Source organism: Leptosomus discolor, chromosome 15 (genome assembly GCF_034619465.1).
Source record: "Leptosomus discolor isolate bLepDis1 chromosome 15, bLepDis1.hap2, whole genome shotgun sequence".
NCBI classification, from domain to species: Eukaryota; Metazoa; Chordata; class Aves; order Leptosomiformes; family Leptosomidae; genus Leptosomus; species Leptosomus discolor.
The window spans coordinates 4,235,495-4,304,363 of NC_141405.1; the positions used below are offsets into that span (position 1 = coordinate 4,235,495).

The following is a 68,869-nucleotide window of genomic DNA, read 5'->3' on the forward strand; positions in this document are numbered from 1 at the left end:
CTGCCCTGCGACACCCGTCCGTCCCCCGCCGCAGCAGCGGGGCCTCAGGCAGTTGCGGCCAGGCCGGACTCTGACCCCACACGGGTGCAAAGTCCCGGTGCTCAGCCCTCCCCTGCGCCACTTCTGTACGGGGCCGGCCAGGGCAGGCGTGCCCCACGGCACGGCGTCGGCAGCGGGCGGCCGAGCTCCCCGTCCATCCCCACGCAGGATCCCCCCGCCCGGCAGCGCGAGCCCTTCTCAGCAGGGCGACCGCCCCGCTCTGCTGCGGCAGAGCCCCGGGGATGCGATGGTATGTGGAGGGGTCCAGCCAGGGGAGCCCCCAGTAGCTGCGGGAAGAGACAGAGCAGCCACATCACCTCCTCCGCACCCTCAAACCGGGCGCTGGGTGGGCTTCTTCCCCACCTCGCCCCATCCGAATGCAGCAGAGGGGCTCGCCGGAGCCCTGCTCCCCTCGCCAGGATCTCACGCTCGCCCAGCTGAGCCTGTGCGCCCGGCACAGGCGCTTTCCCCTCGCAAGGTCTCCTCTCAGGCCAGCATTCCTCCAGCCTTTGGTTTCCCATAAAACAAACACTCCCGGCGAGCTCCCCAGCTGGGCCAGGCAACCGTGCTGCTGATTTAGGCCATCTGGGGACTGTCCCTCCCTTCTATTTAGATTTCGGGGCCAAGTTCAGCATTTGTGAGATACTTTGCAAGCCTCGGCAAAGGGGCCACCGGGAGGTTGGAGCGTTACCGGCGCACCACAGCAGCCTGCCCAGTCAGCAGCTCTCCATCACCGTCACAACCTCCAAACAAGCCACCGCGTCCCCCACCCGCCCGCCTCGAGCCTCCTGCCCACGAAGCCTTTTCACAGCGGCCAAAATTTCCCCCCTCCCTCAACGCTTCGCTCCCGAGAGGCGACGACGGCAGCATGGCGGGACGCTCCTGCCCGCGCAGCCCGGCTGCTGGCCCCGTCCTGCCCCGGGGGGAGCGGGACACAGAGCCCTTTTTCTCCTCCTCTCGCTTGGGGAGAGGGAAGCGGATCCTGTGACATTCCCACCGCCGCCGGTGCTTTCACAAAGGAAACCAGGCCAGGGCAGCTTCGCCGCCACCGCCTCTCCAGCTACCTACCAGGGCAAGCTGCTCTGTAACCCGAGAGACTTTGCAGGCAGGCAGGCAGGGCTGCCTGTCCTGGGGCAGCGAGCCCAGAGCACGGCCAAGTCCCAGCAGGGCTTTGGGGAGAGGGGAGGGGATGGCATCTGCAAGCGCGGGTCGAGGGCAGGAGGGATAAAGTGTCCCGACAGACCGCGCGCCACGTCCCACCTGCCCTCTCAGCCCTTTGGGACCACAAGCCCCGAGGAGCGGGAGCCTCGAGAACGCGGGGACAAGATTTTCCTTGCAAGTGGGTGTTTGCTTGCAGGACGGCGGGGTCGTGCAGCCAGCGTGGAGGGTGCGACAGCCCCAGCTGGGTGCAGGGCAGGCAGCGGGGACCGCATGCCCTCATGGTGCTGGTTTTCCACAAGACCCCCCTCCATCCTCCCCAGCTCATCACCAGTTACCCACGGGGACCAGAGGCGCAAGTGGCTTAAAGTGAGGGGCCAGTGTACGGGCGAGCACTGGGGAAACGCCAAGTCCAGCCACACTCCTACACGTCCTACCCCCGGCTCATCCTGCTCACGGGCTGGGAGAACCAAACCTGCCAAGGGGGGAAAGCATCCTGGCCGGCCCAGCTGGCTCCAAACAAGCTTCCCCGGCTTTGCTGTACAGAGCACCCCAGGCAGCACCCTCCAGCCCAGAGATGAGAGGATGCTCTCCCCACCCTGCTGGGGTGCCGGAGCAGAGGCTACACTGGACTGGTTGGTCCCCCCACCACAGCACCCGGGGCCAGGGAGAACCCGCACACGGGGCAGGGAGGACACGCCAGCTTCTCAGCCCCAATTTCTGGTGCTCTGCCCCTCGGGGATCCGGCTCAGGCAGCCCTTTGATGTTGCTGCCTGGCAGACAGGCTACTGGAGACAGGGCACAGATCGCACCCTGCCACCTCCAGCCCCGGGAGGGGACCAACCCGCTGTCACACCCTCGCATCGGGCTCCCCAGCGAGTCTTCCCAGGGCCTGGGGGAAGACAGTCCTGTTAGTGCGGGCAGCCCAGGCGCCCCGGTGACCGCCTCCTCCCCAGCACGGGTGACAGGTCTGGTCCTGTCCCTGGCATCGAGACGCCGCCGCTGCAGTTCAGCTGTGCGATGCACGGAACAACCCCGGCAGCGTCTCTGGAAGCAGAAAGGCAGTTCGGCAGCAAGCGGCAGAGCCGGGGCAGGCAAAAGGGCTGGCGGGGGCAGGAGGCGAAGCTCGGCTCTCACCAGGGCTCTCGGCACACTGATCGGCACCAAGCTGGGGAACTCATCGCCCTGACACCGGCACGCTGGTGCCAAAAGCAGAGCACCGCTCCCCGAGGGACTGCCGCCGACCGGGAGCTAGCCAGAGTTCAGCGAGGAACTATTGGCAGGACGCGCCAGAACACGCACAGGACCATAAATCCTCCTGCTACGGGGCCACAAACCAGTCTGTGGCTCTCCAGGGCGAGGAGGGGACGTTTCCGGGGGGAAAGGTTATCTCCTCGCTGGTCCTGGCTCTATCTCTCACAACAACAGGGTCTGGCCAGGGTCCGACAGGATACCGGGGCTAAACAGACCTCCCGACCTCTGCCGGGCTCCGAATTCCTGCGGTTTCGCTGGGGTGGACGGGAAGTAAACAGGCAGGCTTCCCACGGCTTCGCCGTGGCACCCTACCTGCCGGTGGGGCCCAGCACCCCGCAGCCAGCCGGCCGGCTCGTGAGGGGGACCCATGACCGCGGTGGCTCTTTGCGTTCACGCCAAAACCCGGGGAACAAAGGGAGAGACCGCCACGGTCAGCACAACGCTGCCGGCAGCGGGGTTGCCCGGCGGCAGCGGTGTGGGGCTGCCCATTGGGGCCACGGAGGGACCCCTAGCACTGGGTCAGGCCATGGCACTGAGTTGGGCGGCTGGCCCCGGCGATGGGGATTCCAGCCTCGCTCTTTCCCCCCCATCCCAGGGCCCAGACCCACTGAACCTCCTCGGTGCTAAACTTCAGCTGGCTTCGCTCCACGGTCTCCGAGGGAGCTGGGTCCAAAACAGAGTTGTTTACTGCGTGCCCAGCCAGGGAGAAAGCCCTGTCCCGGGGTGCAGAGACCTGAGGTCTCTTCGCTACCTCACTCTGTGCCTCAGTTTCCACCCCCCCAGACCACTAATGATCCCGGCTCCCTTTAGAACAGCCCTCCTGATCTATAGCTTCGGCGCTCGGAAACATCTATACTCAACGCCGGGGTCAAACCAGGGCGGTGCAGGCTACGTCCAGCTCCCCACCAAACCATCACTGCCCACCAGCCCCCAGCTCACCAGGCGCTGGTCCCACACCCGAGCGGGGTTTGGGAGCCCACACCGCACCCAGGCTTGTGGCACCGGGCAGGTCCCTGCTTTGCGGGGCACCCACGGGAGCTGGCAGTGGGATGGTGGGAGGGCAGGATGGGGGGGTAGGGGCCAGCCGGGAAGCCCTGATCGCTACCCCAGGCTGCAGAAGGATGAGCTGGAAGGGGGATTTCGGGTGGCTCTGACTCAGCACCCGCCTGAGCCCAGCCCCGGCCAGCCCAGGGGTGCTGCTGGACCCGCTCCAGCGCAGGATCAACCTTTCCGAGAACAGCCACCGCCCCGCTTGTCGCTACCGCAACCCCCCCCCCCCCCCCCCCCCTCCCCTCCCCTCCACCCCTTCGTCGGGCTCCACGGGACGCGGGGGGAGCCGCAGGCGAGAGCCCGCCGGGGCGGGGTGAAGCCGGGCCGGGCCGGGCCGGGCCGGGCTGGGCTGCCCCACGCTGGGCAAACACGGCTCCGCATCCTGTTAACCCCTTCGCCCACCCGCGCCACGGACCGGCCCCGCGGTGTGTCGGGGGGGGGGGGGGGGGGGTGTCACACACCCACATCCCCCCCCCCACCCCCTTTTCCCCGGTCCGCTACCGGAGCGGGGGGGGTTCGAGGCAGCCCCGGGGACCCCGCCCGCCGCCGGACAATAGCCGAGCTGGGGCCCGGCTGCCTCCCCGCCGTGCCGAGCCGAGCCGCGCCGAGCTAAAGCGAGCCCCAGCGTACCCCAAACCTCCCCCCTCCTCCCACCCCCCCCTCCCTACCTGCGTGCCCGGGCCCCGCTGCCGGTCCATGGCCGTGCCGTGCCGGGCCGTGCCGAGCCGAGCCGAGCCGGGGCCAAACTGCACCCCCCCACTACCGCCGCGGCGGGCATGATGTCATCGCCCCGCCCGGACCAATGGCGCGGCGCCACGTCACGGGGCAGCCCCACACCCTCCATTCAAACCCGAGTGGGGCGGGGGGGGGGGGGGGGGGGGAGGTACCCCTTGAGCCAAGGCGCGGCCCCACCCACGGAGGGGGGGTGTCCCCCCTGAGTGGGGTCCCCGGCCCATTCTGGGGGGATCCGTGGAGGTGTGTGGGGGGTCCACTTCGCCTTCGGGGGAGGGGGCGTGTCCCGAGTGGGGTCCGCGGGGGCAGCCCCCCTGGCCGCACTCCCCGCGGCTGCATCCCTGGGGGGGGGGGGGTGTTGAGGAGGTGGGTGGCGGGAGGTGTCTGACTCTTAATTAATTAAGGGGAATTAAGAGCCGAACTGAGCTGCCAGGAGGAGGTGGGTTCACCCGCGGGGCAGCACCGGTGTCCCCGTTCCACTCGTGACCGTGACACCCACGAGGCTGCAGCACCCCCCCCACACACACACTCACCCCCCGCCAGCCCCACCGCTCCATCCCCTTCGGGGGGGTCTGCGGGGCTCCTCCAGGGCGTGGGGTGGTTGGGTGGTCCCCGGCCAGGATGCGGTGAAGGGGGGGGGGGGCAACCATGGCCACCCCGGCCCTAGCGATGGGCTGAAAGGGAGAGTGCAGGGCTGCACAGCCGCTCTCGGGGATTAAGGCGAGACCTTTGTGGGAGAAAAGGGGCGGGAGAGACGAGATTAACTCGAATCTGCCTAATGCAGCGTTTCTTGCGTATTCTGGGGCGTCTGGAGTCTCTGCGGAGGGAGCCAGGTTGGGGAGAACGGGGGGGGGTGGTGAGTGGGGTCCCAGCCGTGCCGCCCTAGGGACACGGGTGCTGGGACGTGACGCTGCAAAAGGCCGAAGGTTTCTCACGCCACGGGTGCAAGGAGCTCCGTTCCTCGTGGGGTTCGGCAACATCAACCCGGGGGCCACGGTTGCAGCAGCAGCCGGGGCTGGGCAGCACCGGGAGCTTTGATGGTTCATCTGGTGCAGACCTTTCCCTCCGTGGGAAGGGCAGGAGGCCACTGGCGGCGTAACCACGGAGCTGCCGATCCTGCAGGCGACGGGGGCGAGTGTGGCACCGCGGAGATGCCGGGGTTGGCACAACGGAGAGGCTCAGCCGGACTGAGCACCATGTCCAAACCCACCCAGGGCACGGCCTCTGCCCGCAGCCCGGGTGTCTGGCACCACCCCGCCTCCGCCGGTGCCTGCAGTCTGTTTCCCAGGCCGTGCTGCTCCCTCAGCTCACGCCAGTGTCATTTTCATAGCCGGTTTGTGCGGCAAATTTTATTTTCCTGGCTTTCCATGTGGGGAAACTGAGGCAGGAGGCAAAATCCCATGCCCATGGTTGAGCAGGGGGTCCCTGGAAGCCCCTGCTGAGTGTAAGCGATGGTTTGTTGGTGGGTGAGGAAGAGGAGGAGGGTTTGCCGGAGCCCTCGCCAGCAGCTCTATCCACCCGCGTGGGGCCAGCGCGTGGTAAGGGAAGGCCGGTGCGGTGCTGCTCACCTCACCTGACGCTGTCACGGGAGCACGGAGCTGGCTGAGACAGCGCAGTCAGGAGGGATTACCATCAGCCGGCTGACGGGAGCTGCAGGGGAAGGCTCCCGCGGGCTGGCCTAACTCCGGCTGGGAAGAACAGGCACCCACTCAACTCGAAAAACTGCCTGGGACAGACGGGCCCCCCTCGTCTCTGCGGTAGCTCAGGAGACGCAGCGCCCCGGGGGGCTGGATCTGACCCTGGGGAGATGGCAACGAGGTGGTTGGGGTGCTGGGAGGCTCGGGAGCACGGAGCTGCATCACTCTCACCCTTCCTGAACCTGTCGCTGGTTCCTTTTACCGCTTCTCAGCAGCTTTTGAAAGCAGAGAAGAAAAAAAATAGAAAAGGCTTGAAAAGCACTTGGAAAAGCAGGGCAGGGAGAAGCGCCCGAGTTTCCCGGCAGCCCCGTCCCCTCCTCCTGCCGCCAGCGCCTGCCAGCTTTGTCTGCCAACGCTGCCTTGGCCGCACAGGAGATGCTGCCGAGCAAGGCGGGTGCTTTTCCCGAGCCCCAGTGCTGCAGCAGGGTGTGGGGATCGCCATCCGGACAGCCCAAGGTGCCGGCAATGGGGCATCACCCCCATGGCCCCCCCAAATCCCTCCAGCCCCAGGGCCTAGCACTGGCTGCTGCCAGAAAGCTCCTCGATAGCCCCCGCCAACCCCACGGCCACCAGCTTGCACCCACGGACGTGGGGTTTCATCCCTTCCCCATGCCACTGTGGGGTGAGCGGTTATCCAGCTAACCGGTGCCCCCCGGCAGGACCACACCGCCCACTCACCGCTGGCACCATGGTGCCCGCGGGTGCACGGGTGAGTGCCCGGACAAGCTGGGTGCAGGTTGGAGCCTGCCTTTCCCACCCAGAATGCTCGCCTGGCCGGCAGTGCCGGGGAACAAGCTCACACAACCCGCTGCTTGCCCAGGAACCCATCACCCGGCCACGAGGCAGCCTCCCTGGCGTCCCCCAGGGGATCCCACCTGGAGGGTGGCTCCTGCGGGGACCCATCGTGGCCAGCAGCGCCTATGGAAACCCCTTGCCCAGCTTCGGCGCAGGGACCCCTTCGGCCGCGGTGCCGTGGTGTGCGCCGGGCACCCACACCTGAGGGACAGGGTGCAACAGACCTGGGTCAATCCTCCCCGCTGCGCTCCTGTCCCCGCCGCGCCAGGAGGGCTCTGCTGCCATCCCCGCCACCGGCCGCTCTGCCCGTGCCGTGAGCTTCGCAGCCCGGCACGGCGCAGGAGACGGCAGGGCCCGGGGCACGTGGGGCTCTGAGGATGCGCCGAGCCCTGTCTACCCCGCGGCGTGGCAGGATGGGCTGTCCCTGTCCCCACAGCCCAAGGCAAGGGAAAGGTGGGGACACTTGGCTCTGCCCCAGGAGCTGGCGGGGAATCGAAGGAATCTGGAGGAAAGGGAGAGCCCAGGCTGCCGGGCTGCTTCTCCTCCACCTCACACCGAGCGTTTCTCTTTGTTCTGACTCCTTGCTTGATCTAATCTCCACCCGGGAAATAAACTGTTACCACCTGCCTCCTCCAACACCAACACCGCCTCGGCGAGAATCGTTAAAAAATAAAACAAATCGCAGAGTTCAGCCCAGCTTTACAGGTCGCAGCCCCTGTTTCTGGCACATCAACGTCTCCCCATCGCATCTGGGGCAGCGAGCAGGTGCTGCCCCATCTGCACGGTGAGGTCTGGGGGTGCAGCTTCTCCCCTCCGCCCTGGTTTTGGCTCACCCAGCCCTGATAAGCAAGCGGTGCTTTGCCCTTGGGAGAACTGCGGGCCAGCGCCGAGCAGCAGTCAGGACACACGTCAAGGCCGATTCGGTCCCCAGGGCCTGATCGCTGCCGACAGCTCACCCTGCCTGGCTGCTGCCCAGGGCAGCCTGGAGAGCCGGCAGCGCAGGCAGCCAGCGGCGGGGCTGGGCACGGGCAGCCCAGACCTGCCTGGAGAAGCCAGGAGGGACTGAGGCAGGAAGAACCTGAAGAGGTTCCCAGAGGACGAACCTGCCGCCGCCACCGTGGGATGCGGGATCCGCCGCTTCCTCGGGCGCTGCATCCTCCGGCTGTGGCAAACCACGAGCAGAAAGGACTCGCCTCACCGGCTGCTTCACCTCCCGGCATGGCAGCAGCTCCAAACCTGCTGCAGATGTTGCTGCACCCTCTGGCTTCTCCTCCTCATGGCCAGGGATGAGCCGGGGCCAGGGTGGGCGAGCAGGGCCCGGGCTCTGCTCTGCCCCAGCTGTGGCATAGCCACCACGCTGGGAACACAGGCAGACCCCACGCAGGTGCCTCCCAGGACCTGCATCCTGCTGTCCCCACAACCGGGGACATGTCCGGGGACCACGTCGGTGCTTGCTGGGTTGTTGCTGCTCACAGGGGCTGGCACACGCCCTGCGCAGGAGGGGAGCATCCCTCGCACGAGGAGCATCCTTTGCACAGTGAGCACCCCTCACACGAGGAGCTCGCCCGTGTTCCTCGACTCCCCAGACCTGTGCTGCCCCACGTCTCCGGCAGCTCTTCATCCCAGCCTCGGTGGGAGGAAGGTTCCTCCTCTACCAGCTGAGGCACCTGAGGCTGGAGCCGGGCTACAAACGAGGGGCAGGATTTGTCCAGCCAAATGCAGATCTCCCCGCTCTGCCCCCGCCCCCCCCATGCAAACGTCTCCACCCAAGCGGGGTGTTGGGGCTCCCTTCGCTGCCCAAGGAGGGGACGGGAACCCGTGGGTGCTGCACTCCCTTGGGTGCTGGCTCCCAAGTAGGTCAGACGAGTCACCTGCCAGAAACACCCTCTGCTCCTGGTGACGCGCCGAGGTGGGGACCGTGCTCCTGCCGGTGGCCGTGGCTCGGCAGCGATGCCACCGCAGCATCCCCCGTTTCCCCCTGGCCCATGGGACTGGCAAAGGTGGGGAGGTTGTAGCACTGAGTCACGCACCCCCAGCTCCAACTGCTCCCCAAACACAGCCCCCACAAAACGCTCCCCCCGGCAGCCCCAGCCCCCTGCTCACGCCAGCGTGGGGGATCCGGCACGTGCCCACATGGGTCCTGCAGCGAGGGGCTGTGCAGACCCCAAAGGACCCCGGTCCTGGTAGCCCCCGGCGAGGGCACAGCCCCCAGCCAAGGAAGGGGGTGCCGGTGCTTTTCTGGCGCTGCCGGCAGGCCGAGCCTTCCCCGGCCCTCAGCTCCAGCCCCCCGCCCTTTGCTGCCGGAGGGGTGACGGGTGACGAAACCCAAGCGCGTCCCCCCGGCTTTTCCTGCCAGGCCTGAAGGGCAGAGCGGGTGGTGAGGGCGGCTGCCAACCTCCCCAGGAGAAACCCCCGATGTTGGCGACGTGGGGCTGCTGCTGGCGATGCCGAAAACCCCTGGAGCAGCAGGGTCACCTCTGTCCTCCCCTATCCCACCACCGGCTCTCCTTTTCCTCCAGCTACAGACCCCCACTGGGATGGAAACACACAGGGATGCGGCCATCACAGCTCCCCACACCACTCTGGGCCCCAGCCCCGCACCGCTGCCTCCGGCACCCTCTGCCCAGCTCCTTCCCCGGCGCTGTAGGGCCGACACAAGGGCAGTGGGACAGACGGACGCACCCACCAGCCCCTTCGCCGCCGCCGCAGCAAGGTGACAGAGAGGCGAGACGGGCTGATCCTCAGGCTGTTTATTGGCATCTCCCTTGGCTCAGCCCGGGCGCCCTGGCCCTGCGGGGCTGGTGCCTGGCTCACCGATAGGCACTGCGGGGGGGTTTTGCTAGGCAGAGACCACTAAAACAGCCACAGCCCCAGAGCCCACCCGGGCATCGCCGCCACTGCACGCCCTTTAGGCTCCCAGGCCTCTGCACAAAACCCCATTAAAAGAAAAAACCAACCCAAATCACCAGAAATGCAGAGGGGTGGCTCCAGTCACCACATCACCCCCTCTGAGCCCTCGCCAAAGCCCCTGCACGGCCACGGGGTGCAAAATCGGGGAGGGGGAGACATCAGCACCACATGCACCCCGGCGGGGCTGTCCTGGGGTTTAAGTCCTGGGTTCTCCTGGGGGGGCTGTGCTGGGCCAGGCACAAACGAGGGGAGGAATTAATTGCCCGCTGGGTTCTTAGCACAGTGGCTGCCCCCCTTCTCCCAAAGGCTGGGGGGCTGTGTGTGTCCAGGGTGGGGGTTTCATGTCCAGAGGTTTTAAGTTCAGCAGAGCTCCTCCTCCCCTCTGCAGTCAGGGGTCTCCGTGTCACCCCTTGTCCCCATGTCCTGCAGGAGCCACAAGCGGAGGCTGGCGGAGAGGCTGGAGTTTGGCATGGCGAGAGCCCCTGCACCCAGCCCAGCGGCACCCACGGGATCCCGGCGGGGCTGGGGAGCCACAGCAAGTGCCAAGGGCGAAGTCCGGTGCAACCCTGCCGGCGCCCCGAGCCCTCTCACCCCACCTGGGCCGAGGAGTCCATAACGCAGAAAGCTTTGGCCAAGAAGAGGAGCCGGGTTTTGCTCCCCAGCCCCAGGGAAGGTGCTCGGGGTTCTGCTCCGGCACTGCCAAGAAAGCAAAACGCCCACTGCGGCACCAAGCCTGGGGCCACTGCCCCGCGTGGCACCGCTGCCATCCCCGGGGCTCTTCGGCTTCTCCACTTCCTCCTCCTCTTCTTCCCTTCACTGCTTTTATATTTTTCTTAATTTCTTGGGGCTTTTTTTTTTTCCCTTTCCCCCCCCCCCCCCTAATTTTTTCCTCCTGTTTGTTTTTGCTTCTGTTTAAATATCAAACGAAAGAAGAAAATCCAGCGATGGGGGCTCTGGAGCCGGGAGCCAGGCTGCTGGGCGGGCGGTAGAGGGTACCAGGCTGGCTGGGGGGGTTACCGGGGGTCTGGGGGGTGGGAGTCCTGCTGGCTTTGGGGCGGAAGAGGCTGCCCTGCTGCGTGGAGGTGCTGTTGGAGAGGGGCGTGTGGTCAGGCTCCCCCGAGTCGCTCTCGGTGTAGCTGTACGCCTGCGCCCGCGAGATGCCCTTCTGCTGCCGCCGCCACGAGTTGTAGTACGTGGGGTCGCTGATGTAGTGGTTGACGAAGGAGTGGGCTTTCTGGTGGCCGGGGTCCACCTCGTACTCGCTGTCGCTGCCCTAAAGAACAGGGTGGTGGTGGGAGGGGTGTGTGAGCATGGGGTGGGGGGTATCCCCCACCAGCCCCCCAAACAGGGTGAGCTTTCCCAGTGCTCTTTTAGGGATGCCGGCGAGCCCATCCCAAAAGACTTCAGGGGGCTGGCGTGGCCGCAGCACTGCTGCGGGGTGGGGGGGGGGCGTTCTGCAAAATAAAACCTCCTACAAAAGGGTTTCAGGGGCCTGGGGGCCCATGAGGGTGAGGGGGTCCCCCCAAGGCCGGCGAGGAGTGTGTATTTTGGGAGGCGGGAGCTGGCGGCCCTGCCTCTCCGCTGGCGGTAATTGGATTCAGCTTCCCTTGGCCGCGCACAAAGGGCCCATTGAGGGCGGCGGGGAAGCTGCTCCGCGCCAGCACCAGCTCCCGCCGCTCTTCACAGCTCCTCAAAAGCCACTCGAGCCCCGCTCGGAGCAAGAGGGAGCAGAGCCGGCATCTGCCGCGCGAAGGCAAAAGGAACAGCCGGTGTGGGGAGGGACACCCCCCCCACCCCGGGATCAGTCCCCCTCCTGCTTGGGGACAGCCATGGGGGACCTCCCAGGACCTTCCCAGGGGACTTCAGCCTCGTCGGATGCCACCTAGCATCCATCCTGGGGGCGATGCTCCTGTGGCCTCCCCGAGAGCTGCCCACGGCCGCGCTGCTGCCCGGCCGCAGCTGCCCGTTCCTCCGAGAGGAGACAAAGGTGCCATTTTGCGGGGTTGGCAGAGCTGCGGCCGTTGCCACCAGCGACCGGGCAGCGGGACAGTCCCCAACCCCACTGCCCTCTTGTCCCCTGTCCCCAGCAGCCCTGGGGGCCCCCCCTGCGGTGCCACATCCCCAGCAAATGGGTTGAGGGCTGTGACAGCTTCCCTCTGGCTCCGCGCCGCGAAGCCACAGGGGATGCTGGTGCCTAAAAAGCAGGATGGGGCATGAGAGCGGGACCAGCATTGCTCTTCCCAAACGAACACCAGGACCCGCATCGTGGTGGGCAGAGAGGAGGGCTGAAGCTCCGGGGGGGGGGTTCCCAGCACTGTCCATCCTGCCTTTGCGTCCCCCCCTGGCCCCACGTCGCCGTCCCCACAGGCAGCCCCGGGTGGTCACCTGAGAGTCGGAGACCTCGGAAGGCTTCTCCGTCAGGCTGCTGCTCTCGGCGGGGATCAGGTCGTTGTACTTGGTCACGTCCTCGTCCGAGTAGTGGAGGCTGCCGGGGCTGGGCCGCGGCGGGGACCTCAGGGAGAGGTGGGTGCTCAGCATGTGTCCCCCCGCTCAGGGACGAGCCCACCCCTAAGCCATGCCGAGCCCCCCCCCCCCCCCCCAGGACCCTGCTCGTGGTCCATGGGCTCTCAGGGATTTCCCATTTTTCAGGCTGTTCCACATCCCATCCCTGCATCAGGCTGGTGCAGCGGCTGCAGCTCCCGGCAAGGGGGGGCACATTGGGCAGAACAGGGTCACCCCCCTGGGGTACCAGCCCTCCCCAGCCCCGTGCGCATCCCGCAGTGAGCGCACGATGGAGGGACGGGCATGATGACCGAAAAAACACCTCCCCCCTGCCTGGGGATGGGGCTGCGGCGGGGGGTCCCTACCGGGTGTAGATGCCATTCTTCCGACAGAAGGAGTTCTTGACAGAGAGGCGTCGGTTGTTGAGCTCCAGGGCGGGGAAGCTGCCCTCATCCAGGCTCACCATCTCACCATGGCTCAAGGCGGTCGCCTTGGAGCCATTCCCTGCGGGATGGGATGGCTCAGCCTCCCCCAGACCCTCACTGGGCAGCACAGCACGGGGGGAGCCCAGACTCTGGGCTGGCGAATGGCCCGAGGAGGGTTGTGCCAGCTCTGGCGTTGGAAAGACCAAAGCCTGGGAATGCCCGTGAGGTGCCAGTCCCGGGGCAGCGGCCGTGCATCAGCCCCATGCCCGCCTTGGCTTGCACCAGAACCTGCCCCATCGCCTCTGGCTCCCGGCTCAGTGGCTCTGTTTGCTTAACGAGGAGGTCTGGATTTTCCCCACAATTTGAGCCCTTGATACAGCTAAGAAAACAGAACTGTGTTTGACTAATCTCGATGACCTCTGCCGAGCCCCTGGGCTGCCCTCCCTCTGCAGCTGACAGGGGGACAAGTCGGTTATTTAATCTTCAGCTCCCAGCACTCTCTGGGAAGCCCACAGCGTCTTTATCGGATGTCGCTGGGTCTCTGGAGGAGCCGTGCTCCAAGGCAGGGGGGGAAGGAAGGCTCCCACCACCCCACTCAGAACCCAAAGGCAGGCAGGGAGACCCTGGAGAGGCTCCTACAGGGTCAGGGCTCTGCACCCCATGGCCAGCAGCCCAGAGGGTCCCATCACCACCCACCACACCCCCGGCACTCACCCGAGTCTGACTTCTTGGCGTACTTCTTGCTCTGCCCGCGGATGATGAGCACGAAGACAAGCAGGAGGATGAAGATGAGCCCCACCAGGGCGATGACCACCAGGAACCACCACTCCTCGTAGAACGGGTTGGCTTTCTGGGCTGGGGCACAGCAGGGAGGATCAGAGGGGGATGGGCATGGGGGACAAACCCATATGGATGGGGAGACCCCATTGCAGGGCACGGGGTCATCTTAGGGAACTTTGTGGGACCTGGATCCACATGAGGGAGCGGGTTAAAGGGGGATAACAGGGGGCTTTGCAAGGGGGGTGCTGGCAGTGAGATTTGGGGCTCTGAAGGAGCCAGGCAGGGTCAGGGAGACGGATTTCAGCACTGGCCATGGGAAGAGAGCAATGCTGGGACTCTCCCTCTGGCACAGAGGTGACAGCATCCCCCCAGGGGACACCCCCATGCTGCCCTCGCTGGCTACCTGACACGGAGGGGGAAGGCGTGCTGGGGGTCCCGTAGCCATAGTCGTTCACGGCGATGACACGGAAGTCGTAGCTGACCCCCTGCTTGAGGATGTCCGTGCTGAAGGTGTAGGAGGTCACCTCCTTGGGGATGTCTTTGATGAGGATGTCCCAGAGCCCCTCATCTGGAAGAGAGAAGGGGGTTGGCGGGGGGGAAACAGGCTCCCCAAGGCGAGAGGCTGAGCTCCCTCCATCCAGGAGCGTGTGCCCTCTGCCCGGCCCCAGCAGACACCGAGCTCGCTTGCTGCAGCATCACAAAGAAGCCACAGCGATGCAGGCGGCTCATCCATCACCTGCCCCGCTCCCAGACGAGGCCCAAAGCAGCTCCCTGGGGACCTGCTCCCACCGCAGCCCCGGAGCACCCCTGGCAGCCCCACAGGCTCACAGGAGTGAGGGGGTGCCCTCCCGGGTGCTGCCCTCCACGTTAGGAGCGGTACCGACCCCCGTCAGCAATCGATGGGGTTGTCTGAGCTGCGGTCTCTGCCGCAAGGAGGAATCGCCAGCTTGGGGCTGCAGCGTGGCCGTGCCTGCTGGGTCCCTGCCGTGGCGATGGGCAGTCCTGGCTGCCAGCCCTGCCTGTCCCTGCCTGCACAGGAGCAGGGCTTTCCTGTTTCGGGGTAGCCTTGGTACCCCTTGGTCCCCCTTTGCCTGGCTGAGGGAGCATCAGGATCTTGGTGCCCACGAAAGCAGCAGCACCGACCCAGCCCCTTTCCACCAGCCCCAGTCAGCACCCGCTCGGCAGCACAGTCCTCACGGACCAGCCCACGGCCAACAGCCCAGACACCCGGGTCCCAATCCCCAACCCAGCCTGTTGAGCAGCCTGGGAGAAGTCAGCAACCCCTGCCTCAGTTTCCCTTTGTCCTGAACCACAAGGCGCTGCTGGTGTCGAGGGGGGATGGAAAGCAGAGCGGAGCTGCGGTACCTGAAGGACGGGCTTCAATGACATATCTGGTGATGGGCCCTTGGCCAGGGTCCCCGCTCGACCAGTGGATGGTGATAGCCGAGCCGTAGCGGGAGATGAAGGGCTCGCCGGGGGGGCCAGGGGCACCTGGGGACGCAGAGCAGAGCTGGAGGCACGGGGGGTACAAACTGGCAGGCAGACACACCAGCCCCGGTGGCAGCAGGGTGACTGTCCCCGCCGCATCTCCTCCCTCGCACCGGCACGGCGTCCCACATATCCCCCCCCCTACCTTCCCCAGGCCCCGTGGTGATGTTCGCCTCAACGTCTGGCCCGTAGGCGAAGGTTTTGGCCCGGATTCGGAACCGGTACGTCACACCCTCGGCCAGGTCCTTCACCTTCATCCACAGCGGGCTGTTCCCCTTCACGTCGACCGTCACGATCTTACTGACACCTGCAGGGACAGAGGCTGAGCCGGGTCTTCCTCAGAGCCCTCCCAGCTCCCCTCCAGTGCCCCCCAGCTTCCCCCCCCCCCGGTGCCCTCACTGTGCCCTCACCGTCCACGGGCATGCAGGGCTCGTAGACCAGCCTGTAGCCCTCGAGGATGCCGTTGGGCAGCGGTGGTGGCTCCCAGGACACGTTCACCGACGTGGTGGTCAGCTCGCTGAACCGGATGGAGCCAGGGGCGCTGGGGGCTGCGAGGAACCGGGATGGCGGGGTCAGCTCAGTGCTCCCAGGAGACATCGCCAGCACCAAGCCAGCCCCCTCTCCCTGCCTCCACCGTAACGGGGCTGGGGCACTCATCATCACCATCTCACACCACCCTGGTGCCACCCCACCCTGTGCCCCCGGCAGCAAAGATCCTGCCAGGCCACCATGCAAGGCTGGGGGAAACAAGTGTCTTTCTCCTCGTTTCTCCTCCTGAGACCTTCATCCTTCTCAAGTCTCAGCCAAGACCTTCACGCTCCATGTCCCCCCACCAACCCTCTGGGCTGAGCCTAGGGCTGGCCTCTGCTCGGGATTGCAAGAGCAGGAGCTGGGGTGCAACCAGGATGAAGAGGCATCCCCTGGAGACGGCACTGGAGCTGGACCTGTGGAGCCACCTCCGGGCAGAGCCCAGGGCTAGGAGGATCTGGATGCGACCGTGCTGAGCAGAGGGCTGGGGGGGGGGGGGGGGGGGAGCCGTGCCACGGGCCCCACCTGCCTGCTGCGTCCGCCCCTTGACGGGGGGGCTGCGGGGTCCATCTCCTGCAGCGTTGAAGGCGGCGACGCTGACCCAGTACGAGGTGTACCCCGTCAGGTTCTTCAGCTTCACCCCGTTCTCCGGCAGGAAAAGCGTCTTCACCCGCGCGCTCTCGTTCTGGCGCTGGGCCTCCCAAAAGTGGATCTGCAACACGAGGCGGGGGGCATGGAGACCCCGGGCGATGCAGGCGTCCAGCCTGTCCCACCTTCCCCAGGCCCTTTGCTGTGCCCAAACACCCCGTGCAGCCCTGCCCGGGCTCCTAAGCCCCTGGTCCAGAGTAACTGGGCACTCTGAGCTTGCTGGAGGAACAACCTCTCCTCCAGGACGGCTCCAGGCTGTGCTGGGCGTCAGGCAGGGGCTCAGAGCCCAGCATCGCCGCGCTGCAGAGCAAATGCATGGAGATCTCCTTTGAATTGTGCCTAAATCGCAAAAGGATGAGGCCGAGGAGGAGGAACTGCTGTGGATGTGGCCAAGGAGGTGCCTAGAACATGGGGCTGGGCATCCCGGCGGCATCCCGGCGGCATCCCGGCGGCATCCCGGCGGCATCCCGGCGGCATCCGAGGACCGACGGCGCCACCTGCCGCCCCCCGGCCGCTCGGCACCGGGTTGGGCCACCCGGCATCTTCCCCAGAATCCCTTCCCCAACCGCACCCGTAGCATCTCCCAGCGCACCCAGCATCTCCCCAGATCCCACCACAGACAAAGCATCTCCCAAGGGAGCTCAGCACCTCCCAGTGACACCCAGCATCAACCCACCCCCCCCCACCCACCCACCCAGGAAGGCAGCACCTTCCCAGGGCACCCAGTGTCCCATCTCGGTGCCAGCTCCCAGGTGACAAGGTGCCGGTACCTTGTAACCCTGGATGTCCCCGTTCTGGGTCTCGGTGGGTGGTGGTTCCCAGGTGACATCCAGCTGGGTGGCCGTGGCCGCCTGCACCGCCACGTTCTGCGGCGCGCCGGTGGGCACTGTGCCGAAGGAGGGGACGGTGTCACAGTGTCACAGCCCTGCTAAGACCAGGACAAGGGCAAGCCCCCCGCCCTTGACACGGGGGATGCAGCGCCTTGTCTTGGCATGAGCGTGGGGTACCAGGGCGGCCAACCCCCCCTCCCCACAGCTCCCAGCCGCGGGCAGCCCCTCGCAAGGCAGGGCCGTGCCGGTGGACTCACCCGCTTCACCCACGAAGACCTCCTGGGGGGGGCTGGGGGGGCCCTCGCCCACGGCGTTGTACACGCTCATGCGGATCTCGTAGCGACGGTGCTTGCTCAGGTCTGCAGGGTAGAAGGGGTGAGCGGGACCCTCCCTGCCGCCGGTGGTGTGGGGGGTCCTGCTGCACCCCCCAGGGGGACCCAGCAGAGCCCCCCCCCCCCCTTGCTGGGGGAGCTCCTGGAGAAGCAACAGGAGCGGACAGGCAGAGGTGTCTCCTGGGCACAGGGCATGCGGGTCACCCCACGGCACACACACGGGTCACCCACAGCACACACACAGGGGTCACCCCACAGCACACACACAGGGGTCACCCCACAGCACACACACAGGGGTCACCCCCCAGCACAGGCAGGCGAAGAGGAGGGACACCCAGGGGGGTGGCAGAGGGGAGGACACACACAGGGAGGGGCAGGGGGAGCGGTGACTTACTGTCCAGCTCGTACTGGGTGAGGGAGACCTCGCTGAGGTTGTGCACGGCGTAGACGGCTGGGCAGCAGCACGGGGCAGGGAGAGCAGGCGGCCGGTTAGTCCCCCACGCAGCACGGGTGGGCTCCCGCCTCTGAGCGCCCACCCCAGCACAGCTGCCCACCCCAGGGTGGGCCAGGGGTCCTCTGCATGGGCCCTGTCACCCCCAGGTGCCAAGGAGGCTGTCACAGCACCAAGGAGCCTTTCCATCCTCCAGCCCTGTCCCCTGAGTGGCATGAGGCAGGTCTGGGCATTGGGGTCTCCACGGGGGTCTGACCGTGGCTGAGAGCGGTGGACAGGGCAAGGTCCTGTCTTGGGCTGTGCCCTTGTCACTCGTTTCCCTGCTGTCCCCATAGTGGATGTGATCACGTTCCCTTCGGGGTCTGAGGACAGCAGCGCACCCAGACACACCCAGCGAGATGTCATGCAGACACCCGTGTTGGGTGCAGACACGCGGACACCCACACTACAAGGGACACGGGGGCTGAGCACAGCAGGACGGAGCCAGCAACATCGCAGACAAGCCTTAGGGACCACCGGACTCGGTGGCACCAGGGGCCTGGTGATCGTTCCATGGGGCACAGCCTGACCCTGACAGCTCCAGGCGGGTACCCAGGAGAGGCCGTGGAGCACGGGATGCTGCCCTGGCCCACCCTCCACCCACCACCACTGGGTCACCCCTCCAGCCACACGTCCCCAGGCTCGACAGGGCCACGAGCACTCACGGGTGAGCTCAGCCCACGTGGCGCCGGGGTTGCCGATGCCGCGCAGGGTGAAGCCGCGCAGGCTGTCGTACACCAGCTCGCGGTAGCGGAGGCGGAAACCCAGCAGGATCCCGTTGATCTTGTCCTCGGCTGGGGGCTGCGTGGGGAGGACAGCGAGGGGCTGCTCTGACCCGGGGGCTCCCCAGCACCCCGAGGTGGCTGTCCCCAGTACACCTCAGTGCCACCTCCCAAGGGGGCGGGTGGCCCCATCCTGTGACAAGGCGGAGGGGACAGTACCTGCCAGCGGATGAGCACCGACGTGGTGGTGTGCGGGGTGACGGAGAGGATGGTGGGGGCTTCCTCGGGGGCTGTGGGGGAGAAGCGGGTGGGGTGAGGCTCCGGAGATGCCCTGGGTGTGGGGGGGATGCCCAGGAAGGGGGAGGGGGCACCCCCTCTCCCTCCTCCCGGAGCCGCCGCCTGCGCTGACCCGCCTGCAGGGTGGTGAGCGACTCCGACTCCTCGCTGTACTCGCTGTCCCCGATGTCGTTCGTCGCCTTCACGCGGAACTTGTAGGAGGTGAAGGGCTTCAGCCTGGATGGAGGCAGAGCGGGGTCAGTGACACCAGTGGGTGACCCTGTGAGCCACCCTCCCTCCCACAGGGCCCGTCGGCTGGTGCTTCCCAACCCTGCTGCAAGCGCTTGTTGTCGGACGGGGAAACTGAGGCGGGGGTAACCACCTAAAGCAGAACGCATCATCTCCCCAGCTCCCCACGGCACCGTCGAGGGCCAGCCCGTGCCTCACCTGTCCACGACGAAGGCGGTGGCGTTGCGGCTGACGGAGGCGGAATGCAGCGCCCACTCGCCGTCGGGCAGCTCACGGGTCTGCACCGTGTAGTAGCGGACAGGGGAGAGCCCATCGCTGCCCGGCTCCCAGGAGAGCAGCACGCTGCGGGCTTGCACCTCCTCCTGCTGGGCCAGCGGCTTGCCGGGGGGCTGCGGGCGGTCTGGGAGAGGCGAGGGGCTGGGAGCACCACGGGCACGCCCGGGGCACGCACAGCCCCCCCCTGTTGCGGGCTGGACACCCCCCACCCGTTACCTCTCTTCTCCGTGGTCACCACGAGGGCTTCGGCCGCCTCGCCCCAGCCCTTGCGAGTCTGCGCCGCGACGCGGAAGAGGTAGGTGGCCTCGGGCTGGAGGCCGGTGGCCATGTACTGCCGGGCGCTGGGCTCCAGCACCTCGACGGTGGCCGCGTTGGCGGCGGTGGTGTTGAGGCAGTGGGTGACCTGGTATGCTGCGGGGAAGGGAGTGGCACGGTGGGGCTGGTGGAGGGGACACCAACCTGCGCTCCCCGCCGTGCACGCCTCCCTCATCCATCCCTGCCCACGCACGGGGCCAGCCACGAGGGGTTTTTGGCTCCCTGCACGGAGGGGGTCACACACGGCTTGGGATCGGCACAGCCTGCCGAGCGAGGAAACCCCCAGCCCTGGGGACAACAGGCTGTGAGATGCTTGGGGGGTCTCAGGGAGCTCGTATCTGCTCCCCCAGGCTGATCCCTGCTCCCATGGGACCTCTGCACCCCTCTGCAGAGCATCCTGGCATGGCACAACCGGGCTGGCTCCCCACCTACCCAGGATGATGCCGTTGGGTGTGGCGGGTGGCTGCCAGATGAGCCGCACCGAGGTGGTCCTCACTTCGGGGAAGAGGATCCCCACGGGGGGCCCGGGCACTGGATGGGGGGAAGAGATCGGGTTCACCAGGGAGCGCACAAGGGCGTGCAAAGCGCCGGTTCCCATCCCACGGTCACGGGGGGAGAGGGATCGCCCCAGGGAACAGGGACAGGATGGGAAAGCCTTAGGCACCCAGGGGACCCCTCCAGGCCATTTGGGTCTCTCTGCCCATGCAGGTGCTGTTACCCACCATCATCCAGCGTCCGCTCAAGGACAGGGGGCCGGCTGGGCATGCCGTCGCCGATCCTGGTGAAGGCCAGCACACGGATCTCGTACAGCGTGTATTTGCCCAGCCCGGTCAGCTGGGCGCTGCGGGACGCATTGCCCTCCGCCAGCCAGAACCGGGCACGTGTGTCCGAGTCCTTCTCCTTGTACATCACCTGCAAACAGACCCCCTGTGACATGGCCAGGCAGGGCCACAGCCCCTGGGACACACACACACACACCCCCCCCCAGGACAGCCACCCCTAGGACTGAGCAGCGCAGCCTGGGCTGGCACAGATGGACACCATCTCTCGGAGGTGGCACGACTGGGGACATGGCAGTCTGCAGGGTGACTCCCCCCAGAGAAAGCCACACTGCCCAGGTCTGCGGGTGAGGCTGGCAGGGCACAGGCAGGGCTGCAGGCAGGGCTGCAGGCAGGCAGAGCCACACCGGGGCTACGGCAGGAGCTCACCTTGTAGCCCAGGATGAGGCCGTTGCAGTCCGCCTCGGGGATGTCACTCCAGCGGACCAGCATGCTGCTGGAGGTGGTGGCCAGCGCCGACACGTTGCTGGGGCCAGAGGAGGGCACTGGGGGAGATCGGGGCTCAGTGGCCAGATCCAGCCGGGGTGGGTGCCCGGCGCTGCGGGGTGGGCAGCGGTACCTGACTCCCGGGTGCGTCCCACCACCGAGTGGCTCCAGGGCCCCGCGCCGATGGCGTTGAAAGCTTGGACCTGCACCCGGTACTCGGTCCACTCCTCCAGGTCCTCCAGGGTGTACTCCCGCTCCACGCGGTCATGGATGACGTGCGCTGCCGGCTGCCCTCGCCCATCCGAGCGCGCGTACCGGATCTTGTAGCCCACCGAATCGGGGTTCCCGTTGTACTCCTGCTCCAGGAGGGGCTGGCCCCAGCCGACGGAGACGGGCACCATCACTCCCAAGCCCCCACAGCCACCCCAGCTCCATCCCGGCTCCCCACCCTCCCGCCAGCCTCGGTGAGCCCCATGCCCGTGGGCACAGACCCACCACAGTGCCCCCCTCCTCACCATCCAGCGCAGCCACAGGCTGGTCTCACTGGCCGTCCTCAGGGTGACGTTGGTGGGTGCCACATCTGGAGGCGCCTGCAGGGTCTGGATCCTTCGGGAGGGCAGGCTGGGGGGGCTGGTGCCCACGATGTTCACCTGCCGCATGCGGAAACTGAGAGAGGAGAGGGGGGGTCACGGCGAGGGGGGGCGAGAGGGCTCCGGTCGCCCCCCCGGGGACGCCGCCGCGGCGCTGTCCTGGCCACTCGCCTGTAGTAGGTGTAGGGCTTCAGGTTGGGCACCTCCATGGAGCGGGCGTCAGGCTCGTTGGCCAGCTGGTGGACGAGCCCCCACTCTTCAGCCTCACCGCTCTGGCCCATCTGCGGGATGGGAGTGGGGTGAGCTGCCCCCCCAGCGCCCCCTCACACCCCCCCATCCACCCCCCAAGCCGCCCCATACCTGTGCCTCCACCTGCCAGCGGGAGATGGAGGTTTTGCCATCATAGCCTGGGCGAAACTGGAGGGTGACGGAGCGGGGTCCGATGTTGGAGATGCCCAGGTTGGTGGGGGCACCGGGAAGCTCTGCGGGGAGAGAAGGCAGGGCAGGTGGCACCGTCCACTTGCCCCCCAGCACCGCCCGCAGCCCACCGGCATCCTGGCGCCGCCGCACTCACCTGGTGGCACCCCCGAGGAGATGGTGGAGGAGGAGACCTGGCCCTGGCCCTTGGAGGTCATGGCAGCCACCTCGATGGTGTAGGTGGTGAGGGCGGTGAGGCCGGTGACACGGTACTCCAGGGTGACATTGGGCAGGTAATGGGTCACCCGCGTGTTGGTGCGGTTGTATTCCTCCCAGGAGATCCGGTAGCCTGAAACGCACCCCGTGCCGTCAGCCCCCCTCATCGCCCACCCTGAGGAGCTGAGTCGGACCAGAGGGAGATGCGGTGGGGTGGGAGATGCCGCGGGGTGGGAGATGCCGCGGAGTGGGAGATGCCGCGGGGCGGGAAGAGGGGCCAACAGAGGAGCTGGGTACCCGCCGGCGCTCCCTCACCCGTCAGGATGCCGTTCTTCTCCAGTGGCTCCTGCCAGCTGACTTTCAGGGATGTGTCCAGGATGTCGCTGAAGCTGAGATGTCCCACGGGACCAGGCACTGCCCAAAGACGCCCAAAGACTCAGCCCACAGCTGCGCACCCAAAGGCGGGAGCCCTCAGCACCCACGGGATACCCTCCCCGCCCCCCAAGAAGCAAGCACAGAGGGGGCTCCCCTTGGACGGGGCTTCCCAGGGCTCGGCAGCCCCCCATTCCACATCCCCACTGGCAGCACCAGTGGGCCCAAATCCCCCACCTCGGGGCTGCTCCCACCCTCCCCGGGAGCTGCAGGTGGGCAAGATCCGTCCCGCGGGAACGCAGAGCCGCCCCGTACCGTCCTCGTGGGTGCGCACCAGCTGGGGGGGGCTGCGCGGGCCGTCCCCCGGCGTGGTGAAGCACAGCACCGAGGTGAAGTACTCGGCGAATTTCCGCAGCCCCGCCACGTAGCCCACGTGGACGCTGTCCTGGAAGTTGGGTCGCACCGTCACCACGGTCGCCTCCTCCTCGTGCTCTGGCTCCCAGGCGATGAGCTGCGGGAAGGAGGAGCTGGGACCACGACGCCAGGTACCAACGTCCCCACCGTGTGCGCTGGTACCACAAACACCCTCCTCCGGGCACCCCGGGCCTCCCCTTAGTGACTCAGAGTTGATTAAATATCAATTAACGGGGCAGGGACCACTTGATGCCTTTAACAGCGTGTGTTTACCCGCCCGAGCCGATACGGAGCGAGAGCTCTGTGATTAACTCCCATTGATAACGGCACGTAACCGCCCGCCCGCCTGCGTTTAGGAGGGATGTTTGGGCATTTAATTGGTATTGTGCAAGATAGCCTATAGCAACTTAATTAAATACTAATTAGGCCCTAAAAATACTAATCAAAAATACTAAGTGGCATTTAATAAGAATGTTAAATATCCTCCTTGCTCTGGTTATCTCATTCAGCGGCAATTAAATTCCCGAACTTCTCTTTTGAGTGGATTAAGAAACAAGTTTAATGTTTTAATTCAATTTAATTAATGTAAATTTGAATTAATTGCAACTCAGAATTAATTACAGAGAAGGGGAGACTCCAAGCCCATGCAAGTGTTAAATCCCAGTAAGTATTAGTTTAACAGTCAGGAAAGAATCAACTGAAATCTGCGATTTCGGCGAGGAGGAGTCAGGCCAGTTTGTGAAGGCCAGCTGAGGAGTTTCCCCACCCCGGCTGCCCCATTTTTGGGGGGAGACCTGCAGAAATCACCCCTTACCTTGTACCCCTGGTTGATGCCGTTGATGAACTGGGGGCTGGGGGGGTTCCAGGTGAAGCGGATGGTGGTGGAGTTGGTGGCCTCAGCCTGCACATTCCCCGGGGGCACCGTGGGGACTGCCGGGACAAAGGGAAGGCTCACAGCGGCTCTGGGTCCACGAGGTCCCCTCCGTCGCCTGGGTGCCAGCCCCCCACCCGGGAGCGTGGGCACCTGCAGCGGGGAGGACCCCGGACACCCAGGGTGGTGCCCCAAGATGTCCCTGGCTGGGACAGCCCTGCCCTGGCTCTGCAGCCCCCGCTCATCCCTCCCCAGCATGTCCCAGTACCCCTGGAACCCCAACACCCGTCCTCCTGCCACCCCAACACCCCCGTGGCACAGCCTGTAGCCATTGGGGCAACCACTGAGCCCCTGCCCGCCCGTGCCTACCTCCCTGCAGCGTCCACTCGGTCACCTTCATGCTGTACACCCCCAGGCCGGCGCTGTTGTACGCCGCCACCTCGATCTCGTAGTTGGTCCAGATGATGAGGTCCTCCAGGAGCAGGTTGTTGACGTCGGCGTTGGTGATGTTCTTGAACTGGTAGCCCACAGGCAGCCCGGCCAGGCAGTACCTGGGGACCGGGGGCTGTCAGAGCTGCCCGTGTCCCCACCAGCATCCTGGGATGCCAGGGATGGGACACCCACGCTCCCCACCACGGGTGCCTACCGGATGATGTAGCCCTTGAGGACACCGTTCTGGTGGCTCTCGGGGGGCGGCTGCCACTGGATCATGATGGACTGATTGGTGCGGCCGCTGGCGATGACATTCTGGGGGGGCGCGGAGGGGGGCTCCTCGGGCAGGGACACCCTGCAGGGGACGAGGCGGGGCTGAGCACTCAGGGTCACCGGCCCCCTCGGGACCCCCCCGGGCGCAGCTCACCTCTCCGTGTCCTTGCTGAACTGCCCCCTGCCCACGTCGTTCACGGCGCAGAGGCGGAACTGGTAGGAGCGAGCGGGCACCAAGCCCCGCACCGCCACCGACGTCACCTCGGGGTCCACGCTGGCCAGGAGCACGGTCCAGGGCGCGTCTGGGGGGGGCAGAGCGGGGCAGCGGGGTGGAGAACCCAACCTGCAAGACTCCGGCATCCCCTGCCCAGCCAGGTCCCCAAGCTCCCCTTGCCCACCACCCCTGGGTGATGCCAGAGACCACCAGACCCTGCCCAGTGCCAGCCCAGCCGGGGCCAGCGGTGCTGGGGAGGTGGAAGCAGCCCCTTACTGTTCTCAGAGACCTCCACGACGTAGCGGAGCAGGGGGCTGTTGCCATCGAATGGCTTGGCCCAGGTGAGGTTGATGGCCCGTTTCTCCAGGGGGCTGAGGGCGGCGGTGGGGCTCTCAGGGGCATGGGGGAGCTGCCTGGACAGGGGGGGTTAGGGATGGAGCGGTTAGGGAGCGGGCACAGCCCAGGGTGTGGGGTGCTGGTGGGGATGAAGGGGCGGGTGGGGGGGTCTCACCGGACGCGGAGGTGGGCGCTGCGGGAGTCGTTGCCCCCGGCCGAGACCACCTTGCAGGTGTAGGTGCCGATGTCACCCGACCAGGTCTGGGAGATGTGGAGGGTGCCCACCTCGTCCAGGCGCACCCGTGGGCCGCCCTCCGGGCTCAGCGGTGCTCCGTCCTTCTCCCAGAGGTACCTGTGCCAGGGAGGGAGACCCAGGAGTGCTGGCACCCTACAGCCCCCTACAAGGAGAGGGGACCAGGGGTCCCACCGGTGTGCCGGGCTCCCGGTGTGCAGGGCACCAGGTGGCACTGCAGGACCACCAGCACAGGGCTGGGGATGGCAGCACCCACCATCTGCCCGCTCCCTCCCCAGGTCTGCGGGCAGGCAGCTTGGGGGGTGACTGGACCCCCCACCCCCAACCCTCCCAGCCCCATCGCATGCACCTGACGTCCACGCTGGGGTCATGGGTGACCCCACAGCTCATGACAGCCTTGGTCCCCTTGATGACGCTCTGGTCCTGGGGCGGGTCGGTGATACGTGTCCTTGCTGCGGGGGGACAGGATGAGCCATGGGCACTGCCCAGAGGGCGCAGGGGTGGCATTGGCAGGGGACAGCTCAAGTTTGCACCCATCCAAACTGACCAGCCACCTGCCAGAGCCCATCTTCGGCATCCCCAGTGAGCTCTGTCCTGCCCCACGCGTGGTGGGAGGCAGCACCCAGCTGCCCACGGAGCTGGGCAGGGTCCATCCCGCACCGTGCACGCCGGCAGGGCGGTTGGCAGAGCCTGGCTGCCATCGAGCCGGGTGACAAGGGCACGCTGGCAGGTCCCTTACCCCAGACGACCAGGTCGGCAGACGCCTCGTCCACGCCGCGGGAGTTGGTGGCCAGGCAAGTGTAGGTGCCAGCGTCGGCGAGGTGCGCGGGGCTGACAAGCAGGCTGCCCGACTCCAGCAGGGTGAAGCGCGGGAGCTGCACTGAGCCACTGGCCAGGATCCGCTCCCCTGGGCGACACGGGGTAAGCCCCATCAGCTCCCAGTGCCCCGGCCATCGGCCACAGAGCTCGGTGGCCATGGAGGTCGCAGAGCAGGCTTGCCCACACCCCAGCGCCCCCAGCCCCCTTACCTTTCTGCCACGTGATGGCCGGGCGCGGAGCCCCTGAGGTCTCGCAGTTGAGGATTACGGACATGCCGTCAATCACCGTGCTGTCCTGGGGACCCCTGGTGATGTTGGGGGCGATGCCTGCGGGGTGGACAGACACACAGACACCCCTGAAGCCCTCCCCAGTGCCTAGCTTGGAGATGACCCACTCACAGGGCATGAGGGGTTCCATCCCCACAGCGGGGGTTTCCTGGGGTCCCCAAACCCCCCCCATGGAGCCTAGTTAGGGGGTCCCAGGCACATTCCACACGCTGCCTGGGCAGAGCACCCCAGGGTCCAGGGTGGGGGTGGCGTGGGGGGGGCTGGCACCTACTGGTCACGGCCAGGTACGTGGTGGTCTGCACCTCGCCGGCCGCGTTGCGGGCAAAGCACTGGAACATGCCGGTGTCATCGGGCACCAGCCCGCTGATCTGCAGGCTGCCGTCTGCCAGGAGCTGGAAGCGGGAGAGCTTCTCCAGGGGGATGAGGGCAGCGTCCTTGTACCAGGCCATCTCCGGGGGGGGCACACCTGTGAGGGCAGGGGCCACGTCAGGCACAGGACCGCAGCGGCACGGGGCGCGGAGGGCGGCTGGGGAGCGGCTCACCTTTGGCTTGGCAGGGGATGGCCACCACCTTCTCCATCTCGGCCGTGATGTGCCTCTCCGGCTCCTTGACAAACTGCGGCGGCTCTGCAAAGCCCGGCGATGGGCAGGGGAGGGGGTTGCGTTAGAGCCGGGGTCCTCCGGGTCCCGTTGTCAAAACATCCCCCCTTCCCTGCGGGTGACTCCCATTGCTTCCCATCTCAGCCCCGGGGCTGAGACCGCCCCAAACTCATTGCACGGGTGGTTTGGGCTGTCCCACGGCCCGGTCCTCACCCAGGACGGAGAGGTAGGCGCCCTCGGCCACGGCGGGCACGCTGCTGCTGCGGAGCACGGCCTCACACTCATAGTAGCCGCTGTCGCTCAGCGCGGGGTGGAGGATGGTGAGGCGGCGGCTGTAGTCGCTGATGCCGCTGGAAAGGGGGACCCCGTCCTTCTTCCAGATGATGTGCAGCTTGATCAGCGGCCTGGGAGAGGGGCCAGGAGCATGTCAAGAGCCAGTCCCAGCCCCCACTGAGCCCCCCCCCAAAAAAAAAAAACTTCCCACAGGACTCAGGAGGTGTGCTGGGAAGGGACCCTGGGGTGGGGGAGCTGGGGGCACCCAGGGGAGATACCCCCCATCTGCATCCCGCTACTCACCTGGCATTGGCCACGCACTCCATGGTCACCTCCGAGGTCCCGGCCACCACGCTGGTGTTCCTGGGTGGGACAATGATGGTGGGTGCGATGGGATCGGCCGGGCCACCCACGTCTGGGGAGAAGGAGGCCAGAGGGACAGCCATCAGCACCCCTTGCTCACCCCCGCAGTGAGGCACCCGAAGCTCTGCGCCCGCTCTGCTTGGCAGGGAAGACACAAAGGTGGCCGGGACTGCAGGGCCGTGGGTTCTGCTCTGCCACGGGAAGGACGGGCAGGTCCAGCCCATCCCCTTGGCATCAGGGTGCCTTCACAGCTCTCCCTAAGCCCTCCCTTCCCGTGGGACCCCACGGCACCAGCCTGGCCCCCCCCCCAGCCTGCGCGGCAGCACCGGCTGGCGGGGAGGAGGGAGAAGGGGAGTATATAAAGCAAAATGATTGCAACAATAAAAAACCCTCATGTAGGCGCTGTAAAAATGCGATCGGCTTGAAAGCTGCTGATATAGCTGAATCCATAACCACGGGCTCCAGGTTGTTTATTGAGCACCAGGACGCCGAGGTACAGAAAAAACAGATTAATGGGGCAGGAGGGGAAGGGGGACAGGCAGAGGCCTCCGCAGAAAGGGATAAACCCCCCCCTCCTGGAGCAGCAGGAGGGGAGGTGGGATGGGAACACCGACAGGACTGATGCTGCTTTGGGGCATCTTCCCTGGGATGGGCTGTCACCACCTGAACAGGGACCAGGGTCCAAGAAAATCAGAGGGATGGGGCCACAGGGGTGTCCCCCAGGCAGGGGCTGATCCAGGGAAGCGTGGGCTGAGAGGGGAACACGGGCAGGAGCGGGGCAGGGTGTCCCGCAGCAAAACTGCTCCGGTTGGGGCTACATTGCACCATCCCACCCCGCAGCCCAGTCCTGGGGGCACGGCTGGATCCAGCCCCGGTGGTGGGGACGGAGGGAGAGGCTCTGCCCGTGGAACAATTAGCGCCTGCAGCACAGCCCAAAGTGCCTAAATAAATTTCGAGGCGGTTGAACTGTGAAGTCAGCAGAAGCCGGAGCCTCCGAAGAGATTTACTGCAAATTAAACTTGGGGGTGAGCCAGGCAGCACAGGGGGAGCAGGGCTGGGGGGGGGGGGGGGGGGGAGGGCAATGCCCCCTGCACTCACTGGCCACAGTCAGCGTGATGGGCTGGCTCGTCTTGTTGTCCCCGTTCTTGTCGTTCACCGCCTGGACGTAGTAACGTCCCGCGTCCGGGGCCACCGTGGAGAGGATGACGAGGGTGTTCTCCAGCGTGATGGCTCTGCGGGGGCGAGCGGGCGGCATGAGACGGGGATGGAAACGCGATGGAGACACCAATGCAGCGAGCTGGGACCCGCGTCCCCCCACCCAGCACCCACACACCAGCTTCGGGGCACCCCCAGCCTCCTGGACAGGGGCTTGGCTCAGCTACTGGCCCCAGGCAAAAGCCAGGACCCTGCCAGGACTGAGCCCCACACCCCCTCACACACCAAGCAGAGCACATCAGCTGGTGCAGATTAATAGGACTTTTTTTTTAATTTTTTTTTCGTGGAACGATCTAATCTGCTGGAAACATAAAATGGTTTGGGGAATATATTTTTTTTACCATTAAATATGAGATAAAGGAGTTTTATCTCCTCAATCCCGCCTTGCAAATAGAAAAGAGACCAGTTCAATTCCTGCATAATGCGGGTTACAAATTCAATTCCCGTACTCGGCGTCCGCCACCACCGGGCTCACCGCTCCGGCAGCGCCGAGGCCTGCCGCAGCCCCCTGGGGACGCCTGGCACGCACACGTGTGCCGTGCCCAGCTCTGTCACACCGGCTGCCACCCCAGCATGTGCTGAGCCCCTTTTACCCACCTTCCTCCCTCCTATTTTCATTTTTTTTTAAAAAAAAAATTCATTTCCCCAATGACAAACGGAGCCGTTAGTCGCCAAGCCTGCCTCTGGGGGTGAGCACGATGCGCTCAAGACGTCTGTTAAACATCCTTACTGCAAGGACAACAGCAGCTGAGGGAAACGCAGCCCCCGTGGATGCCAGGGGGATGCCGGGGGGACACTGGGGGGACTCACATGCGGCTGCTGGGGGAGATCTTCCGGCCGTCACGAAACCAGGTGACCTGGGGCTGGGGGAAGCTGGCGATGCGGGGTGCCCGGATGACGGCCGCCTCCCCGTGGGACACGCTCTGCTGCGTCTCGCTGTCCTCGAAGCTCCCCATGTCTGTGGGAGAACCGTGTCAGGGGCTGGGAGAGCACCTGAGGACCCAGCAGGGTCCAGGCCTGGGTCTGGCTGGAGGCTACGGGGATGGGCTCCCCCAGGGGGATGCAGAGGGGCTGCCCTGGGGTCTGCTCTCTGCTCCCCTCCTTGGCCGAGGGCGGCTCTGTTGACACAGGGTGTGGGGTGGTGGTGGGGTGGCTCAGACCCCCCCAAGGCTGCTCCTGCCCCCCCCCCAAGCTGTGCTCATACTGGGATCCATCCCTGCAGCACCCGGAGCTGCACAGCCCCGTCATCTGCACACCAGACCAGGGACCCCCACCCCTGTGTCCCCCACCAAGGACACAGGTTGAGTCCCAGGGCTCCCCAACATCTCCCCCTGCCCCAACCCACAGCCCAGCGCCAGGAGCATCCCTGCACAACCTTGGGTCTGGGGGCAAGGTTGGGGGTCCCGCTGCCTCTGTCCTGCCCAGCTGTTTGCAGGCTGGAAGGACAGAGGGGTTGAAGGAAGCAGAGTGAAGCCGGGTGCATAGAGAAGGAGGGGGGCAGGGGATTTTTATTGACTTCCCTTAATTGCTGTAATTAAAAACATGTAAAGAATCTTTTTTTAACGACTTTGCCATTATCATTAGTTGTTAGCACAGCTGCCTTATTAATTTCTCATTACTTTCTTGATTTGTCATTGCTCCTCACGAAGGGGTTTAAGGGGACGGGGTTGGGGGCATCCCAGAGGGAGGGGGTGACAGAGAGGGGCAAGTCCCCCGGGGGTACAGAGCCAGCGTCCCAGGCCTCAGCCCCCTCCTGTCCTGCTTAAACCCCCCGCCCCGTGGTGCCTCTGCATCACCCCTGCTCAAGTCTGCGTGTTGGCAGGATCTGTGCCAAACCGCCCGTCCCTGCTCCGGCGCTGCGGGATGCAGCCGCTGGGCCCAGCATGCCCCAGTTTGCTTCCAGTAAGGGTTACCAACAGCATTTGCTTCCAGTGCTCCACGCAGCCGGGGAGGAGCGGGGCTGCTTTCACACTGCAAAGCGTTTCATCCCTCCAAGGAGCCGCAGCTCCCTGCCCGGACACGATGCCGTGAGTTTCCTGGCCCTGGCACCCTCTGCCTGCACCCCACGCTCTGCCCTGCCCGTGGGGTGCCCCCCTGCACCCCCAAACCCCACGGCCTGACTGGGCAGCGGGAGCAGCAGAGGCAGCAACAGCCCCCTCCCTGCCAGCATCGCCCTGGGGATGCTCCATGGGCTGCACCATGGGCTGCTCCAATGCCGGAGCCATCCCGCAGCACCGGGGAAGCTGATGTCCCCAGCTTGTCCCCCCCCGCCGAGCAGGGTGTCACTTACAGGCCACCTGCACCTCCGTCTGGCGCTGCAGCAGGGCTCCCATGCGGTTGCGGACGATGCAGCGGTAGAAGCCGGCGTGCGTGCGGTCCAGCGAGGTGATCATGTACCTGCGGGGGGAGAGGAGCCACCTCAGCGGCCAGCGGGGACATCCCAGTCACCGTCACAGCCCCAGGGAGAGGCTGTGGGACGGACGCAAGCCCCCCATTTACTGCTGGGCAGCAAACCCTTCCCCAAGGAGCAGCTGCTGGGGGTGCCTGTACGCGCACGTATGTCCATGTTTGCGCACACACACGCGTGTGCACGCTGAGGGGACAACACAGTGTCCCTTGCTGCCGCAGAAGGACCCGTGGCCACGCACGTGGCACAAACCGGTGGCCATCACCCACCCGGTGCAGGGGGGTGGACGGTGCCTCACGACCACAAGCGGGAGGCGCCGGGCAAGTGGCCTCAAGCTGTCGAGAGCAGAGGCGGCTGCTGGCGACCTGGCACTCGCCATCCTGACCCTCGCACCGAGCCGCGGGGATGCGCGGCAGGGGGACGCCGGGGTCTGCCGGGGTCACTCTGCCTCGGCGCCGCGCGCAGCCGAGCCCAGCACCGCTCCGGTGAGCCGGGGCTGAGCTGCCTTATCGACCCCAGCGGCTGCTCTTATCGGCCGCCAGCACCAGCAGCCGATAAGCAGATCAAGGAAATAACCACGTCTCGATTCACCCGCCACCCCCAAGCATCGCCCCGCTCCCCAAGCCGGACGCCGCACCCACCAGACCTCCCAGAGCAGCCCCCGCTCGCAGGAGGGAGGAGGGCACTCCTGCTCCATCCCTCCCCAAAATAGGCTGGACCGCCCCCCCATGGGCCTTGCAGATGGGTGACCCTGGGGAGGGGGGGGACAGGCAGGCATCGCTGCAACACCTCCCCCCCCACCATGGGGAGTGCTCTGAGATAAAGCAGAAAGGGAATAAAGAACCAAGCTCAACCCTCCCTGCCCAAAATCTAATCTTGCATTAAAACACGCCGCGGGCTGTTTCGGCAGAGCTTTGTTTGTTCTTTTGATAACTGAGCGTAAATTAAACTTTCATAAGACATGAGGAGCACATCCCCTCTGCCGGGAAGTGTAGCGGGGCCCCTGTGCCCACCTCCCTGGTGCTGGGGACACGAGGCTCCCGCCTCACCCACCGGCACTGCCAAGCCACGGTGGGCACAGCGCAGCTGGCATCTAACCTGCTGCTGACACCCACCCACCCCCGTGGCGTGCCAGGGGTCGCCCATCCCCGTGGGAGAAGGGAGGATGACGCCCTTTGGGAACGAGTCCTTGCGTGTCACAGCTGATATTTAAACAGGATCCCCAGAGGCTTGAAAGAAGATATTTCAATTCCACGGAGCTGTCAGGAGCTGATGCGGACACCAGGACTAATGGGCCCGCTCTCCTTGGGGTGTCCTCGTTCACAAACCACACGCACACGCCGTGACTCCTAAACACACACGCGCACACGGACGGATGGACGGAAGGACGGACACGCGCTGATGCTCCCCTGCCCGCTCCGCAGCGGAGGGGCAGGCGTGCTCCCCGCACAGACCCCCTGCGCGCCCCCCTGCCGCATCCTCGCTGCCACATCCCCTCCAAACCCTCATCCCAGGAGGGGGTCGGTGCGAAGCCCCCGGCGCAGCCCCTGAGCCGCCCTGTGGGACCCCAACCGCCCCCACCCTTGGGCTCACGTTCAGCCCCGCACGAAGCACCCGCCGGCGCGCAGCCCCACCGCAGCGCCTTGTCCCCGCACGCTGGGAGCCAGGACACGTCTGTGGGCACGAGGAGCCTTCGCCCCCGCGGTGGGGACAACCCCGCAGCCCCAGTTAACGGGGTCCTGGTCCCCGCACCACCAGCGCCGAAGGGGCTATTAAGGAGCGGAGCTTTTGCCCACACCTAAACGGTTGGAAATAGCCCAGAGAAAGGAAATCAATTACCGGGCGCAGCCTGGCCCGCAGTCATTAACCAAATACGAGCAGAGACTTTGTTCTCTGCCGCTCGGCTTCCACGGAGGCTTTTATCCGAGATCGCTCTGATTTAATTTCCTTCCCCCATCATGCCTGGCTGTAAGGGGACAGGAACTGACTTCGCCCCCTCGCAGGGCGAAGCGCCGCGGGCAGGAGGAGGGGTGAAATGTGCAGCCCCAGCACCCCACACAGCCCCCCCCCCCAGTCTGAGCAAGCAGGAGCAGCCACAGCCACGGCCACGACCGCTCCTCCATGGCCAGGAGCTCCCAGCTCCTCCGCTTGGGGTCAATCCTGCCGCCCAGTGCCCACTGGCACTGCCCCAGCTGGGTCGCTTTGCCCACCCGCCAGCCCGGCAGCACGTTTTGCACCGCTCGAGCCAGGACGGAGGGTCTGGCCGTGCTCCCGGAGCTGCCGTTGCTGCTGACTCGGCTGTTTCAGGGGTTTGGTGGGTTGGTTTGTAAAGACGGAGGTTGACAGGGCATCGTCTGTGGGGAAAAGCACTTCCGAAGCGAGGAGTGACCCACGCTTCCAAAAACTGCACTGATGCAAAACAGCGGCAGTCTCCAGGCTCGGTCAGGAAGCGGCGGTGCCACGCTCAGCCCCGGGGTCAGGAGGGGGCTCTGGAGCCAGAAGCTCCATGCCAAGGGACCGGAGGGTTTGCAGAAGCAGCCAGCCGGCGGAAGGCTTTGGCACCGGCTCGATTCGACAGATGGATGGGCTGCACGTCAGGAGCGACGACCTCCCCATCCATCCACCCAGCCCGGCTCCACCGCAGCGGTGAGGCAGAGCAGGGCACTGGCAGCACCTCAATCAGCCATAACCCATCCCCCCCCCACCCCCCCTCACCGTGCAACCCTGGCAAGGCACCGGCAGCACCGATACGCTCGGCGCACCGGGCCGCACGCACCGCCTTGTTCTGGTAGGGTCGCTCCTGGTGCCGCGGGGCCCCGGCAGCCCTGGCTGCTGCTCTGTTATTGTAGGGCTCCTGAGGAGCGTGGGGCTGATGCTGCCGAATTATTATTAGATTGAGGGGGTGGAGAGGGGCCGGGAAAAGCATCAGCCAAAGGATTTGATCCATCAAACTGGAAGCCAGAAGAGCACAGCAATCTGCGTGGTTCTTCCAATGTCGCCCAGTAACAGCAACAGCTGGATCGGATTTTGGATATCAGCACATTGGCACGGTCCCCTTTGAGTAATATCCTGTATAACGACTAATTAATTCTAGTGGGGACACGTATTTGAATAGTCGCTGTGCGGTAATGAAATGTCAAGTGAGCATTAAAACACACTTAGCAAAGGTTTAACGACTCCCAGCATCTGAGCCTCGCGTCCCAGCACCCCTGCCCGGCGCTGGGCTGCCGCTCGATATGTTTTTAACTAACAACCCCCGTGGTACTTCATCAGCCCCCGTTAACTGCATTATTGGATCCCAATTAGCTCCTGATTGGAAAGGGCTCTGTTTTCACACTCATGGCCGGAGCCGTCGCCTCTCCCCTTGCCAGAAGTGTTTCCCTTTGGTGAGGAGAATTTGGCGGGTGCCAGCGGCCCTGTAAATCGCTGCCTCAATTGGCCCTGCCAGAACAACGAGCCATTTAATAATTAATGCCCACCTATTAATCTGCCGCCTTGCCCCAGAGCAGAAAGGGGAGCGAGCGCACAAGCCGTGTTGCGGCATCCAGAGAGCTCTGGCACGTCCCTCAGCGGGAGCTCGGGCCATTGCCCAGCTCAGGTGGCACCTTCGGGTCTGAGAGGGTCCCACTCAGCCCCACTGCTACCCCTCTGACGTTCATCAGCTCCCGTTAATTATATTATTGAGAGGCAATTAGCTCCCCAGGGGAGAGGGCTGGGCTTCACACCTGGGCTGGCAAAGAGCTGGTCCAGCCAGAGCAGGGATGTGCTCCCAGCGAGCAGCGGCACAGGCTGGGGTCCCAGTGAACACCCCCCCTGTTTTCCCCCAGGTCTGTATTTTTGAGAAGGTCCTGGCTCCGTGTTTTACATAATTTGGGGACAAAGTACAGGCATCCACCATCTGGGGTCCTCAAAAGGCCCGATGGGCTCCCGTGTGGGCAGCATGCCACGTTCCCTGGATCCCTGGGGGACACGCACCCCACAACATCCCAACAAGGAGGTGGGGAGGGTGTCAAAACAGCCCCAAATCTGCCCCTCCTCGGTGAGCCCATGCAGGACAGCTCCTGCCAACCCGCCCCCACGCTCGGGAGCAGGCAGGGATGGGTAGAAGGCACGACAGGATGGAAAACCAACCCTGGGGCTTGGGGAGTCTTGATGAGGGGCCATGGGGCTGCGCTGCACCTGAGAAACCCGGGAGGTTCAGCAGTGCAAACCCTGCTTTGCTGGGGGGAAGGTGCGGTGAGCGCCGCGGCGGCAAAGCCAGCCAGCGTCAGAGATGTAATTACACTTTCCCGGGCTCCGAGCTCCCAGCAAAGGGGATCTGGGCTCTTGGGAAGAGGCAGGAGAGCCTTTAGTAGCTGCTGGGCTCCCACACCAGCTGCAGAGGGACGCGGGGAGAGGAGAGAGGGCTGATTTAGTAGATAGGAGATGCATCTCTACGGATGGGAGCCTGTCCAGAGGTAATCTATGTGTAAGGTAATTTCCGAAGGCAGCAGGACTCGATGCAACCCTTAATAGGACAATCTCCTGTGATAAATTACCAGACCCAACTAATCTGCATGTTAAATTTCTTGTATGAGAAATAAATATCCTCAATTCACCAGAGAAGCGCTTTCCTTCCGAGGATTTCATTAAAGACATCAAGCTGCCTGATTTGCATGTTATGATTCCTCGTACGAGAAGAAGTCAGGCTCTGGAGAGCTCGCAGGAGAGCCCGGCACCGGCGAGATTATGCACGGAAAAACAGTGCTGGCCCTGGAGAGCGCAGCGCCGGCGTGCCAGGGCACGGGAGTGGAGCGTGGGGGCAAGCCTCTGCCGCCCGCCCGCCCTGCTGTCACCTCAGCGAAGGTCACGGCGGGCACCGGAGGGGATGCGGTTTTACTGCGGGGTGGCAGCTGGGTCCCGCGGGAGAGCTGTCTCCACGCACCCCCCTGCCAGCGGCAGGCAACGGAGGCGGCAAGTGGGTGAAGGCAGGCTGGTCCCTGATCCCCCGCGGTCCCCAGGGATGCTCACACAGAGCCAGGCTGGTCCCCCCTGTCCCTCTGTGGTCCCCGATGGCGCTTGATCCCCAGGGATGCTCCAGACGGGGGACGGCTCCGCACGCCCACGGAGCCAAGCGGGTCCCCGATGCCCCCGCAGCCCCCAGGGATGCTCCCGAGGGGTCGGCTCCACCGGCACGCAGAGGTGCTGCCTCGGCCCTTGCCGGCTCGGGGCCGGGGTCCCGCCATGCCCGTTCCCCACCTGCCCTTCGTCCCACGCCAACAAGTCGCTCGGGTGGTGGTGGTGGCAAGCTGGCGGCTGAATCGCTGCGGGAAGGAAAGGGCGGTCGCCATGGAAACGCGCTGCCAAACTGGGAGAGCAGCTTCTTCCCTTAAAACAGTGGCGTGAGCTCGTCCGCCCATCAGGCGAGGATGAACCGGGGGGGGGGGAGGGGTTCGTGGGGAGCCCCGGCCCACAGAAAAATGGGTAAAACGCACAAGGGCGACAGCAGCCGGCGGTGCCGGGGGGGATGCCCTGCTGCAGGAGGGGATTTGGGGAGGGGCGGTGAGGATGCCGAGGATGAAATGCTCGGTGACACGCTGTCCTGGCTGGGAACCATGAGGTGATGCCACCAAGCCCGGGTGGCTCCCCAGGCACGGCCCCCCTGCAGCCCACGGCCCTGCTGCAAAGCACCGTGCGTCCTGTCACAGGCACGGCCGGGCCCTGTGGAAGGTCCCTCCTGCCCCCCAGAGTGGGGACACGCCGGTGGGCACGTGCCAGCCCCGAGCTGGGGGGAGCACCGGCTGCACCCCGCATCCCACCCCCCCCGCTGCCAACGCACCTCCAACCACTCCTGGTCCCTGCACAGACAGAGGCATCTCTGAGCCTCCCTGGCCACCAGCCCCAACCCTCCCCTCTCCAAGGATTACTCTGTTTCTAAACTCGTTAACTTTTAATTACTACCTTCCCACTGCCTGAGCAGGCTGGCTTCATGCCACCGACATCTCTATTAAAATTCAATTTCTGCCCATCATAACTAATTTTGGTGCTTCGCCTTCCTCACCAGCAGCCTTCCATTCCAGGCAAGACATCCCAGCTCTCATCCCAACACGTTAAATCCCCACGGAGACCCGGGGACGGGCAGCACACGCCGGGCAGAACGAAGCTGATGCCGGCAGGTTGCGTCCTCGCCGCAGCGAGGACGGGTTAAAGCCAGGCAGCGATTTGCATAGAGGCTGTTTGCTTCATTAGCTGCAGCGGGGTTTGTTTGGGTTTTCCCCACGTGTCTGTTTATTTTCTCGCTTCCTTCCTTAATCCTTTCTGGCTGGAAGCTGGAGCTGGAGGCGGGGGCCGGGGGGGCTCCGGGAAAAGGGAGTCACCTTGGTGCGGGGCCGCAGAGACGCAGGGATGTGGGGCTCCAGAGCTGCCGGACATCCCAGAGCAGAGACACAAGCGCTGGTCCCCTTTCCTACAGAAGGGTAAACTGAGGCACGGAGCAAACCCAGGGGCAGACCCAGAAAAGGAAGCCTGGAGTCCTCATTCTGGGTTTGGAGGTGCCCCCCCAGGCACCCCAACCCGCTCCGTGGATGGGGCAGAGCCTGGGGTCAATGTCCTGACGCCTTTCTCCTGCCTGGGGCGGGTGGCTCTGCAGGGGCTCTGCCTCCCCCCACCCTGCTGTCACCACCCTCCCCACAACCCCATTTCAGGGCTGACGTTTTGCGTTGCTCCCGCTGCAGCCGACATGACTCCTGACAGGGGGGAGCTGTGGGAATCGCGGGGCTCAACAGGTCTCTGAGCTCTGACACTGGGCTTAGGGACAAGGGACACGTCCCATGGGGCACCCGGCACTGCGGCAAACACCCAGCACCAAGCCTGGGGCATCGGGGACATCGCAGTCAGCTGCAGCCACCGTGGCTGGGTGGGGAACAGCCCCCGTTGTCCCCAAGGATGGCCACCGCTCCAGCACCCAGCGCCGCACACCGTGCCAGGGAGGGCACCCAGCCCCCGGCACGGCACAGGGTGCTGGGGAGGGGACGTCACCCAGCCACGCTATCTGCGTTCCTGGCATCCCGGAGCAGCCCCACGTTGCTACAGCAACACGAAGCCTTTGGATTCAATGCCTTTAACCGGGAACGGCTTGTCTCGGGCTGAATTATTGATTAAAACCGAGAGGATGACACACGCACATCGAAGAGACAGCGAGAGGTGCCCGGCTCGATTTAAAGGCGAGCTCCAAGCAGGCTGCGATGCAGGGCCAGCCGCTCTGGGGCAGGACCGGTCGGCAATGGGGCTGGATGCCCAAACACGGGGGAGGATCTCTCCTGCTGCCCTCTCCTGCTCCTTCCCCCAGCCTCGGGGAGCCACGGCCCCGCCGTGCTCTGCAGCCCGGTGTTAATCCCGCTTGCGCCAACACCTCCTCCCCGATGTTGACCTGCTTAAATCCACCGTTTGCTCTTCAAACAGAGGCGGCATCTCCCGGCACGCGAACCTCTGCCTCGCTGGGACGGCATCCTCTCACCGGGGGACGGGTGATGGAGCGGCGTGCCGGGTGGGATTCACCTCGGCTGCTCAGGGGCAGCGGGGACTCACCGGTACTCCAGGGAGAACTTCGTCAGCTCCCGGCTGTTGTGGAGCCACTTGAACTCGAGGGGCCAGCTGCCCTCCGCCATGCACGTCAGGACCAGGCGGTTCCCCTCCAGGTGGACCTGGCTCCTCACCGGCTCCGTCTTAAAGTAGGGGGAGACGTCATCTGCGGAGAGAGGAGGGAAAAGGGGTGAGCGCCGCGTCCAGCCCCACGGCACCAGGGCTACCTCATCACGGGCACCACCATAACCCAGCAGCACGTGGGGACAGGGATGCTGGTGGCCACTTCCCCATCCCCTTGTCCCAGCCAGGGTACCCCAGGCCCCTCCACTGGCCATTTCCCCCACCCCCTCCCACTGCCACAAGCCATTTCACAAGCCTATCGGCAAGAGCTTAGCCCATCTAGGGTTTATCTAAGCTGCTTGCTTTGCTTTATTCCTGGCTGCCTTTGTAGCGTTTCAGAAGCACTGAGCTTTTAACTCGGGGGGTGAAGGGGGCGGAGGGGCTGGGAGCAGAGCGAGACATAAACACTTACTTCTCTCCTGTTTTATTTGCTAAGTAAAACTATAAATCGAAACACACAGCTCCATTTTCTGCTTAACAAATGGAAGCCCTTTTACTTCAAAGACACATTCATATTCCCCAGCAGCTTTCAAGTGCGCTTTCAATCACGGCTTTGGGTTTTTTTCTTTGGGGTAGGGCTCTGCTTTCTTGTGTGTGCAAGCTGAATTCCCTGCCACGGCTCTCTGCACCGTGAGCCGGCACCAAAGCAGTGCCCATGGGCTCAAGCCCCACCACCCTGGGGAGCTGTCATGAGTTTGCAAGAGCTCAGAGGCACCCAGACCCGCTTTGGGTGTCCCTCTCCTCACTGGTAGGGGCCTGGCTTGCTGCACCCATGTGGAAATGCCCATCCGATTGACACCCAGTCAATCACCCCCTGGCACTGACCCCCGTCCTGCCTGTCCCTGTGGTGGGCACGGTGGTGCTAAATGCCAGGCAAGTCCTTAGGCAGCGAAGGAGCAGCTCGCAGCTCCTTAATTTAATTGAATCCTCCTCTCTGACCTTCAGCAGCGCCTGCTGTCGCAGGCAGCCCTTAGCCCGGTGTCCCTGCCCCAGATCCAGGCTGGATCCAGGCATGGGGGCACTTTGCAAAGCAGGCGTGGGGGCGTCAGGGGTGAACCCCCAGCTCCCCAGCGAGCCCCAGACACCGCAGGGGCAGAGAGGCACCCATGGGCACCACGGCAGCTTGGTGCCCCGGCTGTGGGGTTTGGCACCGAGGGCAGCCGGCTGTGGGTGCGCGGTTCCCTGGTCTGGAGAGCTCGTGGCAGCCCTGCGGCGGCCGAGCTGAGCCTCTCGGGATGCCCAAGGAGCGAGGCACAGCCGTGTCACCGGGGCGGACCCAGCCAGGCTCATTGAGGGCACAGGTGCACATCCAGAGGCAGGACCTGCGCCTGTGCACGGCGTGTGCCACGCTCTGCATGCGTGTGCGCGGCAATGCGCACGTGTGTCCCCACCACGGCGTGGCAGGAGCTTGACCTGCGACGCCGGGGCTTCGCCCACGTTGGGCTGGAGACCTGTGGCATCACCACGGCACCCGGCGGGGGCCATGGCACAGCCAGAGGCCGACCTCAGGGCCAAACACCTCACACATGAAACCAGTAAACGAGCCCTGGACCAGAGCGGGGGTCCAGCTGGGCTGGATGCAACCGACGCATCCCTGCAGCAAGGTCCCACAGCGAAATGGGCTGATCCCCAGGCTGCACCAGAGAGCCAGACCGTGGGGAGTGAGACCCAGCGTGTTCGGTGCACCCCCTGGCACTGAGCCCAGCACCCAGCATTTGGGAGGCGTTCGGGAGGCGTTATTTGGGAGGCAGGGTGCTCCTGGCGCACCTTCCCCCGGGCCCGCACGCTGTTTGCCTACATCCTAATTTGATTTTAAGCAGCTAAGGCTCATCTCACTTTGAAGCGCCCGAGCCATCTGTTCTGCATTACGGGGTGAAAAACGGCGCAGAGGAGGAGAGGCGGCTCCTAATTCCACTATTGATCGCGCCATCGTTATCCGCCCGCGAAGGTCACGGCAGCCGCCTTGGAGCGAGGGGCTCCTGTGTCACCCGCCCCCAGCCGGCTCCTCCGCTCCCCTGGGAAAGCCGAAACCCCCCCCAGCCGCAGCAGGGGACAGCGGGGCTGGGGGTCCCGGGTGCTCTGGGTGTCCCTTGGGGGGTGAAGGTGGCACCGAGCTCCGGCTGCCCGTATGGGTGGCCGCGTGTGGAACCCTCATCATCCTCCCAGTTGGCTGGTGTCTGGCCACTTGGGATCCCACCAAGGACCCCAGCCCAGCACTGGGAGCAGCAGGAGGAACCCAGGGAGGGGAATGCGGCTGGTTTAGTGCCTATGTCTCTGGAGAGGCCTCCAGGAACAAGACAGGCTGTTCCCGGCATCCACCTGCCCACCAGCTCCCCGGCGGCCACCCGCGCCGGCGCAACGTGCCGCAGCTCGGAGGGGAGAAGGGTGGGGGGCCCTGATGGTGGGCAGCGCTGCACCCCAGCCCCTTCGCCAGCCCTCCCTGCCTCCGCTTCCCTCCTGCTCCCCCGGCAGCATCTCAGCTCTGCTCCCAGCAGGCCGGGGAGAGCTCCTCTCTCCCGCCATCCCAGCAGCATGACAGGCCATGGCGCCACCAAATCTGGGGTGCACGGGGGTGCCCATCACCTCACCGCCCCACCGCAGAGCCGGCACGGGTGGGGGCTGCGATTCCTCCCCAGTCCTGGACCTGGTGGGAGGCTTTTTTGGTGTGTGACAGCCACTTTCCCCCCCCAACCAAAGGGTCATTACTACTAATGCCGCCTCTCCCCCATCTGTTGTGACTGTTTACACTCCACTTGCTAATTAGAGACTAATTAGTTGGTGCAGAAATTCATCACTTTCCAAACACGGGCAGCAGCAAGAGGCGTCCCCGGGAACATCTGCACATCTGCCGGCGGCACAGGCTGGCGCTGAGCTCCTGGGTGCCGTGCCGTGCCACGCCGTGCCAGCTACGCCACCCCAGCACGACCCCCTCCACGCTGAAAGGTGCCACCAAACCATGCCGTCCCCATCCTTCCCACACTGGCTCCCGCAGCACCAGCGACCCCAGGGCTGAGCTGCTCCGGCCGAGCCGGTGGCAGCGATGGACGGGATAAATGGGATGGCAAGCGCTGGCAATAGGGAAGAGAGAATAGGAATGGGGATGACCTCGACTCTCTCCCGCCACTGCCGATGACATTTTAATGCCAGGGCCTCACAAGGCACTAATCCTGCTTAATGGGATCACAGTCTTTGCCCCTGCACTTTATTTACACAAGGGCTGCCGGGAGCTGGGTCTGAGCCCGGTGCATTAGTGCCAGGAATGGGGTGCGGATTTAGGGCAAGGGGGCCCCGCTCACACCGAAAGAGCAGTAATGGATCCTAATTCCCAGGCATAATGGGCGAGCTGGGAACTAAGTCCCCCTCTCCCCAGCTTCAAATCCCTCTTGATGGGAAGGGACAAGGAGTTTTAAGCCCGGAGGAATCCCGGAATGTCTACCAAGGGCAGGGCTCGGCCAGGCAGCTGCTGGTGGGGAGCGGGGGGAAGGAGGGTGTGAACCCCCAGCGCTCAGTGAACCCCGGTGAGTGGAGATGAGACAGGGATGGGGGCACAAGGCCTGATTCCACAGGTCCCCCCCGGCCACCCACAAAGGACTAGCAGCTCATGGGACACCCAAGTCCTTCTCCCACCTTTGCTGTGGGTGCCTCACACAGGCGTGGGTCCCCCTCCTGCCTGGCACAGTGACCCCAGGGACAACAAGGTTCAGCACAGGGTCCCGACCCCACTGCTCCTTAGGGACAGGGGGTGACACCCAGTTGCTCCCATCCCCAGCTGGCTAATTGGAAGCTGATCAGCCCAGTGCCCATTCCTGCTAATTGACATGGATCAGGGTGAGGAAGGGCAGCGCCAACCAAGCCGATGCCCACCAGCACCGGTGGGATGCCCTGAATCAGGCCCGCCTGCCCCAGCGGGCTCCAAGCACCCAAGGGAGCCCAACCAACACCCGGGACCAGTACCCGGTGCCATGCCCATCACCTCGGCCACCCAGCACCAACCCTTGCCTCAGAGCAAATACCACCATCGCCTCTCATCCTTCCCACCAGCCCCACTTTGGCCCAGCCAGGAAGCAGCCGGTGCCAAGGGGCAGCCCTGGGAAGGGCACCTCGAGCTTGGGAGGGGGGACAGAGCTGTGTCTTCGGTCCCCCAAGCTTTGCAGGGCTCCTCCATCCCTCCCGGGGGCATCACTGCCCAGAAAGCAGGACGGCAGCCCTCCGGGAGCGCTGGCACTGCCACCGAGCAGCTCAGCGCTCCCGCTCCGGCCCCCCGTGCCCCCCCAGCGTGGGGAGATGGAGCTAAATCTCTTCTGCATCAGACTATCGCTGGCGCTCTGCAGCACGAAGAGATTAAAAAACAATAAAGAGAAAGCGAAACCCTCCGCTATAATTACCAGCCTTTAGCCGCCAGCAGAGGCAGGGAGGGAGGGAGGGAAGGAAAAAGGGAGAAAAAGAAACAGAGAAGCAGCAATCCACTAAAATTTTAATAGGAACCACTGCATTTAATTTAACGACACATTTTTTCAATTACCAGAATAATTGTTTTATTCATAAAACGAGTTTCAATAAGAGGGTAATTTTCCTTTGTTTTTATTATTCATTTGTGTAACATATTCGCGGCGCAGTTTCCCGGCGCCGCAGCAGCCACTCCGCACCTGGGGGGGGGGGGTGGGAGCTGGTGGGGGGGCCTGCACCAGCGTGGCAGGGAAAGGGTTAACCTCACCTGGGCACCCCCACAGCCCCCCCCCCCCCCCGACACAGCACCCGTGGGGGGGCTCACAACATCTCCGAGCACCCCGGTGGGGACACGGCCCTGGTTGGGTGACACGAGAGATCGCGCTGGGGGACCCATCCTGGCCATGGCACGCTGTCCCCAGGGACCAACCACGTCCCCTGTGCGGCCGCCCTGGCTGGGTGGCCCCGTGCCCAAGGATCTGGCCAGGGACAGGTAACACCCTGCTTGAGGAGCCGTCCCTTGGCCGAGTTACGTTTTCGGCTCGTCGGATGCCCACGTGCGGTCGGGAGGCATCAATTTTTCCGGGGCTGTTGGTAAAACCATCGGGCTGATTAAATGGCGCGTGTCCCTGCGGGCCCTGAGGCCACGGCCCCGCCGCTGCGACACCCCACCGGTGTCCCCACCACGGTCCCCTCCCGGGGCGGTGACAGGGGCCACGCAGGGCGGGCGGCCGGCAGGTGCTGGGGGATTAGCGGTGCTCTCCACCGCTGCCGGAGCCATTAGTATTCCTGAGATGAGGCTTCATCCCCTTAATAAAAAGCAAACACGGAATTGAAATGCCGATTGCTCCCGGCACCTGGGGAGCTGCAGAGCACAACGTGCTGCTGAGCAGGGACCCAGGGGTCTGGGGAGGAGGAGGAGGGGGACACCCAGGAATCCTTGAGGTGCCAAGGACAAAGCCAAGCGCAGGGTCAAGACGGCGTGGGCGTCCTCGCTGAGCCCCGCTCGCCCTCTTCCCCACACCTGAGCGGGCAAGAGGCAACCTGAGCTGCTACCCCGTGAGCTCAGCCCCCTCCAAAACTCACCACATGCGTGGCCCCTGCTTGCCAGCGCCTGTCTGCTCTGCTGGCAGCCCCCAGCCACACCAGCCTCACCGGGAGCCGTGCCCCGGTGCTCACACCGCGCTCCGGCAGCACGCGGCCCCTTCAATCCATCGTCTCTCTTGCAGTGACTCAACGCTGGCTTCAAATTTAAGGAAAGGGCGGCAGGGAAAGCACCAAGCCCAGCCCCACGGCGATGGAGAAGCACCGGGAGGAGCGGGGATTGTGGCACCCACGCAGCACGGCTCACCCGCAGGGACGTGGGAGCCCTGCGTGTGGCCGTGCCACGACACCCCGCCGGCACGGGGCTCTCAGCAGAGCCCGGCTTTCCTCTCATGGCCCGGCAAACACATATTTGTCAGCAAAACCCGCCAGTAAAGGGTCTTGGTGCCCCGCAGCAGTGTGCCGAGGTGCCAAAGCGCCTTGGCTCCACATGACCAGCCCTGGTGAAGCGTGGCAGCGGCGTGGCGCCACGGGAGAAGCCGCATGTGGCAGGAGGGAGGCACGGCACGGCACGGCATTCAGCTCACTCCAACTGGGGATGAAAGGTAGCGGTGCCATGCCGGGTGCAGTGGGAGGAAGATGCCCTTCATGCAGCACCAACCCCGCTCTGCTGGGACCCCCTGGCCCCACACCCGGGGAGGGGTCCCTCCGCCCCCCCCGCAGCAGCACGGCTACCAGCTGCGGCGCAGGGACACAGCTGAGGGCTGAGGGGCTCCCCTTTGCACTTGCACCAGGACTCGGTGGCCCCTGGGGGCACAGGGGTCCCCCGGTGCCATGGGGAACAGGGCAGCCGGGGGGGATCCAGCAGTGGGGCAGGACGGCTCCATCCCCCCCAGCCCATCAGCTGCCAAAGCCAATATCCATCCCAGCATCAGCCCTCGGGCCTGATCCCAGCAGAAAGGGCTGGCCCAGGAGCACGGAGTCAGCCACGGGGGACACCCCAGCTGTCCCTTGCTCCCCTCAGGTTGGGCTCGTGGCCATGGGGTGGCCTCGGTCCCCGCTGGCACACAGAGCAGCACCAAAGGCACCCGGCGTGATCCTGCCCATCTCAGCCCCACGGATCAGCCAGGCTACCCCACGCACGGTGTGTCTTTTAATGCTTTTTTGGTGGGTTTTTTTTTATCTTTTTACCAAGAAAAAAAGACTTATAATTGCAGATGTGTCTGCTAATCCCCGCAACTCACTTTGTGCCCTTCCTTCCCTGCTTTTCCCCATCCCTCCCCTTCTCCCCCCACTGAGACCAAGAGCTTTAAAATTCTCCTTCTGGCTATTAATCAAAAGCAACCTCTCCACTATCGTGAGGGTACTTGCCATAAATTAATAGGGGCTGCCTTAATCAAATCTTATCTCCTCTCCAAGCGCCCGGCACGCGGTGCTGGGGTTGGTATCCCAGCCTGCCCGGCCGTGAAATGCAATTTCCAATGCTCCGGTGGACTCGGCAGCTCTGCACCGTCTCCTCCTCCTCTGCCTGTACCTGTGCCGGCCTGGCAGCACCGCCTCGGCTGAGGGGCCCGGCACACCAACCGCAGAGGTGGCTCCCAAAAGACACGCTCCACTTCTCAGCCGTTGACCGCGTTTATCCACAGCCCCCGCGGACGGCACACGCTTTCCTGCGTTATTTAGGGGGCGCAGCCCGAGCCAGGGGGTTCGGTGCTGCTGGCAGCACGGAGCAGTCGTGGGAAACCTTCCTGCCAGGGCTGGGGGCACAGGAAAGCAGCAGGGCAACAGCACAGCTTCTTGGAGGGGGTCAGCCAAGAGCGATGCTCTTGGACCTCCAAGCTTATGGTGCCTCTGTTGCCGTGGCACGCTGGAGAGCGTCGCCCCTTCGGTCCCCCAGCCTGGCCCCCCCTTCCCCGTCTCACCAGGTTTCCCTTCTCCCCATCTACACGGCACCCTCCCACCGCACACCCCTTCCCAAGGGCAGCCGCAACCCCAGGGTGACGATGAGGACCCCTGTGTCCCTGGTGATGCCACCCCAGGGTGGCCCCTGCCCCCACGCCCGTCACCATCCACCCCGGCTGCAGCTCCGATCCCTCCCTGGGAGCCCAGAGGGGCTGTGGCAGACCTCAACCCCACACCTCCCCGGCAGCCCCCTCTGAGCTGCGGCAGTTCCCCGCTCCCGTGGGGTTCCCAGGCAGCAAAACGTGAGCCGGGGCAGAGCGGATCCGACCCCGGTGCCCTACGGCTGCCGCTTCTCCACGCTGGGGCTGCCAATTCCAGCCCCCACCTTTGCCGCCCAGAAACCCCCACGCTGGCCACGATTTCCCTGCTTGGCAGAGACGCCTCTGCCACCCCGATGGTCTGAGACAGGCCGGGGGGGGCTTCACCTTGGTCCCTCCTGCAGCACCACAGCCCAAGCCGAGCCCCGTGCGGCGGGGAGACGATGGGGGGCTGCAGCCGGGAGCCACCCCAATGAGGAGCTGCTTCTCGTACAGCGCTTGCAGAGCGGAGCTGAGAGGGTTTTTAATCCAGGTAGAACAGCCCCGAGAGCCTCTCTCGCTCAGCCCCCGTCGTGCTGAGATCACAGCGATAAAACCATCTTTGTTGCACGCGAGAGGGGCCGCAGCCCCGCCGGCAGGTCGGAGCAGGGCTGTGCTCCCCACGTGCAGGCGATGCGGGAGCATCCCGCAGCAGCCGCATCCCTTCAGCGGCAAACCCCGGAGCTGTGCCCGTCCTGCCCGTGACCGGGCACCGGTGCAGCCCTTGGGGAAAGAGCCGGAGCAGGATGGTGCAGCCAAGAGGCTCCCGGGCCGCGCAGGCACCCAGTACCCTCCAGCCATCTGCCGCCGGCGCGCACCCTGCCACGACCTTGCTGCCGAAACTCATCTGTCTTTGCTCCGACGCCTTCATGCTGAGCCCGTCAGACTGCTCACAGCACGGGGTGCTGCTGCTCTGCCATGGCAAAGGGGTGCAGGCAGTGGAGGGGGGGGTGGCTGGCAGCCAAGGGCACGCTGGTCCTTGGGCTCAGATCACGGCTCCTGCCCACGCAGAGAGATGCGGGTGGAGACGGGCACCTTTCCATCCCCATCTGACCCTCTACGTGTCTGTGCAATTGCTTTAGCCACTTACTCACAGAGGAAAAAAGGTTTTCGGGGGGGGGGGGGGGGGGGAGTCCTCGGGACATGGGGCCACCTCCCAGCAAGGGTGCACATCCCCCACGCCGCAGGAGGGGTCCAGCAAAGGGAGACAAACGCGGTGCTGCTGCCCCAGCAAGAAGCTGGGCTGGACCTGGCAGAGCCCATGGCTCCAGCACTGCTGCCGCACTCCCCTGCACCTCCCTCGGAGGAGATTTGGGGTTTCTTACATGCCGTAAGCTGATTGCAGAGGTGTGTTAACTGGATTAGGTGGGAGGCTGAGAGAGACGCAGACCCGGAGCGAGCTGCTCAGCGGAGCACGGCTCCCGCCCGTGTGACGCTGGCAGAATTTGCAGAGCCGGCTCGTAAACTGATTTCCTTCCCTTAAGCCTTTGGGAAGGTGAAGCTGAGGGATGGACACGGGCTCTGCCACCTCCTCGACCCCTGCAAAAATCCTGCAGGCCCCCAGCGTGGGCTGGCAGCGGGGTGACGTCCCCACATCGGTCCCCGCAGCCAGCCCTGCCCTCGGCATGGGCAGGGTGACGCCGCACCGCCTCGGGGAGCAGCATGGTGACCCCAAGCCCTCGCACAGCCCCTGTCAGCACCCACCACCCGCGGCGATAATCCCTGCTGGCAGCAGGCGCCGGCTCGAGGCTCTCGGTGACAGCCCTGCGGCTAATGCAAGCTGACCACTGCAGGGCACAGCCCGGGGGACGACGACCCTGGCCTCAGCATCCTCCTCTCCAGCTGCACCCAGCCCAGGGGAGCTGCCCAAATCCCCCTGCCCAGACCCAGCCTGGGGCAAAGGGGACACCGATGGGGACCGAAGCAATGCCAGGACGCAGGGGTGGCCCAGCAAGCGATGCCCCCCGCCTCCTCACGCGGTCCCCAGCACGGCACCGGTGTCACCTGCGAACAGCACAGCGGTTTTGCCGGTGTCACGCTTCATTCATCTCCGCCGGAGCTCTGCCACGGCGCTTCCCAGCCTCGGTGCCGGGGGGGAAAAGGCAGGGAGTGAGATTTCCAGGGCCAGCGGCACTCGGCAGAGCCCAGGAGCCCCAAACCCAGCCAAGGTGGCCCCGGCACAGTACACGGCCAGATCTGCCGTAGCACAGCCAGCACGAGCCAGGATCCAGCCCCTTGCACCCAGCGGCTCCGAGCGGGGTTGGTGCTGCCTGCCAGGGCCACGGCATCCCCCAGGACAGACAGATGGATGGACGGACGCCCTCCTCCCGGCGCTGCCGCCTGCCAGGCCGGTGGGACACCCTGACCGAGCTGCCATCTCCCCTTCCTCCTCCCACATCTGTCTCCAGGCCCATACTTATTTATTTATTTGTTAATTAACTGCTGTTTCCATAACAAACGCTCCAGCTTCTCCCAGCCTCCAACAGCCCTGGGGCTGGATTGTTAACTAGGATTTTAATTTGTTAATTAAAAGCAGAATGGCTCCATAACAAGCTCCTCTTCCGCAGCCAGGCTCTCGGAGGGCTCAGTGGGCCACGGGCTCAGCCAGCAGCCTCGCCATGCCCGGCCAACCCCCCCCCCCCGCCCCCCCCCTAGGGATGGGGCACATGGGCAGGGGGTGAGCCCGGCTCCCCCGGGACAAGGGGTGTTTGCAAAAGGGACATGGAGCTCGGCAGCGCCGCGGTGCCTGCTCGGGACCTCCCTTCTCCCAGCAGCAGCGCTGGAGATGACGCCACCTCCCTTTGCGGTCTCCTCCCGGCAATCCCTTCCCCAAACACCACGCGACCCCCAGCACATTTCCCCGGCCATTGGAGGGTCCCAAACCTGGTGACCGACCCCCCCCTCTGCCCACTCCAGCAGAGCCGGGGCCGTGCCAGCATCACCCCCTCGCAGCTCCCACGCCTCTGCCCGAGGAACCGCAGCCCAGGGCAGCCCTTGGCACCCAGCCCCTGCAGCACCGGGGACCCAACCCAACGCGTCTCGGTGCCAACGTGGGCCAGGTAAGGCTTGAGATGCTCCCGGAGCCAAGGGAGAGACGTCAGCCCTGGCTGGGAAACAGCGTTTCATTCAGCCCCGTGGCGAGGCCGTGGCTGGGAACAGAGCGGGGCTGTGTGCCTGCCCGTCCCTGCCTGCCCTCGCACACCCAGCCCCTCTGCCTGCCCACCCCGACTGGAAAAAATAACATTTCTCCTCACGGGAAATCCCGAACAGACACGCACACACGGCACCGTCGTGTGTTCCCAGCCTGCGAGCCCGCGGGGGGGGGCCGACAAGCAGAGCTTTGTGCTCTGAAGCACCGCGTGGCCCCTACGGACCCCCACGGACCCCCAACGCCTGGCTCCGGGCACGCCGACCCCAGGAGCCTGGTCTCAAACCCGGCCCCGAAGGGACAGACCCCACTTGGCTCCAAAGCCAAGCCCAAAATCAAGGAGCTCAGGGGAGCCTCAAGGGACCCGCAGCACAGGGGCCACACACGGATGCTCCCGGGGGGACAGGAGACCCCCCCCCAGCCCTGGGGGCAAATCCCCAGGGCTGCCCAGCTGTGGGTGGTGCAGCCGGACATCACCACGGGCTGCAGCGAGACTGTCCCCATGCTGAGCATGTCCCCACACAGGGCACGGCCCCGTCCCCCGCTGGGGATGTTTGAGAAGCTCCAGGCTTCGGCCAAACCTCATTCCCCAGCAAACTCCTTCCGATGCCACAAAATCCTCCCGACCCTGCGATTACACAGCTCCGCCGTATCTGGGTCACTGCTGTGAGTCACGGACACCCAGGGAGTGACTCAACATTATTAGAGGGGCCAGATCCTGTGGCTGATTTCTCCAGGAGAGACTCCAAGACAGTGAGGAGGGGAAGAACGGACGGACATCACCTCCAGACCCCCCCCAAGAGCTGCCAGCCAGACACTATCCATGCAAGAGAGGGGGGTGAACACGCATCCCCCTCCCTGCAGCCTCGGAGGGGTGGAGGGGTCCTTCCCAGCCCTGTCCCCAAAGGGTTCACAGCCAGGAGCGGAGCTTCCCCACAAGGGTTTGGCAGGAACGGGCTCCACACCCAGCTGCCAAGCGATGTAGGGTCCTGACAGCCCTGGACCCTAGCCCCAGGGTGGTCCCAGCACGGGGTGGGATGGGTGGCACATGAGCCCGGTGCAGCGCAGCACAGCTCCCAGCTGGATTTGGCCCATCGAGTGTATCCTCCAGGTATTCCTGGAAGGCAACCACAGGGCTGCAGTGGCTCCTGGAGCCACTGCAGCCAAGGAGGGGTGGGAAAGCAAAGCCACCACCCCACCCATCCCACGGGAGCCCCGACAGCCCCTAGGATGTTGCTTCTTCAAGGGGCATCCGTCCCCGAGCTCCTGCTGCCCCCCGCATCCCCCAGCCCCGCAGGATGCTCAGCGCAGCCCTGGCAGGCAGGCAGCCGCTTTCCAGGCTCGCCGCGAGAAGCTCAGCCAGGCGGCATTTCCCAACCGAAAAAAATACAGCGGGGAAAGAAAAACCAGAAGACAGAAACCACAAGAAAAACCCCACTCCGCCTTTCCCATGGCGCTGACGCAATTAAGTCGCCAGCCCCGCGGGATGGAAAACACTTCGCCAGCTCCCTGCCCCCCCCTCCAGCGCCGAGCGGGACGAAGGCACCGGCGGCCGCCGTCTCCCTCCTCCCGGCACAGCCACGAGCCAGCGGGCACCGGGCGCTCACCGATTGACTGGGGTGTTGCCCAGACATCCTTTTTCCAAAGTATTAATTACTCATCGCTTTGCTCACTTGAAACATAAATAGCTGTAGCATGACAGTGAGCACGAGTTTTCCTTGGAAAAAGCCCTTTCCAAAGCTTTTCCTTCCCAGACGCCCCTGGTCACAGATGGAGGACGGGAATAACTCGCAGCCTGGCATCTCCCCCAGCCATCCACCACAGCCCTGAATTTCTAGGGCAGAGAAGCAAACGCTGGTCATTGCACTTATTTACACACTTGTGGCTCTCCCCGCCAGAGGGGCTTTTCCAGCCAACGCCGCGACGCCGGGCCAGCGATTCCAGCGGCGAAGCCAGCGCCGCTGCCCAGCCTGACGTGAAGCTTATGGGGAGAAGCCAAGCGAGCGAGACTCCTCCACCGCCCCAGGTGAAGCGCTCCGGCAGCGCATTGCCCCCCGCTCGCTGCTCGTGCCTTGTTTCCACCCTCCACTGCACAGCTCAGCTCCCCGCTGCTGCCCTCCCAGCCCTTCTTTCCACCGTGCAAGCAAGGAAAAAAACGGAGAAAATGGTGAGAGGAAGGCGCCCGTCATCTTCCTCCCCTCGCACCCCACGCGTGCAGGCGGAGGCCGGGTGCTGAGCGCTTCCCAGCGCTCAGCCGGTGGGGAGGGCTCTCCCAACGGCGGAGCTCTGAATTAAACATACCACCCTAATGAGTTGATTTTATTAGTTTGCAAATGCATCGAGAACTCATTATCAAAATAAACATCAATTCACTCCACCGAGCGCGGCGCCGCGCGAGCCCCGGCAGCGCCGCAGCTGGGGCCGCACACGGCTCCCACCCCAAGACGTGCCGCTGGTCCCCTCGGCGCCCCATCTCTGGCACCCACTGCAGGCCAACCCCAAAACGGGGAGGGTGCAGGGGCAGCAGGCACCCACCCTGCAAAGCCCCTTGCACCACCAGGCTTGCTTCTCCATTTCGGCTGTGGGGTGTCAGGCTGGGCACCCAGCGTTGCTGCTTACTGGGACGGCCCCAAGCTCCCAGCACGGGCTGTGCGGGGTCCCCTGGGACCCGCTCGGTGCTGCTGCGGGCTGAGGAGCCAAGCCACCACCCCTCGGGATGGCTGGAGGGGAGCAGGCAGAAGCCCCCCACCCTGACCAAAGATCTCCAGCCCCCTGCAAGCATCCCCGGGAACCTGTGCAGCACCCAGCGCCGGAGCACTCGGTGGGGGGTGCTTGGCAGACCCCAAGGCCCCCCCAGGGACAGCCAGGGCAGGAGGCACCACCCCAGCCCCAAGAAGCCAGCCCCGAACCCCTCTCCGGCACGCCTGCCACGCCGGGGCGTGAAGCGGGAGCACAGCGGGGGCATTGTCCGGCTCGGCAGGACGCGCTGCCTTTGGAAACAGCAGCTAATCCCATTTCATCCCCCCTTCACGGCCATCAGCTGTTTTTCAGGCATTCAGGAGGCGGGTTGCTGAAACCAGAGCTATTGTGTCCACCGTGCCCCAGCCCCCTCCATCCATCCATCCTTCCCTCCCTCCCTCCCGGCCTCACGCTGAGCCAGGATCCGGCGGCATGTCCGCATCCAGCTCCCACATCATCCCCAGCCGGACCTTCATGGATCGCTGGGAGATGTGAATGCTGGACCCCATGCAGGACCCGCTCCCCTTCACCTTCCTCCACGCTCTTAGCCTGACCCTGTGGTCCAAGCTTAGGCAAGGAGGAAGAGGAGGAGGAGGGGAAGAACTGAGCATCCCACCGTGGGGAGACCCACGGGTACAGGCTGAGCCCCAGGGACAGCCACCTGCCCAGCCCAACGCTCCATTGCTCGCCGCTGGGGACACCCCAGAAGGGATGAATAAGGAACATAAACGACCCCATAAAACCCCAGTTAATGCCCAGCCCCTGCCCTAGATTCAGCCCAGTTTCCTCACCCAGCCACAGCCCACAGCCAGGGCAGGATGGAGACGGAGGGGGATGAGCTCGAGCTCCTCCAACCATCCTGGTAAATGCACCCCACACGGGACAGAGGAGCATGTGGGTCCCCAGCCCCACTCTCACCCCCTGGCTCAGGCGATCCACACGCCCAGGAGTGGGCACACACCCCCCCAATCAACGAAGGGGCTCTCAAAATCGCTTTTCCCTTCTTCGACTTGTTGTGAGCCACAAACGTGGCCATGCTGCTGCGTGCCGGGGGGCTCCGACCCGCAGCACGGGCCTCCCACCAGCCAGGGTGACCTGCTGGCCTCAGGGGACAGCCAGAGTCTCCCCCCATGCCACGCATGTCCCTGCTCCCCAAGAGGCACAAGGGACACCCACCTTTGGAAGCCAGGGGCAGCAAGACCCTGCCAGGCACCCCAACCTACGCCGGCTTCGCGCACAGACCCAAGCGTCCTGGAGAAACCCCTCCAGGGACCAGCGCTCCCCCCAACGAACCCACACCCCGCTCCTCGCCCCGGCAGGACCCCAACACCGCTGCCACACAGAGCCAGGAGGGCTCAAGGTTACCGAGGAGGACTTGCAGGTTGCTGCCTCACCCAGCAGCGCGAAAAGCAATTAGCTATCGCCGCTAAAATTAGCTCAGCGGTTTCTTTCTGCTAATGGTCAAACTCATCAAGGTTTTCCCTACACCGGGGGCCTCGGCACCTCCGCGTGGGCAGGCGGTGACTGATGAGAGCCGACGGAGCCGCTCACGTGTGCCTGCGGCTGCAGGGCAGCGGGACACCAGCTGGCACCGCACCGCGGGCCCCTGCCCACTGTACCCACTGCCACCCCTTCCCAGTGCCTCAGTTTCCCCCTCCAGCTGCCCAGAGGCAGAGGGGAAGCTCCCAGCAGCTCAGGACAGCCAGCCCGTAGCTGCCACACGCCAAAGTGGACGATGGGGACAATGACTGCTTGTGGGGAGGGTGGCTTCGGCACAGGGGGGCCCCCCGGCATTCTTGGAATCGCCACCGTGCCATCCCCGCTGCCGGCCGGGATGCCCAGCTGCTGGCAGGCAGTGGCAGCTGGTCCCAGTGCCCAGAGCCTTCCCCAGTCCACGGTGGCTGCTAGCTAGGAGGTGACACTGACCCACGCGGGGAGGTGACACCGCAGAGAGCAGCCGGCAGCTGCCAGTCACAGCATCCCCAGGGATGGCCCCGCGTGAGGCCCAAGAACCCCAAATCTCCATTCCTGGGAGGGGAGGGGCACAGCCACCCCACCAGAGCGGGGAGACAAAGGGGGCTGGGGACCAGCTGCAGCCCGGGAATGTCCCCTTGCCCTCGGCCCCCCGTTCCCAGGGATCAGGTTTCCCAGTTCCCAAGCAACCCGAGCCCGGCACGGCTTTCCAGGCACAGGCATTCCTGCACCCCGCGGGGCTGGGGGCAAGGGGAGGGGGCTGCAGAGGGGCCGCTGCCTTCCCTGGGCGCAGGCAGGTGGTCGGCGTCGGGCAGGGGAAAAGGGTTGGAAGGTGGAGCATGGCTGGGGGCGAGGGGTGGGATGCGCCCCCAAAAGCGTCGCTGGGAAAAGGGGGACACAGCCCCTGAAGCATTCCTGGGAATGGGGTGGGGACACACACACACCCCCCCCCGACAGCCTGTCCCCAGCCCCACCGAGGGGTGCCCAGGGCTGTGCCCGTGCCAGCAGCGTCGCCGGCGTTCCCAGGGTGCGAGGGATGCCAAGGGAGGCCGGCAAGGCAGGGAGCCGCTGCCAGCACATTCCTGCCTGCTGGTGGGGAGAAGGGTGGCGGGAACGCACCCCAAGTCCAGACCCACCTCCATGGCTGGCGCTGGGGATGCAGGGGGTGGGAACCCCAAAGCAGAGCAGCAGCCTCAGGCATGGGGAAGGTCCCTGGCATCACCACCCCGTCTCCAGCCGCTCCGAGCCCAGTGTCCTCTCCACGCAGCACTCCCTTGCAGGAGGAGAAGCTCCCAGGGCACCCCTTTGCTCCCAGTACCCACCACCCTGAGCCATCCCAGCCCCACAGGGCTTCTGGGACCCCATGGGCACTTTGGAAGCCCGAGGCCCGGTGCCACGCACAGGAGCTGGGCGGCACTGGCAGAGCACCGCAGCCACCGGCCCCTCCACACCACCCTGTGCCCATGCACCAGCCCCGGCACAACCACGGGGGCTCCGATCGCCCTTCGTTAACACGATCACATCACCACTGACAGCAGCATATTTATTACTGACCATTTTTCACCCGGCGACACACAACTCACTAACAAGCTCAGGGAGGTAACGAGGGCTCAGCAGTGAGGGGACATGCTGCTCACCCACCCCAGCTGGGACCCAGCACCCAAAGGGTTTTGCTCCCACACACCTCCGCACCCCAATCTGAGCAGGGTCTCGTTCACCCCAAGCAACAGCCTGCGATGCTGCCGTAAAACATCGATGCACCCCCAAATAGTTTGTGTAGGGCCTACAGTAACGTGTGTTGTGGCTGGAGCTCACCCCGAGGCAGGAACCAGCCACATCAGGAATCAGCTCCAGGCCCGGGCTGGGGACAAGGACACAGTTTGTAAAGATGCTTGAAGGCAGATGCAGGGTCACTGCTCATCGCGCCACCCCATCGCAAGCCAGCTGCCCTCCCCTCCCAGATTTAATTATCAGCGTTTTCCCAGGTTCACAAGCAACCAGCACCCACCTCCCTCCCTCCTTCCCTCGCTCCTCCAGCTCCCTCATTTGCTCCCGCTGAGTGGAAATGCCACCGCAGCCTAAATCCCCGTGGCTAAGGGACCAGCAGCACTCGGCATTGCCACCCCGGCAGGAGCTGCTCGGCTGCCCTCGGCTTGCTCAGCCCACTGACGTGTGCCCAATTGTGCCGGCAGCTCTGGCTCTGCCCAGCAGCGGTGATGGGTACAAGCCCTCAGCCGTCCTCCTTCCCGCTGGCAGCCCTCGTCCTGCCTGTTCTCCCCCACGGAGCCAGCTCCCAGCCCGCGGGCACGGTGACATACCCCAGTGCGGCTGCAGCTCGGATCACTGGCACCCCCAAACCTTCGGGGACCAGCCAGGGCACCAAGCACAGCGATAGGGCACGGTGACACGGGCTGCCTGGATGTGACCGTATCCCCCTGCCCTGACGGCGATCACGTCATCAAAATTTCATGGCTGTGCCCGGTCACTAATGGCTTCCAAAGCAGCATCAAATTTTAATCCTCCCTTCCTCTCCCCTAAAAGCCACTTTCCTTCCTGAGCTGGAGCTTTGCATAAGGCCACCGGCTAACGTGCCGGCCGCACTGGCAGGGATCGGGGAGCCAGGGCAGGAGACCCCCACGCTCAGCCATCCCTCCCCTGCCCTCCTGGCACAAGCCTGTCACCAGCATCATGGCTCCAGGAAGGCGCAGGGGCTCATTCCCCTCCCGCTCCACCCCACGGGCTCCCTGCCTGCGGACGTGCCCAGGCACCACGCGTGGGTGCCAGCAGGTGCCAGCACCCCCCCACTCCAACCCCCTAATAAGCCTCTTTGGTGGATGCTGCCCGTCTCAGGCCCCTGCCCCAAATCCGTCTGGAACCTTAAGCCTCCCAAATCCCTCCTGGGACTGGCCACAGCCTCCTCAATCCCATTAGAGGTGCTGTGCCACCATAGGGGGTCCTCAAGCTGTGCCCGCAGCCCTGGGTGGGGGGCAACCCACACCCCCCTCCCAAAACCTACAAAAAGTGGGGAGGAGAGGGCTGGGACCCCCCCCTCCTCAGACACCCAGCGCCCCCCCATCTTTATTGTCTTCCTAACCAGCTGAAGGCACCTTTGCTGCAGGCGGGGGCTGGCTGGGGCAGGGCTGGCAGCAGGGGGCTGCCCGTGCCCCCCGTGCCCATGGCACAGCCCCCCGGCCGTGGCACCGGCACTGGGCCCCGGCACAGGTCGCACTGCGACACAGCTCGCGCCCGGGCAGCGCTGACTGATTAGCCTTCCACCCAGCACCGCATTCAGCTCCGGGTAATTAGCGTGAGGCCCCTAATCAATAAGTTATTTTTTGCCGTGGCTAATTAATAATTACACAGCACAGACGGGCTGTAATTAAACTTCCATCCCCTCTCTCCTCGGCAGCGCGGGGCCTTTGTTTTACCAACCGCAGGTACTAAAGTGTTTCATCCTGCTCCCGGGGAGCCCCCACGCCCTGGCCGGGGAGGTCTCACGCCGCCCCCTCCTCCTTCCCCGTCTCTATTGATCCCATTTTCGTTGGCTGCCTGAATCAATAGCCCCGGCACAAAGCGCTGCCTGCCTCCGCTCCCGCCGCCAGCCCTGCAGGGATGCCCACGCCGGGCTGCCCTGCCTTGCCCCACGGCAGCGGGGTCGAGCCGAAGACCGAAGCCGGGCATCCCGCCCGCATGACGGCTCCTTTGCCAGCTCCCTCTCCCCAGCACCCAGTTCTCCCCAGCACCCAATTCTCCCCAGCACCCAATTCTCCCCAGCACCCAATTCTCCCCAACAGGTCACAGCAGCAAGCGGCGGCAGCCCACGCACTGACGGGCACCGCGCCCGGGGAGGTCACCCTGCCGACACGTCCCCAGTGCCATCTGCGGCAGGGGAGATGGGCACATGCCAGGCTTCGGCAACAGCTCCCCCGCCGCGGGCAGCCGCCTCTCGCCCGTAGCTGCTCCCTGCCACGCTGCGCCGGGGCTGGGCACCGAGCAATGTCACGCCACCCGCGAGGACGTGACACGCGCCGCAAGGAGCTGAAGCCGCAAAGCTCGGCTTCTGCACCAGGAGAGGGGAGCGAAGCCCCTTCCCCAGCCCTCGAGAGGGCCGAAGCACAGACAGCCCCACGTCTCCCACCCCACGGCGAGACCCCAGAGCCCCCCGGACAAACGGAAGGAGATTCGGTCACCCCAAGAGCCCATCCTGCAGGCGGGGGAACAATTGGACGACGGAGGACTCGCCAGCTGGAGACGCCAGCCAGGAGAAGAGAAACTCGGCGAGGGAGTGAATCAATCAAAGAGACCTTCACAGCTCCCCACACAGGGCCTGCCCGGATAATATACTGCCGCTTTAGATGTTATGTTCTGAACTTAATTACTGAGAAATTATAGCAGTGCTGGGGGAGGCTCAGGGGGAGCGGGAGGACGGGAGCGCACAGGGACTTCTGGCTCCGCTTGCTGCCGCAAACAAGGGCAAGAAATGTCGCGGGCGAGGACCCCCAGCGCTACGCCCCACTGTGCCCCCCCCTTCCCCGTTTCACAGCCTGGATCTGCTGGGTCCAAGCAGCGGGGACGGAGGCGGCCGTGCTGCAGCCCTGCCAGCCAGGAGCCTCCTCTGCAGCCCCACGGAGAGCCTCGCTGCTGGGGAGGGGATGGGACCCCAGGGGCCCCCCCGGCATTTCTGAATGCCAGCTACACCCCAAAGGACATCCTCTACAACCCTCTCGGGTAGCAGAGCAGCTAAAACCAGACTGTGCCGTGCCAAAGCCCGAGGCGAGGAGCAGAGAGGGGCTCGCCCTGCCCAGTGGTACTGCTTCAACCCAAGGGCTGGCTGGGTGCACAGGGAACCCCGGGCACCCATGGGGGCTCAGGGCTGCAGACCCCCTCCCGCCCCAGCCCCCTGCCCTGTCTGACCAGCTGGCTGGAGGTCGATGAGACCAACCCCAGGGCAAGAGCTGCTCCCTGGGAGCTCCCCAAACTTGCACCCCAGGTCTTGTGGTGCAACGGGTGTCCCCCGGGAAAGGGGATGCAATGGGTGCCTTCACCCCTCCGCCATCCCCGGGGGATGCTCAGCCTCCCGAGAGCGGTCCAGGGCAGGCTCTCCCCCATGCTCACAACAACATTCCCCCCCCCCATCCCGAGGCTGGGGGCAGTTATGGGGCAGGGGGAAGGAGAAGGCAGAATAGCGCTGTGCTGCTCGCCCCCGCCGAGCCCTCCCGGACACCGCGCTGTGCTCCGCACCGGCGGGTCCCAGCTCCGGGGGGGAAGGCTTGTTGAACACCACCGATGCTGTCTGCTGTCGTCCCCCCCCTCCGCCACGGTAGGAGCTCCGGGGCCACCTCGGTCCCCCTCCCCCCCCCCCAGCACAAAGCTTCCCCAGACTGGGATGGTGGGAGCTCGGCTGAGGGGAGCAGCACCAGGATTTCCCCCCCCCCCAACCGTCCGCGGTCCATCTCCAGCATCAAAGTCGGAGCCGAAGGGTGCCCCCCACCTCCACATCCCCTTACCTTGGGCGCCGGCTCCCGGGGGGCCGGGCAGGGCGAGCACCGCGAAGCACAGCAGCCCCCAGCTCCCGAGCCGGGCCATGGCTCCGCCGAGACGGGTTGGGAGCGCGGGTGAGGGGGAACAACTTCCCCGACTTTATAATCCAGGCGGCTGCGGCGCCGGTCCCGGTCCCCGCTGCTGGCCGGGCACCGACCAGGGCGTCCTCCGGGGCTCCGGCGCAGGGACCCCCGCAGCAGCGCTGCTGCTCAGGGGGAGGCGAAGACGATGGGATGAAAGGCTCCTCGTAGGGCGGGCGGGGAGGGGGGGTCCGTAGGCAGCTCCCCACCATGTGCCACTTCCCCGCGGACGTGCAGAGCCGGGACCCCCTAAATCCGGAGCGCGGCCGCCAACCGAGCCCCTCCCCAGGCGTTGCGCCCCGCGTCAGGGAAAGGGACGGGAAGAGCGGGGCCGCTCGTCCCCGGCCCCTCCTGCCCGCCCGGGCACCATGGGGGCCGGCCCCCCACCCTCCGCCGCTCCCGGAGCCGAGCGCACCGCAGCCACTGAAAAGTTTGGGGTCCGGGGGCGGGGGGGCGACGGGCTGCCCCTCCCCAGCGCTCAGTTCCTGCCTGGGGACATCCCCGCCTCGAAGGCTCCGGGGTGGGGGGCTCTCCCCCCCGTTGCGCCCCGGCACCCGCGGAGAAGCGGGGAAAGTGCGGCGGCAGCGCTCAGCGGTGCGGGGTCCCCCTCGGAGCCGCCGGCGGTAGGCGGCGGGCGGGCTGGCGGCGCCGCGCCGACCCCTCTCGGCGCTCCGGCCGGCTGCGTGCTCCTCCTGCGCGGCTCGGCGGCGGAGTGAGCGGCGGCGGCGGGGCTCGGCGGAGCCGGGGGCAGCCCGAGCCGGGGAGGCGGGGAGACGGCGCGGCTCCGAGCGCTACCCAGCGGCCGCGGCCGGGCGCGCACGGAGCCGTGGGGGGAGCGGGCGCGACGGGCGCATCCCCCCCGCCCCCCCTCCGGCCGCCCCCGGTTCATGCGGAGCGGGGGGGGGGTGGGGTGGGGGGTGTGTGTGTCCCCTCGGTACCCCCAGCTGTGGAAGCAGCAGCTCCCTTCTGCAGCTTTCGCCACCCCAAAAGCCTGGAGCCGCCCCCCCACACCTCACTGCCCCCCCAACCTCTCCGACAGCGCTCAAAGCATCAGCACCAGGTCCCCACGAAGGAGGCACAGCATGTCCCCAAGGTAGCTCCAAAAGCAGAACTCAACTCACTGCTGCAGGATTATCAAAGCAAATATTTTAGGGTTCTGAAAAAAATAAAAGCTCTAACCCCAGAGACAAGCCAGCGGCACCTCCCAGATAACATACTACCTCTTCAGGCCTGATCCTGCAATTCCTCATGCCCAGATCTCCTAACAGGATCAGGCCTTGAATGCATGTCCTTCAAAGATGTCTGCGCTTTATGCTAGTACAGTGCGTTGCATTAGGTGAGGGAGAGCAGCTCAGTCACGGCTGCTACCGAGCATTAACACCCAAGGACCTACACCATCTGCACGGAAGGAAATATCCACCCTGACTGCTCGATCAGCCTCCTGAGCGCACACAGTACCTCGGAGCCAAGGGACCTACAAGGATCAGGGTGAAACGAAAGCATGAGCAGATTAGCCTGAAGCCAGGCCCTGCACTGCCGGGTCAAATCAGGGCAGGGATAGTGGGAGCGCTCTCCCACAAGCATCGATACAACTGTGTGCGTTAGTGCCTGGGCACCGGTGTGCATTTCCACTACATTGTACGCACTCACATGTAAATCATGCACAGTCCTCGGGGGGACAATGCCTGTGCGCACGTTGTGTATTTGGAGAGCTACTGCCAAATTTCCCATCGACCTCTTGAAGAGAGACTGAACAATAACCCAGCACTTGCCCACCCCGGCATTAATCAGCTCCGTGGCTGGCATTCTCAACCGAGATGACGGGGATCGATGTGCTGTGGGAGGCTGCAATCCTGGCTCACCCCTCAAAGAGGTGTTTCCCAGTACAGGCTGGAACAAGCGTGGGGAGAAAGGCTGCCCTGCCAGGGGTGAGCTCAGTCCCCCGCAGCGGGCTTGGACCCTGCTCCCCAGGCACTGCCACACGTGCTGCAGCGGGGAGCAGCCACGAGAATGCTCAGCACGCTCCCAAGCCCCTGCGGGATCAAGGCTTTGTTCCACAAAGAACAGGAATTCCTGTCTCCAGGGCCATAAATTCAGCACCTGCCCCTCATGCCTGCGCTGATTTATGGTTATTACAATTAATCTTGCTGAGGTGCAAGCCATTTATTACCCTCTTGCACAGGGACCTGGTTCCCCACAGCCACCTGGGCAGAGTGGTTCAGTTCTGATCTCGCATCGATGTTCCCACCAGAGCACGTCCTTCCCTCCCAGCCCTGCCCGCTCTGTACCAGCTCTCCTCTGCCCGAATCCATCCGAGCGGGAGCAGGTTCCAGCATGCAACGCCGCAGCTGTCTCCAGGAGCGGGTGGAAAAGCTGAGACCTGCCCCATAAAATGCTGGCACATCCCAGGGATCAGAGAGAGCAGCAGGTTCTGGTGGCACCCACATTGCCACCTACCCAGTGACCCTGAGGACACTCCAGGCGATGCCTGGGTGGCCCTCCCTGTGCTGCTGGGTCACCCCTGCAGGGCATCTCTCCACCTCCCATGAGTTTTGGCACGATCCTCCAGCAACATCCCATGACTTGCCGAGAATCCCAACTCTGAGCTATGATTTGGGGCAACGTCACTTATAATTATGCTGGGAATCACGACAACACACACACGCGGACCAGCTGCGAGCCGTGTTGCATGACTCTTGCCTCTCCAAGACTCTTCTGGAAGGGGTGAAGAGGCACAGGTCTCCCAGTGCACATCAGGCTTGGGGCTTTTGAGCTCCTCTCTAGAAATCCTCAGTCCCCCAACGGCAGCAGCGCATCGAGTGGCTGCTGCCGACCTCGGCTAATGAGGGGTTCACCTTGCACAGCCGCCGTACCGGCCCCGCGGGCAGCAGAAAGCCACCTCAGGCCTATTTGTAGATTTGAAAGCCGTTATTTTGCCTCCTGCTTGAAGAGGGCGCATCAAAGTCAAACCCAAAATGCGTCGCTGGGCTTGAATTAAAAACTCTTGTCTGAAACCAAGGCAAGTTCCAAAAAAAGATCAAGGCTTTGTTTGAAATGTAAAAGTCTTTGCTGGGATGTCAGGCGCTTCGGGGACTGTCAGCATTATCCAAAGGCTGCAGGACAACAGCCAAGAGCTTCCTTTGGCCGTCCTCAGCATCCCTTGTCTTGGCTCTCTCAGCAGCATCACTGTTCCCTGAGTGTAAGGACAGCATCCCATGGGGAGCTCTGTGCCCCCTCCAGGCTCCCTGCTCCGGGAAGGGGCCTGGAAGTGCAAGGAGAGGTGAGGTTGGAAACACTGCCTGCAAGTGAGAGACTCCAGGAGCTCAGTCCTTCTCCGCTATCAATGGGGAGAGGGGGTAGATGTAACCACAGGCTGTCAGCACTGACATTGGGAAGAGAAATCGGATAAGGGAGGCTCTGCAGCCTCGCAGACAGAGGTATAACAAGCTCCCACGGGCAGAAGCTGAAGCCAGACCTATCCAGACTAGCAATAAGGTGCACGTTTCTAATGGTGAGGATAATTGACTGGCTGCAGCAAGGCTCCTCAATACTTTTTTTTTTGTAATTAAGATTGGAAGGGGCATTTTCATTTCTCCAGAAGCATCTGTATTCCTGGAAGAGTTAGTTCAGGGCAGTGCTGTAGGCCACAAGCAGTCTTTGCAGTCTGTTAACTCCTCTCTTTAAACCTGGGCTTAGGACAGGTCACCTCTCCCCAGGACAACACCTGCAGCACAGGCTGGGATGCAGCCATCACACACCCCTGGGCTGTGGGGATGCTTCCCAGCAGCCAGGCAGGGCCACAGGCAGGCAGACACTCCATTTACAGCGGGACTGAAGCTGCCTCCCCTTGAAGGGCATCAAACAGGGCTCCACGCTGCCCTCGGATGCTGTACAAGGAGCATCCAAACCGGCTCAGAACAGAAACATCTTAAATATTTGATGTCTTCAACAAAAAAATACCAAGAGAAGGAATAGCAACAGGAGGGAGCCCTCTCCTTCCCAGCATCAGCTGCTGGGGACTTCGCAGCTCAGTTAAGATCTTCCTTCAAAGCCCAGAGCAAGACCATGCTTGGTGCTGGGGCTGCAGAGCTGGCGGGGGCGGAGGGGGGGCTCTAAGCTGGCAGAACAGCAGCATCTCCCCAGCAATGGTTCCAGGAGTCCCATTCCTGAGCAGGATCTGGCTCTCTCCTTAAAAAGCAGCAGTTTGGGAACAAGCCAAGAGGAGCCAGAAGCTTCCCAGGGAGACCTGCCCACAGCTGCCACGACTCTGCTCCACCTCCACACCCACTGATCCCCATCATCAGACAGGTCCATGTACTCAACGAGCCACTGGGGCAGAGGGGAGGGGGGTTCTGAGCAGCCCTGACCCTCCCCAGAGCCCATCATCACCACTGACCACCGGAGCAGCATCACGAGCATCTCCCCAGCAGCAACACATGCCTTCCCCAGCACTGCCAACAGCGCAGGAGCAGCCCTGCCCAGTGCTCTCACCTCCCCAGGGTGGGATGTGGGGACCATGGGGGCTCAGCCCCAACCTCACCAAACCCAACCGTCCCTTGTTCCCCCCTCCCCAAACACAAGGGTTTGGCATACGCAGCACCACCAGGCTGGGGACCCAAACCCTCCACTGAGCGGAGACGGTGGTGGCATTAAAGCTCTTTCTCCCACTCTAAACCACCTCTAATTGAGCGTCCTGAGACAGGCTGCACCTCTTTCCCTCCGCCTGCAAGCGGGAGAGGCAGGTGGAGAGGAGGCACAAATCCCAGCAGCCATCCTCCACCAGGGAGGCCAGCACAAACAGGAGCCTTCGCTCCAGCACGAAGCTTTTATCGGCCTTCCCGCCGTGCAGCCGGCTCTGCCGGGGAGCTCAGGGCAGCGCAGCAAGAGCTGGGGGGGGCCTCTCCCCCATGCAAAAAGCAGGAGGTTGGGGATCCTGGCTGGATCCCCATGTGCTGCTCCAGGGGTCCATGAGCCCCGCAGTGCGGGGGAAACACACCATTCCTGCTGCTCCAGACCTACAGCTCCTTGTCCGGAGCATCTCCTCAAGGCTGCAGGGACCAGGGAGCGGAAGCATTTCTAAGCATAAAACAACCCAAAGCTGCAGCCACGGGACCAGGAGCCCCGCAGCTCTTGGACACGCCACCTGCTCCTCCGCCAACTTGCAAAGATAAGTTTTGCTTTCTTCTACTGACTGGAAAGAGCTGAGAGGAGCCCCCAGGATGGGCCACGGGGAAAGCTGGCTCTGCTGTGTACCGGCAGGGTAAAGGTGCGACCACCAGCTTCGCAGCAGCAAACTCAGCGCTGGCCTCACACCCCAAGACTACAGGCACAGGAACACCAGCTCAGCAGCACCAGCCCCCCTCCAACAGCCCAGACCTCAAGGCTGATTTTTAAACCAGGAGATTAAAAATTTAAACTAAGGCTCTGGCTCATTTTAACATGATTTCTTAACATTTAAAGGCCACCTTCCTGAGCATTTCTCAAGAACAGCAGCTGGGGACCAGCCAGGTTTGCTAGGGGCTGCATCCAAGCCTCTCACTTCATCACACATTTCCAGGAGTTGGGGTTTTAAGGACACTCACTGCTGAACCCCACACACCAGCCAGGGCCAGGCTGAGGGTGCCAGAAGCCCCCCCCGCCCCCCTCCACTCCCCTCATCCAGAGCATTTGCAATAAGCACATTTCTGATCCCCAGCTCCCCACGTGCCTCAGTATCTGATGTTCAGAGAAAGAGCATTTTTGCTGGGTGCTCCAGACCCAAGAGCAAAGGGCTTGTGCAGGCACCAGCTCGCTTTTCAGGAGCACGTATCGCAGCTGCTCACGCTCTCCCCAACACCTCTGCAGCCACCACCCTTAAGCACATACAGATACACATGTACCCGCTGCAGCCCCGGGCACTGCTCACACCCCACAGCTGAGGGTACCTGCAAGCAGAAGCTCAGAAAAACAGCAGAGCCCCAAATCCCTCTTAACCGGTCCCTGAGAGGCATTATTTGTGGCTCACCCCTCACAGAAACAGCCAGCTCCAGTATCTCCTTGCCCTGGCCCAAGCATCTCCAGCCCCACCAGCAGCACCACAGAAAACACCTGACATGAGGTCAGGCTCATTTAACTCCTCTGCATTCACCCAGCAGATTTAATCCACCTGCAGGTTAAACCCCTCCAGGTGTGGGCAGGGAGGGACCCCAGCTCCCAGCTCCCCACTCCCCGCTTTCCCTGCTTACTGCGCTGTCACCAAGGGAAGGGGAAGCCCCAGCAGTGGGACTGGATCCTCGCTGGGGGCTGCCAGCCCTGCCTGCAGGATCAGGCCCCTGCCTGGAACGAGGGCAGGGGGCTGCTGGCTCCTTCCCCGCGGTGGGCTGCGGCACACGTCGGTGCCTGATCTGATATCATCAAGAAGCCACAGAGATGCCTCCAAAGGGGCCGGCTGCTCCTCCAGGGCCATCAGGAGGGTGACAAGAGGCTGACATCCCCCCACGCACCCCAGCCTCTCCATGTCCGCTTGTCTTGGTCCCAGCCTCAGTGCTCCAGCCTGGCCTGTGGCGGGGGGTCTCCGTCGTCCGGCGGGCAGTCTCGCAGCACAGGGTGCTTCAGGTTGCTGCACTGATTTCCAGCGCTACAGGATTAGGTGATAAATAATGGATAATAATAGGAGAAATAGTAAATAATATATTTACAGACTTGCATAATGAATAACACCAAGCACAGGCTGCATGGGCGATCGCCGGTGCCCGGCAGAGCCGGCTGCCGCAGCGCTGCTGAACCGGCAAAGGGGAGTGGGCGCGAGCGGGGACCCGGGGAGGGGGATACGCCGCTCTGCAGGGCTCCAGAGCCTGTGTCACCCCCCCCAACATCAGCTGTTCGCTCCCCTGCTTGTGTTCCCACAAAGCCCCGGGGGTATTTTAGGGAGAAGGAATCACTCAATCAATCCTGTTCGCAGCAGCGAAACCTCCAAGTGAATTACTCCGTGCTCGGGCAGAAAAAAATCAGGTTTGGGATTGGGACTAGGGGAGAACCCGGGCAGGAGGGTCTCTCCCCGCACCGAGCCTACTGGCCCTGCTGGGTTTGCTGCTCCAGCCAGCTCTGCTCTGCTCCCCACCGGGGCTGTGGCTGCTCCCAGCAGGATGGGGGGGCAGCGCCGGGGGTCACTGCCCTCCCTCCCGAGCATCACCCTGCGTTACCCCAGGGAGAGCCAGTGAGAGCAGACGCTCGGGAAATGGATTCTGTCTGGTTCCTGCCGAGTAATTACGCTCGATAAGGGGCCGTCGATGGGATTTGCTGTCAATTGTCACCCCGTGCGGGGGGAGGACGGGACACGATGGGCTGCGCGAGAGCTGCTGACTCAGTAAAAATCGGCGAAGGAAGCGGAGGCCGCTCGGCAGCGGGGTGACAGGGGCAGGTCTGTGCTGCAGGGCTGCTCTGCCAACGCGTCCCTTCCCACACCCAACGGCCTCACGCAATATGTGCGGAGAGACTTGACCGCTGGGTCCAATTCCCAGCCCAACCTCGCAGGCTAAGGTTGATGTGGGGGCACCAACCCCCTGTGCCTCAGTTTCCCCATGCTCAGAGGCTGGGAGAGCTCGGCCAGGCGAGGTCTGGCACTGCTGGGAGGGGGACAAGTGCGGGATCACGTGGAGCCCTTTGCAAATAGCTTGTGCCATCGCGCTGGCCGGGAGCGAGGCGGGGAGAGATCCATCTTCCTGCCTGCCAGATAAAACGGCTACATTTCAGATAATTCCAGATAGTAAATTTTTTGAGTCCCTATAAGCTAAAATCAATATTGGCACAACTGTGCGTCATTAAAAACTAAATGAACATGACAAAGCCAAACTGCTGCCTATTAAACAAATGAGTTTTCTATCCACACAGGCACAGCGGGTTATTAAATTCTTTATTACAGGAGCGTTGCTTTTTATACAAGGAGGTGGGAACGCGGCGCCCTGCAAGGTGCGCTGCCGTGATGGCCTGGCGTGTCCCTGCTCTTCTCCTGACACCGGGGACACGCTGTACTGGGAGCAGAGCAATGTACTGGGCAGCGCTCAGCTTTCCGAGCTCGACACACGGACCAACGCGGAGCGCCCCAGCCCCCGCGCTCAGTCCCACAGGCCCCTCTCCTCCGTGAGGAGGGAAAGTCAGCAGGGTGAGAGACCTCGGGAGGTAGGCTGTGGGCAAGACACCCTGTGAAACCAGTGTGCTCCCAGGGCTGTGCTGGATGGAGGGTTGTGCAAGGCCAGCGTGACGGCGATGGTATGGTGGTGCAATGGAAACTCTCCAGCGATACTACAGCAATGCAACGGCAACACAACAGCAGCACAACAGTAACACAACGGCAACACAATGGCAATGCAACGGCAACGCAACAGCAACGCAATGGCAATGCAATGGCAACACAACGGCAATGCAATGGCAACACAACAACAACACAACAGCAGCGCAACAGCAACACAACGGCAGCACTCCCCTGCAGGGCGGTGGGTAACCTCCCTCCCTTGCTCTTGAAAGCCGTTAGCACGGCAGCAAGGCTGCGCCGTGCCTTCTCAGCCCAAATTTTAGAAGTCCTGGGAGCGCCCTCCACCCTCTCCAGGGACCTGGAGGACCAAACACTGCCTGTCACCTTCATCTGCCACCATCACTCCATGATGTCATGGGTAGCGCCGTGTCGGACACACCGCCAGCAACCCACTGTCTGTCCCCGTGTGATAATTTCAGTGTCCTGATTGTGTCCAAGTTCTCACCGCACACCCAGAGGTATAAATATTAATAGGTGCCGGATGAGTGCTGGGGAGGAGAGGGCTGGGAGGGGAGCGGAGCAGGGGGAAGGGGCTGCTCGGCTGCAGCGACTCCCCCTCACCTCCCACCCACGCCGAAACCAGCAGTTGACAGGAGCAGTGGCTGGGGGCTCAGCTGGGAAGCACTGGGAAAGGTCAGTGTGCTCAGCCATGGGAAGGAGAGTGCTGGCGGGCAGCTGCTGGCTGAGCCGCTCCGACAAATGCCAGCAGCTCTGGGGATGCTGGGGAAGGTCTTCCCGTCCCCTTCCTCCAGGGCAGACACCCACAGGGGCAGCGCGGTGTAACGGGTACTGGGCCAGCACCCACCGAACGAGTCCGACGGGCTGTGCCGAGCTCTGCACCCAGCTGCGCGTGATTTGCACCGGCATCGCGTGACTCCCGGCGACACACGGTGACCTGCACCAGCCCCACCGCTGTGCCCTCCCCGGGGACAGACTCTGCTCCTGCCTGCTCCACGCCGGTGCTGCCCGCACAGCCGAGGCGGGTCTCCGCGGCTGCACACAACAAACGGGGCAGCGGCCCGGCTGGATGTGGCTGCACACCTGGGCTGATGCCCACGACCTGCCCTTGGTGGGACCCACAACCCTCAGGGCTTCCAAAAGCGAGGACCTGCCAAAAGCAGAGCCCCGTGTCCCCGGCTGGCGTTCCCAGCTCTCAGAAACCCGCTCGGGTTTGGTGGTGATGAGCTGTGCCCACACATGGATTTGTGCCCACATATGGATTTATGCCCTCCCCGAGCTGCCGGCTGCCCGTGGCACATGAGGGCACCCGTGGT

General features: G+C 64.4%; 1 protein-coding gene across 1 annotated transcript; it reads right to left on the reverse strand.

Annotated features, from left to right (window-relative positions):
* Window positions 1-10,554: 10,554 nt before the first annotated feature.
* Window positions 10,555-39,809, reverse strand: SDK2 (sidekick cell adhesion molecule 2). Its single transcript, XM_086473832.1, has 45 exons — window positions 39,735-39,809; window positions 38,679-39,028; window positions 30,996-31,102; window positions 29,516-29,663; window positions 28,589-28,722; window positions 27,431-27,542; window positions 27,068-27,258; window positions 26,798-26,881; window positions 26,527-26,721; window positions 26,178-26,294; window positions 25,889-26,056; window positions 25,499-25,601; window positions 25,072-25,248; window positions 24,837-24,973; window positions 24,501-24,648; window positions 24,288-24,428; window positions 24,011-24,192; window positions 23,585-23,700; window positions 22,672-22,867; window positions 22,300-22,398; window positions 21,926-22,117; window positions 21,712-21,833; window positions 21,523-21,632; window positions 21,277-21,427; window positions 20,895-21,132; window positions 20,705-20,820; window positions 20,219-20,408; window positions 19,929-20,027; window positions 19,398-19,592; window positions 19,104-19,305; window positions 18,790-18,893; window positions 18,600-18,670; window positions 18,324-18,459; window positions 17,563-17,619; window positions 17,094-17,195; window positions 16,777-16,892; window positions 15,884-16,070; window positions 15,241-15,378; window positions 14,976-15,137; window positions 14,708-14,833; window positions 13,746-13,910; window positions 13,277-13,417; window positions 12,503-12,641; window positions 12,021-12,147; window positions 10,555-10,908 (listed from the first exon to the last, which is right to left on the reverse strand). The coding sequence occupies exons 1-45, from the start codon at window positions 39,807-39,809 to the stop codon at window positions 10,555-10,557; spliced, it is 6,720 nt and encodes a 2,239-aa protein (XP_086329958.1).
* Between the last annotated feature and the right edge of the window lie 29,060 nt (window positions 39,810-68,869).

Excerpts from the sequence above, each read along its gene's own strand:
- SDK2 (XM_086473832.1), bottom strand. The coding sequence starts at position 39,809 with ATGCCTGGATCCAGCCTGGATCTGGGGCAGGGACACCGGGCTAAGGGC. Across the intron at positions 17,196-17,562 it reads CACCCAGTACGAGCTGGACA|ACCTGAGCAAGCACCGTCGC; the intron begins GTAAGTCACCGC and ends TCTACCCTGCAG. Across the intron at positions 13,911-14,707 it reads CATTGAAGCCCGTCCTTCAG|ATGAGGGGCTCTGGGACATC; the intron begins GTACCGCAGCTC and ends TCTCTCTTCCAG.